This window comes from Ylistrum balloti, unplaced genomic scaffold (assembly GCF_031769215.1).
Source record: "Ylistrum balloti isolate Yb309-2 unplaced genomic scaffold, AGI_CSIRO_Ybal_v1 Utg369670, whole genome shotgun sequence".
In the NCBI taxonomy this organism is placed as follows: Eukaryota; Metazoa; Mollusca; class Bivalvia; order Pectinida; family Pectinidae; genus Ylistrum; species Ylistrum balloti.
In genome coordinates, this window is record NW_026781916.1 from 27,360 (window position 1) to 99,448 (window position 72,089).

At 36.4% G+C, this 72,089-nt stretch overlaps 6 protein-coding genes across 6 annotated transcripts in view; 2 read left to right on the forward strand and 4 right to left on the reverse strand.

Annotated features, from left to right (window-relative positions):
- Positions 1 to 1,218: 1,218 nt before the first annotated feature.
- Positions 1,219 to 1,626, reverse strand: LOC132562062 (uncharacterized). Its single transcript, XM_060226789.1, has one exon. The coding sequence runs from the start codon at positions 1,624 to 1,626 to the stop codon at positions 1,219 to 1,221; it is 408 nt and encodes a 135-aa protein (XP_060082772.1).
- Positions 1,627 to 2,404: 778 nt separating this feature from the next.
- LOC132562069 (myb-like protein X) lies at positions 2,405 to 2,863 on the reverse strand. Its single transcript, XM_060226802.1, has one exon. The coding sequence runs from the start codon at positions 2,861 to 2,863 to the stop codon at positions 2,405 to 2,407; it is 459 nt and encodes a 152-aa protein (XP_060082785.1).
- A 29,460-nt stretch (positions 2,864 to 32,323) lies between these two features.
- On the forward strand, positions 32,324 to 33,397 carry LOC132562000 (beta-1,3-galactosyltransferase brn-like). The gene has a single exon (XM_060226729.1). The coding sequence runs from the start codon at positions 32,324 to 32,326 to the stop codon at positions 33,395 to 33,397; it is 1,074 nt and encodes a 357-aa protein (XP_060082712.1).
- A 9,671-nt stretch (positions 33,398 to 43,068) lies between these two features.
- LOC132562080 (uncharacterized) lies at positions 43,069 to 44,721 on the reverse strand. The gene is made up of 2 exons (XM_060226813.1): positions 44,714 to 44,721; positions 43,069 to 43,978 (listed from the first exon to the last, which is right to left on the reverse strand). The coding sequence occupies exons 1-2, from the start codon at positions 44,719 to 44,721 to the stop codon at positions 43,069 to 43,071; spliced, it is 918 nt and encodes a 305-aa protein (XP_060082796.1).
- Positions 44,722 to 45,121: 400 nt separating this feature from the next.
- On the forward strand, positions 45,122 to 46,321 carry LOC132562091 (beta-1,3-galactosyltransferase brn-like). Its single transcript, XM_060226824.1, has one exon. The coding sequence runs from the start codon at positions 45,122 to 45,124 to the stop codon at positions 46,319 to 46,321; it is 1,200 nt and encodes a 399-aa protein (XP_060082807.1).
- Positions 46,322 to 53,587: 7,266 nt separating this feature from the next.
- LOC132562098 (protein piccolo-like) overlaps positions 53,588 to 72,089 on the reverse strand; it is a 23,845-nt gene continuing 5,343 nt past the window's right edge. Inside the window, exon 4 of the mRNA XM_060226830.1 lies at positions 53,588 to 56,961. Coding sequence (XP_060082813.1) covers positions 53,588 to 56,961 — 3,374 coding nt within the window. The remainder of the gene's footprint in view (positions 56,962 to 72,089) is intronic.

The following is a 72,089-nucleotide window of genomic DNA, read 5'->3' on the forward strand; positions in this document are numbered from 1 at the left end:
GTTGTCTAGTTTCTATCTCTCCATTCCGTACTCTCTCGGTTTGTCCTCTAGTTTTTGGCTCTCCATTCCGCACTCTCTAGGTTTGTCCTCTAGTTTCTGTCCCTCCATTCCGTACTCTCTAGGTATGTCCTCTAGTTTCTATGCCTCCATTCCGTCCTCTCTAGGTTTGTCCTCTAGTTTCTGTCCCTCCATTCCATCCTCTCTAGGTTTGTCCTCTAGTTTCTGTCCCTCCATTCCGTACTCTCTAGGTTTGTTCTCTAGTTTCTGTCCCTCCATTCCTTACTCTCTAGGTTTGTCCTCTAGTTTCTGTCCCTCCATTCCGTACTCTCTAGGTTTGTTCTCTAGTTTCTGTCCCTCCATTCCGTACTCTCTAGGTTTGTCCTCTAGTTTGTCCTCTAGTTTCTGTCCCTCCATTCCGTACTCTCTAGGTTTGTCCTCTAGTTTCTGTCCCTCCATTTCGTACTCTCTAGGTTTGTCCTCTAGTTTCTGTCCCTCCATTCCGTACTCTCTAGGTATGTCCTCTAGTTTCTATGCCTCCATTCCGTCCTCTCTAGGTTTGTCCTCTAGTTTCTGTCCCTCCATTCCGTACTCTCTAGGTTTGTCCTCTAGTTTCTGTCCCTCCATTCCGTACTCTCTAGGTTTGTCCTCTAGTTTCTGTCCCTCCATTCCGTACTCTCTAGGTTTGTTCTCTAGTTTCTGTCCCTCCATTCCTTACTCTCTAGGTTTGTCCTCTAGTATCTGTCCCTCCATTCCGTACTCTCTAGGTTTGTTGTCTAGTTTCTGTCCCTCCATTCCGTACTCTCTAGGTTTGTCCTCTAGTTTCTGTCCCTCCATTCCGTACTCTCTAGGTTTGTTCTCTAGTTTCTGTCCCTCCATTCCGTACTCTCTAGGTTTGTGTTGTCCTCTAGTTTCTGTCCCTCCATTCCGTACTCTCTAGGTTTGTCCTCTAGTTTCTGTCCCTCCATTCCGTACTCTCTAGGTTTGTCCTCTAGTTTCTGTCCCTCCATTCCGTACTCTCTAGGTTTGTCCTCTAGTTTCTGTCCCTCCATTCCGTACTCTCTAGGTTTGTCCTCTTGTTTCTCTCCCTCCATTCCGTACTCTCTAGGTTTGTCCTCTAGTTTCTGTCCCTCCATTCCGTACTCTCTAGGTTTGTCCTCTAGTTTCTGTCCCTCCATTCCGTACTCTCTAGGTTTGTCTAGTTTCTGTCCCTTGTACTCTCTAGGTTTGTTCTAGTTTCTGTCCCTCCATTCCGTTCTCTCTAGGTTTGTCCTCTAGTTTCTGTCCCTCCATTCCGTACTCTCTAGGTTTGTCCTCTAGTTTCTGTCCCTCCATTCCGTACTCTCTAGGTTTGTCCTCTAGTTTCTGTCCCTCCATTCCGTACTCTCTAGGTTTGTTGTCTAGTTTCTGTCCCTCCATTCCGTATTCTCTAGGTTTGTCGTCTAGATTCTGTCCCTCCATTCCGTACTCTCTAGGTTTGTCCTCTAGTTTCTGTCCCTCCATTCCGTACTCTCTAGGTTTGTCCTCTAGTTTCTGTCCCTCCATTCCGTACTCTCTAGGTTTGTCCTCTAGTTTCTGTCCCTCCATTCCGTACTCTCTAGGTTTGTTCTCTAGTTTCTGTCCCTCCATTCCTTACTCTCTAGGTTTGTCCTCTAGTTTCTGTCCCTCCATTCCGTACTCTCTAGGTTTGTCCTCTAGTTTCTGTCCCTCCATTCCGTACTCTCTAGGTTTGTCCTCTAGTTTCTGTCCCTCCATTCCGTACTCTCTAGGTTTGTTGTCTAGTTTCTTTCCCTCCATTCCGTACTCTAGGTATGTCCTCTAGTTTCTGTCCCTCCATTCCGTACTCTCTAGGTTTGTCCTCTAGTTTCTGTCCCTCCATTCCGTACTCTAGGTATGTCCTCTAGTTTCTGTCCCTCCATTCCTCTAGTTTCTGTCCCTCCATTCCGTACTCTCTAGGTTTGTCCTCTAGTTTCTGTCCCTCCATTCCGTACTCTCTAGGTTTGTTGTCTAGTTTCTGTCCCTCCATTCCGTATTCTCTAGGTTTGTCCTCTAGATTCTGTCCCTTCATTCCGTACTCTCTAGGTTTATCCTCTAGTTTCTGTCCCTCCATTCCGTACTCTCTAGGTTTGTCCTCTAGTTTCTGTCCCTCCATTCCGTACTCTCTAGGTTTGTCCTCTAGTTTCTGTCCCTCCATTTCGTGCTCTCTAGGTTTGTTGTCTAGTTTCTATCTCTCCATTCCGTACTCTCTAGGTTTGTCCTCTAGTTTCTGTCCCTCCATTCCGTACTCTCTAGGTTTGTCCTCTAGTTTCTGTCCCTCCATTCCGTACTCTCTAGGTTTGTCCTCTAGTTTCTGTCCCTCCATTCCGTACTCTCTAGGTTTGTCCTCTAGTTTCTGTCCCTCCATTCCTTACTCTCTAGGTTTGTCCTCTAGTTTCTGTCCCTCCATTCCGTACTCTCTAGGTTTGTTGTCTAGTTTCTGTCCCTCCATTCCGTACTCTCTAGGTTTGTCCTCTAGTTTCTGTCTCTCCATTCCGTACTCTCTAGGTTTGTCCTCTAGTTTCTGTCCCTCCATTCCGTACTCTCTAGGTTTGTTGTCTAGTTTCTGTCCCTCCATTCCGTACTCTCTAGGTTTGTCGTCTAGTTTCTGTCCCTCCATTCCGTACTCTCTAGGTTTGTCCTCTAGTTTCTGTCCCTCCATTCCTTCCTCTCTAGGTTTGTCCTCTAGTTTCTGTCTCTCCATTCCGTCCTCTTTAGGTTTGTCCTCTAGTTTCTGTCTCTTCATTCCGGACTCTCTAGGTTTGTCCTCTAGTTTCTGTCTCTCCATTCCGTCTTCTCTAGGTTTGTTGTCTAGTTTCTGTCTCTCCATTCCGTCCTCTCTAGATTTCATCTGTTTTCATCCATTCTAGTTTCGCCTACCAGCTCTCTAGGTTTGTAAAATTAGTTTCTGTCCCTCCATTCCTTACTCTCTAGGTACCAACCCCGCTCTAGGTTTGTTCCTAGTTAATGGATTCCATTCCGTACTCTCTGTTGTTCTAGTTTCTCCCTCCAAACCGTTGTTTCTAGTAATTCTACTCTCTAAATAAAATGTCCCTCCATTCCAACTCTCTAGGTAGTTGTCTAGTTTATTTCTCCAAAACTCTCTAGGTTTGTGTTAAGATCTCGAATTCTCAGCTAACTTTAATCTTTCTCTCTAGGTTTGTCCTCTAGTTTTGTCCCTCCATTTCCTCTAGTTTCTGTCCCTCATTCGTACTCTCTAGGTTTTCTAGTTTCTGTCCCTCCATTCCGTACTCTCTAGGTTTGTCCTCTAGTTTCTGTATTAATTTACTCTCAGGAATGTAGTCCTGTCGGTCGGAGACCGTTTTTGCTAATATCTGTTCAAATCTGTTGTTTATCATTTATTGTGTCCCTATGGATGCTGTCCGCTATAGTCAAATGATACTAGTGTCAATTTAGGTACTGAGAAATCATCTTCTCTCCCGGCCGAAAAATATTTCTCATACCTATGACAAATTATTGTACCTGTGATAAACCTAATAAATTCTTTGTCAGCACCCCCTGGTGGAGTGACGTCGCTTCTCAGTATTGCCAGATTTACAATGACAAGATATGAAGCGGTGTTTTGATCCACTTCAAACATAATTTATCAGTTTGATCGGAAGTATGTGTGTTATTGGGTGTAGTAAATCAAATACCAGTCCCGGGAACTTTTTAATACCACCTGGTATAATGATATAGTTTTGTTGTATTGCAATTTTGTGGTTTTATAAGAACGTACACTTGACACTAGACTCCATAAATAGATTTGAACTCGCTAAACTGACTGTGATAACCGTGGATAAAAAAAAATCACGAAATCAAGGAAGTTTACCTATTCCCACCTCCGCCCACCTCCGCCCACCATCCCAACAGCTCTGCCCACCTCCGCCCACCATCCCAACAGCTCCGCCCACCTCCGCCCACCTCCGCCCACCTCCGTCCACCATCCCAACAGCTCCGCCCACCATCCCAACAGCTCCACCCACCATCCCAACAGCTCCGCCCACCTCCGCCCACCATCCCAACAGAAAGGAAGGATTTTACAGTATTGTAACGCATTGGAACTTTACAACAAACAACAGCGTTATTTCTTATGAAGTTTTAGAAATATATGAAAACAACTAATCGATTTTTGAAAATTCTAATCTAGAAAATACAAAAATATCACCTTTAATCATACAACAGATTAAATTTGTTTTGTATGAGCTCATGCATTGTTTTCTGCCACGTGTAAAACACTTTATGACATCATAACTACATGATGTCGTGTGTTTTCTTTGAACCGAAAAGTTCAATGTCCGTTTCTAAATTCATCGTTCTTTCAGATATAGAAAAATGTAAAAAAAAAAAAATAATGATTGAAAAAAGATGTTTATCTTTTCAAGAAAGTATCAAATATGATCAAATAATTTTTGTATTCGTATCAATGTTTGACGTCATCAGTATTTTGACAAGACACTTTTATAAAGTAATAAGATACTGAGATTCATATCATATTCTTTCTGTAAAGACTTTAGTGTTATTTCTTGATTGAAAATTAAACTGTATCTACACACCATTTTCATCATCATCATCATCATCATCATCATCATCATCATCATCATCATCATCATCATCATCATCATCACCATCATCATCACCATTATCGTCGTCGTCGTCGTCGTCGGCGGCGGCGGCGGCCGTGGATGCGTCGCTGTTGCCGCCTCCTCTATCACTATCAATTCTCGCTCAAAAAGCGATTATGAAAGGCTGTTCGTGTTAAATAAAAAAAAATTAACATCGCTTGCGTGTTTTCGTCAATAATGATGTCTAAATTAAGCTCAAAGATTTAATGTCATTTACCATTTGTTTTGATTTTTTCCCGTGTGTGAGCTTAGAAGGCTATTGATGTTTATCAACTGGCAAAACAAATATATCTTATAACCACCTTTTCACAATAACAACATACCTTATAACGACCTTTTTACAATATCAACATACCTTATAACCACCTTTTCACAATAACAACATACCTTATAACCACCTTTTCACAATAACAACATACCTTATAACCACCTTTTCATAATAACAACATACCTTATAACGACCTTTTTACAATAAAAACATACCTTATAACCACCTTTTTACAATATCAACATACCTTATAACCACCTTTTTACATTATCAACATACCTTATAACCACCTTTTTCAACATACCTTATAACCATTATCAACATACCTTATAACCACCTTTTCACAATAACAACATACCTTATAACCACCTTTTTACAATAAAAACATACCTTATAACCACCTTTTTACAATATCAACATACCTTATAACCACCTTTTCACAATAACAATATATCTTATAACCACCTTTTACATTATCAACATACCTTATAACCACCTTTTTACAACATCAACATACCTTATAACCACCTTTTCACAATAACAACATACCTTATAACGACCTTTTTACAACATCAACATACCTTATAACCACCTTTTCACAATAACAACATACCTTATAACGACCTTTTTACAACATCAACATACCTTATAACCACCTTTTCACAATAACAACATACCTTATAACCACCTTTTTACATTATCAACATACCTTATAACCACCTTTTTACATTATCAACATACCTTATAACCACCTTTTTACATTATCAACATACCTTATAACCACCTTTTTACATTATCAACATACCTTATAACCACCTCTTACATTATTAACATACCTTATAACCACCTTTTACATTATCAACATACCTTATAACGACCTTTTACATTATCAACATACCTTATAACCACCTTTTTACATTATCAACATACCTTATAACCACCTTTTCACAATAACCACCTCTTACATTATCAACATACCTTATAACCACCTTTTCAACATACCTTATAAACCTTTTTACATTATCAACATACCTTATAACAATAACAACATACCTTATAACCACCTTTTACATTATCAACATACCTTATAACCACCTTTTTACAATCAACATACCTTACAACATACCTTATAACGACCCTTTTTACAATTATCAACATACCTTATAACCACCTTATAACCACCTTTTTACATAACAACATACCTTATAACCACCTTTTTACTTATAAACCTTTTTACAATATCAACATACCTTATAACCACCTTTTCACAATAACAACATACCTTATAACCACCTCTTACATTATTAACATACCTTATAACCACCTTTTCACAATAACAACATACCTTATAACGACCTTTTTACAACATCAACATACCTTATAACCACCTTTTACATTATCAACATACCTTATAACCATACCTTTTTACATTATCAACATACCTTATAACGACCTTTTACATTATCAACATACCTTATAACCACCTTTTTACATTATCAACATACCTTATAACCACCTTTTACATTATCAACATACCTTATAACCACCTTTTTACATTATCAACATACCTTATAACCACCTTTTTACATTATCAACATACCTTATAACCACCTCTTACATTATCAACATACCTTATAACCACCTTTTACATTATCAACATACCTTATAACCACCTTTTTACATTATCAACATACCTTATAACCACCTTTTTACATTATCAACATTATCAACATACCTTATAACCACCTTTTACATTATCAACATACCTTATAACCACCTTTTACATTATCAACATACCTTATAACCACCTTTTTACATTATCAACATACCTTATAACCACCTTTTACATTATCAACATACCTTATAACCACCTCTTACATTATCAACATACCTTATAACCACCTTTTTACATTATCAACATACCTTATAACCACCTTTTCACAATAACAACATACCTTATAACCACCTTTTTACATTATCAACATACCTTATAACCACCTTTTACAATATCAACATACCTTATAACCACCTTTTTACATTATCAACATACCTTATAACCACCTTTTTACATTATCAACATACCTTATAACCACCTTTTTACATTATCAACATACCTTATAACCACCTTTTTACATTATCAACATACCTTATAACCACCTTTTACAATATCAACATACCTTATAACCACCTTTTTACATTATCAACATACCTTATAACCACCTTTTTACAACATCAACATACCTTATAACCACCTTTTCACAATAACAACATACCTTATAACGACCTTTTTACAACATCAACATACCTTATAACCACCTTTTCACAATATCAACATACCTTATAACCACCTCTTACATTATCAACATACCTTATAACCACCTTTTTACATTATCAACATACCTTATAACCACCTTTTTACATTATCAACATACCTTATAACCACCTTTTACATTATCAACATACCTTATAACGACCTTTTTACATTATCAACATACTTTATAACGACCTTTTGACATTATCAACATACCTTATAACCACCTTTTTACATTATCAACATACCTTATAACCACCTTTTACAATATCAACATACCTTATAACCACCTTTTTACATTATCAACATACCTTATAACGACCTTTTTACATTATCAACATACCTTATAACCACCTTTTTACAATAACAACATATTTATAACCACCTTTTTACAATAACAACATACCTTATAACGACATTTCTACAACATCAACATACCTTATAACCACCTTTTCACAATATCAGCATACCTTATAACCACCTTTTTACAATAACAACATACCTTAGAACCACCTTTTTACAATATCAACATACCTTATAACCACCTTTTTGCAATATCAACATACCCTAAAACGACCTTTTTACAATATCAACATACCTTATAACCACCTTTTTTTACAATATCAACATATTTATAACCACCTTTTTACACTATCAACATACCTTATAACGACCTTTTCACAATTTTTTGCCCTTTTTTGACACTTGAAAATCAACAAAAACATTTGTAGTTTCTGTGTTAAAATCGTAATACGACTAAAATTTGATATTTTGGTTTTGATACGAAATGACGAGACTTTCCTGTGGATAATTATATCCTTTATACAATATTGCATTAAAATGATCAGTGATATGTTTCGGTTGTTATTTGAATTCCATTGTACCCTAGACACAGAATATGGGTTTGATGGATTCAATTACAAGATGGAAGAATTATGGTGTAAATAATGGCTTCATTTCTGAACACAATGTTCAACAGAGTTAATCTGCTTCTAGTTTTATTATATATCAAAGGAGACATCGGCATGGATTGATGTGAAAAGTCAATACAAGGATGGCAGATACCGATATCATGATTTTATTTGTAGATAATACTGAAAATCACTCAGATTTCGCGAATACTGTATTTTGCGTACTTACCTCTTAAGACATATTCGCGAATAGATGTTTTCGCGAGCGGTAATATAGAAATGAATTTAAATTCGCGAATGATGGCCTATTAGAGATATGTTCTCCGATATTGGTACCAAATCATCATGGATGTCGTCAGAAATTATTTCTATACAAAGTATTCGAGAAAGGTTTGAATACGCGATTTACTCTTCTCGTGTATTAACGCGAAAATAGATCTCTCGCGAAATATGAGTGATTTACAGTATCTCATGGATTCATTACAAGGAATCCAGTGCTTTCAGTACACATCGCTGAAGAATAAGCTACGTTCTGCAGTCGCAATCATGACTTCTCTTAGAAATATATTATTTCCATTTATAACGAAATTAATTTCAATTCAGAATGAAAAAAATCTATCGTCATTTTTTTTTGGTTCCACTTTAAATGAAAGAGAAACCGGATAATCTTATCCTCTAGTACCTGTATGCTAGTGGTGTTCATCTCGTAAAGTCGGATATGTATCTCGGTTACCATGACACATTCTGGCATGATTCCTGACACTAGATTTAATATGTGTTTATCAGTAGATGTGCATTCACACCGGGTGGTGTTTGTATAACGTTAATATAGATTTGTAACTGATAAATGACCTGATGAATGAGACAGCTCCTTCAAAATCTGTGTTTATTAAATGTCTTATATATACTGCATGATATATAGTAACTATATCCAGTCATATATTACGTCCGCGTCATATTTTTTTTTGTAAAGACTTTTTTCTGTGATTTTCTCCTGGTTATAATTGTCATAACTAATGAATGTTCCTATTTTTATGATTATATTTCACAATTAGTCAGGAATTATGATGAATAGTAACGTTAGCTGTAGAAAGTGAAATGACGTCAAATACCAACTGATTGTATTATGACGTCAAACACCAGCTGATTACATTATGACGTCACTCACAAATAGAGATCATGTGAACATCATAATATATGATTTGAATACAGCCTATTTAATACTCTTGGTAATCCATGTATTCTTATAGGACGGCATCGACCAGTTCTACATATAAGGATATTACAAATTTAACATGGATAAATGTTTTCTTCAGTTTTAGCTCAACTTCTTCCAGAATTGTACAAAAGACACACAAGTGAACAGTACCATTTGATAGCTTAGAGTTAGATACAGTAGAACCGAACAATGAATTAAAAACTGCATCACACAACTGTTTCGTCCTTCTAGGGCTCGTCGGTGATGTTACATCATACAGCTGTTTTGTCCTTCTAGGACTCGTCAGTGATGTTACATTATACAGCTGTTTCGTCCTTCTAGGACTTGTCAGTGATGTTACATCATACAGCTGTTTCGTCCTTCTAGGACTCGTCAGTGATGTTACATTATACAGCTGTTTCGTTCTTCTAGGACTCGTCAGTGATATTACATCATGCAACTGTTTCGTCCTTCTAGGGCTCGTCGGTGATGTTACATCATACAGCTGTTTCGTCCTTCTAGGACTCGTCGGTGATGTTACATCATACAGCTGTTTCATCCTTCTAGGACTCGTCAGTGATGTTACATCATACAGCTGTTTCGTCCTTCTAGGACTCGTCAGTGATGTTACATCATACAGCTGTTTCGTCCTTCTAGGACTCGTCAGTGATGTTACATCATACAGCTGTTTCGTCCTTCTAGGACTCGTCAGTGATGTTACATCATACAGCTGTTTCGTCCTTCTAGGACTCCTCAGTGACTCTACGAGCCTAAATTTTGAAGCCTAGGAGGCGACTGAGGAAAATCCATTGTGATCGAAAGAAAAGTAAAAATCTAAGACTGGGAAGTGCAGCAGTCCCATCATTATATAAATTTCGTAATTGTTCATATATCAGACAATTTTAAAACAACCTGAAGTACATTTGTATATTCTGAACCGTGTCACTATTCGAATGAATTAAAACCTGGCATGCATGTGACTGCAAAGAAATCGAGTCAAACATTTAACCATGTATAGAATAAAACCCATGCTATTTGATATGTATTATATTAGACTACGTGGTAACAATCGTCTCCTATATCATGAACAGAAATACTTTATTGATGTTAGATACCGATTCCCGAGCAGCGTACACATTCGAATGCAATGAACCCATTGGCTTAGTTTACCACAGTAGGTGAAACAATTTTCAATTTGTAACTACTGAAGTTGAACAAAGACCTCATTCATATCGACTGCATACACCGATCGTGATCGATTGAGTTAAATATAAATGCTTCTACACAGTAATGTCACGTGCACAAAGCAATATTTTACTGTATTCGTTTGTTCTTTTCAATCATCAAAGAGTCTTTCAATAAGGTTCATTTTATAGTTGTTCTTGTTTTTTTAATCAAACGAATTTGATTTCTGTTGCCTTTGGTCTTTAGAGTAGACGACTGTTCATAATTAAACGTCCATTATGTGCAACAAAGTTTTAAGTCTAGGGACACTTTAGGTCGGTTTATCGGTTCAACATTGTGTTTGGGGGCAGAGGAGATGAGCGTGGGGTGGGAATGGGCGTAGGGTTGGGGACAGGTTGGTAAGGTTTACATTGTGTTATGCCCTGTCAACAGCTACGGTCGTTTGAGGACGGTCTCCCGGTATGGAAGGCTGTGATGTTGATGTAAGCCTGCTTGTGATGTGGCGGAACTGATGTCGACTTTATAGTGATGTCACACTGAAACATATTGCCAAATGCCTCTTACAGAATACCCTATCCAATCGCATTGTACCGACATCGGGATGATCGGCCGTTACGGAGCGTTTCAGATAGTAATAATTTCCTTTAAAAAAAAATCTGGCATGTCTCATACAGGGGACAGAACCCACACGTCTTCACAAGCAGATGACAGGGAAGGGGAATTTCGGATAGTTAAGGGCAAATCATGAATTGCTTTGTTTTTGTACAAATTTATATCTGAAACCAGGTCATATCCTCCTCAATTTTAGATCAAGGGTTAATATATATTGTATCAATAACAAATGATAAAAATGCCCACAGAACCTTTTTTCCTATAAGCCGTCTGATTTCCATTAACTCCACACTCCTAATATCTTTGCACACTTGTATATGTCACTTTATTGGCTTCTTCAGTCCCAAAACTGGGGAGAGAACCTAAAGCCTTCCTCACAGAGGTGAACATGTTTGACCAAAAGTTGGGCGTTGTCAATGGAGACTTAGGGAAGAAGAAATATCTTTAGAAATAATATGACGCGAAACCTTCCTTTGAATAAAAAGCTCGATGCGGTGTTCAAGGACATTGAAACCCGATATATATGAGAATAACGTTTATCTTCAAAGGCATGACCAAGTGTTTTATATTATATCTTTCCAATCGCATTACGTACAGATTAGCAATGGTGATTTCGCAAGCGCACTGCGTGTTGATTCCTGTGTATATCATTGATCTTGCAAATTATCCTCTTCGAATGCAAAGGTAATTAGTTACCTGACTCGCAAACTGGCAATAACAACCCTTAACGATACTATTGACAATTAACAATGATTTAAAGATAGGCTTGGTTTTAAGTATATTGCGTAATCACGGAAATCATTGACAAACGTGATGCTTCCATTGGCAACGAGGAAATATTTAAAACAAAAACAGCATATGAGATACAATATACATACAATAATACCATTTACATTTACACAAAATGGCGGAGAACATTAGCCATAACCAATGAGATTAAGACAAAATTCATAAGTACGCATAGATATCAAGCAAGTTTTAAACAGAGCGGTGTTCTGAAGCACCACTACTCAGAGGTGTTACTTTTGACATATGAAAATGTATAGATTAATTAAGAAACACTCAATTGCTCAAAAATATATCGAATAGCATAAGTAAAAAATAATTCAAGTATATTTGATCATTCTTTTCTTTTTGCCGTAGCATGAATCAGATACCTGCCAAAATTCCTGAGAGTTTTTACATTATTACTAGATAATAACGGAATAATTTTGAATACAGATGGCCGGCGATAAAAGTAAGGCTTGATGTATAAGATACGTAATTCTGAATAAGATGGACATGGTGAAATAAAATGAATTTCATGTTCTATTTCATTACTGTCGCACAGAGGGCATATTCTGTGAGAAATATTAACACCATGGTATCTACCCGTTTCAACATTCAACTTATGTGAGCTCGGTCAATACTTAGACAGTATCATTTTTATTTTTATAGTTAGTGGCTTGTTGAGGTACGATTGTGTAACAAACCGATCAGCTATATGTTTATTCAATATACACATTGAGGACTTTTCAAATCTACTTCTTCAGTCTTGAATAAATATATCCTGTATACGTTGTTTCTATATCAATAAGAAATACTTTCCATTTGAAACACCTTGTGCCAACCCTTAATCACCAAAACCAAATCTAAATAAATCTTGTTTCAAATGAAGAATCCAATTTGCCTTACAATTAGCCTTCTTGGTATCAAGATCAACTAATTTATAATAACAAGCTCTTAATATACAATTATCTGTCTTCAAAAGTTGAAGCCAATACAATAGTAACCTTTCGCTGAACATAATAGGGAAAGCGACCGAGCTCAAAATACACCATAGAATTATAAACATAAGAGATTTTAAAAACGACAAATGTACCTTTTCAATCTGTGGTGCTCTATCAAAGCCCCATACCTCGCAACCATAACTCAAAATACATGAAACGTAAGTATCAAATAACGATAACTTAGTATTTACATGCAAAACAAACTTATTCATCCTACGATTGAGGAGAAAATACGCCTTTCTACCTTGTGCAGCTATGTTATTATGTGCTATTGTAAATTTACCGTTATAATTGTATACCAATCCTAAATAACAAAGTTGATCTACAATATCTATATATTTTCCATCAAAATATCACCGTTCATTTGGTAATAATCATTTACTTTTTCTAAAAATTACTATCTGGGTCTATATTCACGGTCAAATTTCAGTGATCCGAGTAACTCTTCAGAAAATCCAGAATATTTTGTAGCTCAACAATGTCTTCAGAAAATAGCACAGTTTCGTCTGCATACATGATTAAAAACCAATAAAGAAGCTGTATATGATGGTGTCTTCTCACTTAGCCAACATTTTGATTTTTGGGGTATACATGTAAGGTATTTGGTTGACCAGGTGAGACTAGGTGTGAAAGGTAGAACAATAGGAGATAATTACAGGTAAGACTATAGACTGCTTCACAAAACTTCCTACTTTCAAAAGAAAAATAACTTTATTTTTATTTTTATTTCACATTGAATGCATTTACAGTATTCACTTACTTATATACCCTATATATAAGAAACATAGCTACTATTTTGAATTATAGGAAAACATAGGAATATCATAAAGTACACATATAGCTACTATTTTTGAGCTGTTTCAATTATTTATGTACATACACATATATAGACCCATAAAGTAGCCAGATTTCAAACGTCCTTTTGAATAGGAGTATAATAATTTTCTGTGCATCCTCTATATCATGAATTATAATCACCTATTAGTAATTCAATGGTAAAAGCTTATAAAAGGTGTTCCCATACAAAAGGAAAAGAATTAATTCAATTCGGTACTATAATGTTTTTTTCACAGCAGAATTTTTCATAACTAATATTTCTTTTTTGATGCAACACATGCAGTTTATTTCACTCTTTTACTGTAAATGCAGTCGATGGGAAGCAGCATCAGCATAACCGAGCACATCAATTTGTCCATTTCTGTATTGGTTCTTTAGTTGACTAAGGCGAGAGTCTATGTGGCGGTATTTCCTCTTCTTTGGTCTTGGTTTACCTCCGGTCGAAAGTTGGATCATCTTTGCTTCATCGATAGTCCGAGTTTTCTTCAGAAGCTGAACAGCCGCAAAGATGTTCTGGTGAGTTTGCTGACAGAGCTTGTTGACCTTGCTGTGCCATTCATCAACATGATTTGTTGTCCATGGGCCATCGTTGTCATAGTGGTTCCAAGCTTTGATGTCTTCTGTCATCACATCCATGTTTTAATTAATATGAGTTACAACAACACTGGTATATTAAGTAAACATTTAGGTACACAATTACTATTATTTCACGAACCAGAACTATCAAATGATAAAACAACATTTAAGCAATTAATGTTAACAATATCTAATTATATTTAACAAATATATCAATTATGTACGTGATTAACAGAAGACACAACAACATCTAATAGGATATTTTGTATCTTAGAATTACTGGTAGCACGGAATAGATTTTTTTGCGTTTTCAGTTCTAAATCTGTCATTTTGAAAAAAAATATTGATTAAAACACTTGTAAATACATTGGTATAACAATTTAAACTCTTGAGATTAAGATTTTAGAATATATTACATTATGCATGTAGATTTGGAGACAATTTACCATGCAACTTTACTGAAATAAAATATATAAGAATATAGTCTCTCATAATTGATTCGGGGTCAAATACAAAAAGATCACCACCACCCAGATCAGTCCTCAGGTAGTAGGTGTATACAGACAGACGCTGGGCTTTTGTTGTGGAAAGTTGATGTTCAGTGTTATGTGTAATGAATCACCATTTTGTTTTGTCTATTTTATTATTGTTTAAAGTTCTGTCAACATTTACTGTCATTTTAGAACTTTTCATTACATTAACGTAAAAAGCCGAAACACCCGAATGAAATATTTACACACGAGTTTTAACATTTGCATGTCAAATAGTACATGTACCGCAAATATTGTAAAACTTGGAAAAAAATGCTTTTGGAGGTGGTGCCGTACATGAAGAATTATTAGATAGGAAGCTGGAATTCAGGACAAAAAAAAAAAAAAAAAAAACGGTTTCCTCGTTCTTGTTGGTACATCACAATATTTCGCGCCAGATCTGACTCCTTGTGTTAGGGACAGTCTGTTGACTGATATATTAGAACGTGAATCCTGCACGATGGAATTCTATATGTGTAGTGGAGTTCCACGCTCTGATCACTGAATTGACTGCTGGACAGCGTATATAATATACAGCAAGAACTAGCTGTAACACATCGTCAGTGCAAAATCACATGACTTTTACTATTATATATTTTTTTTCACTAAGACGTAGGTGCAAATTGCGGTCATATATTTAACAATTTTTTTTACCAAAAGTGATGTTTGGACAAATATTCATCTCTCTATCACCAAAAATCCTCACTGACCAGAATTTAATTGATGTCTGGAGCAGAGCAGTTCTCGTGATCGTTTTAAATCTGGTTCCTCCGGTTTAATTTTCGTCCGTTGGTGTTACATGGTTAGGTTGTCCTCGTTAGCCAGAACTTCGATTTTCGTTTAGTCTACTGACGCTTTAACAGGAGTTGCCAACAACCCTACAGCTTTATCTGATTCAATGCGTTTGAAATTCCATATGGACTTTGATTGAAGCAGAGAATCGATGGAATGGTCATATTAAAACACAATTTGCTCACCGATTCACAATCCATTTTGATAATTATAGGTACAGTTTAGTCAATAGTAAATCTTCACTCTTCCTCGCCTGTCAATTTACAATTTTGATTTGTGTATACTAGCCACATTGTTCAAATATTACAAACAGCATTTCTATAGAACCTTCGATCAATGTGTTTTCTGTTTGAACCAGTATCTTTGATTTGCTTTGTGCAGGTATGACAAGGTTTTATGCTGGCTTTAGCAGACGATTCTTTATTCAGCTATCGCCTTCTGCCAAGTTCTCTTCTTCCTTTTTCGTGTAACCAGGAATTTTGTTGAATGAGTTTGTCTTATTCAAGTAAAATTCATGTTACATTTTTTTTATTAAAGCAGGACCCATATTTCGGTCTACACAGGAAAAAAATAACTGGAAATTACATGTGGTAGTATTATCAAGTCTCGGGTGTATTATTACCGGGTATAAATAGATTGCCAGAGACGGAAATCTTTGATATCTATATATATATATATATCCCACAGAGTCTAGAATTACAGTGGTATTTGAAAGCCGAATAGAAATATGGCCAGAAGAATATAAACAAAGATAGCTAAAGCGACAGTGTTCAATAATACCTTGCACAAATGTTGATTGTTGTATCCCGGAGCGATGAATAAAAGATATGCTCTGTGGACTTCTGGTAGAATTTGAAAGGATTACGCAAGGTTTATGAAGTGCCACAATACATTTTTCCTGTAGTAACACTCCAGCTCATAGACAGTTGCCGTCACCAGAAAGCTGATGAAGGTAAGGATTATAAGTTCTATTTATGTGTATTTTCATGGATTTGGATAAGTTTGACTCTAACCTGAATCTAAACCCGTTACCTTCTCCTCAGTCAATATGTTTGATGTTTCAAAATTATTTCATGTACATGTTTAAAATTTTAGCAAGTAGATAACGAATCATTGAAGAAGAATAGAACAAAACAAATAATAACGGCGAGGATTTGAAAGACGTAACAGGATTTGGTTAAAACGGACACCGATGACACATTACATTCTTTAAGATAAAAAGACCAATGTAATGCAAATAGTGAGTTCATCATTCATTATATGCGTTGAAATAACAGAATTAAAATTAAGAAGAACAGACATTGAATAGAATACACAATTTTATAGGATTTTCTTAATATTTGGCAAATCATTTACTTCAGTGATATCAATTAGTGTTGAAAATTAAAAAAAAACTAACAAGTTGTTAAAGCACATTTTAATACAAATTTTGGAACTGGTTACACTATCGCCAAATAATCAACACAACTATTTTGATCTTTTAGGACAGATCAGTGACGCTAATTTAAAGCCTAGCGACTTAGAGAAGTGATCTAGACAGGGAAAGGAATCCAAGCTTTTAAATATTTCGTAATTATCATACATCTGATATTTCTAGATGAATCAAAAGACCTGCCAATTAAGTGAAAAGTAATGCTTTGCAAGCCTTTTTTTAATATAATAGTCCTTCTCCCTTATGACGAGATCCCAATACTTCAACCTTAATTGGGTGAATGATGATTTCACTGTCCTATCGTAGCCGCCGTCGGCAATTGATCTGCCGAGGACAAAAAGAAACCTGAGTATTTTTTTAAATAGTTTGTGCTTATGTATATAAAGTATACGATTTAATTCAAACCAAGGGATTTAAATGTCAATAATGCCCTTAAACGACTTGCTGTTCATCAAACGTTCCTGAAATATAATTTATTTAAGACTATCGTGACTGAAGACAAAGACGTGAGTCGAATCGCCGGTATTTGCGTAACCCCAGCTGAGTCTTTTTTTTTCTTTTTTGGTCCATGTCTACAAAGACATTCCAGTAGTACCTCTAAAGCTATCTGATTGGTTTTGTCAAAATTATCTCAATTTACACAGAAAAATAGTTTGGTAATGCTTTTGAAAGATTGGTGTAGATATTGTGGTAAACGATAGAAACCCATTAACGTCTGAACGTTAATCTAAATATTGACCTTTAACCTTTGTAGTAATGTTGGTACTGGACCTTTGTAATAAAAACTTGTGAACACGGAACAACATCATCGACCTCCGATTTCAGATAATTTTGTACATCAACACACCTGTTGATCCATGTCGTGGTCAGTTGTATAAAACATGTGTGAACACGTAACATCATCGACCTCCGATTTCAGATAATTTTGTACATCAACACTCCTGTTCATCCATGTCGTGGTCAGTTGTATAAAACATGTGTGAACACGGAACATCATCGACCTCCGATTTTAGATAATTTTGTACATCAACAGAGTAAAGTTGATGTAAATTGTTCTATAAACAATAAACATACTTTATATTTAACGTGATCTCGATAGTTTTTTTATGGCACTTGTATTACTCTGTATATATATTGTAAGATATTTCATCTACAGTGAAACCTGACTTAGACACCACCTGTCTATAACTACAATCAAACCTGACATAGTCATCACATGTCTATAACTACAGTGAAACCTGACTTAGACACCACCAGTCTATAACTACAGTCAAACCTGACATAGTCATCACATGTCTATAACTACAGTGAAACCTGACTTAGACACCACCTGTCTATAACTACAATCAAACCTGACATAGTCATCACATGTCTATAACTACAGTGAAACCTGACTTAGACACCACCTGTCTATAACTGCAGTGAAACCTGACTTAGACACCACCTGTCTATAACTACAATCAAACCTGACATAGTCATCACATGTCTATAACTACAGTGAAACCTGACTTAGACACCACCTGTCTATAACTACAATCAAACCTGACATAGTCATCACATGTCTATAACTACAGTGAAACCTGACTTAGACACCACCTGTCTATAACTGCAGTGAAACCTGACTTAGACACCACCAGTCTATAACTACAGTCAAACCTGACTTAGACACCACCAGTCTATAACTACAGTCTAACCTGACTTAGTCACCACCTGTCTATAACTACAATCAAACCTGACTTAGTCATCACATGTCTATAACTACAGTGAAACCTGACTTAGACACCACCTGTCTATAACTACAATCAAACCTGACTTAGTCATCACATGTCTATAACTACAGTGAAACCTGACTTAGACACCACCTGTCTATAACTGCAGTCAAACCTGACTTAGACACCACCAGTCTATAACTACAGTCTAACCTGACTTAGTCACCACCTGTCTATAACTACAGTGAAACCTGACTTAGACACCACTTGTCTATAACTGCAGTCAAACCTGACTTAGTCACCACCTGTCTATAACTACAGTCTAACCTGACTTAGTCACCACCTGTCTATAACTACAGTGAAACCTGACTTAGACACCACCTGTCTATAACTGCAGTCAAACCTGACTTAGTCACCACCTGTCTATAACAACAATGAAATCTGTCTGAGACACCACCTGTCTATAACTACAGTGAAACCTGACTTAGACACCACTTGTCTATAACTGCAGTCAAACCTGACTTAGTCACCACCTGTCTATAACTACAGTCTAACCTGACTTAGTCACCACCTGTCTATAACTACAGTGAAACCTGACTTAGACACCACCTGTCTATAACTGCAGTCAAACCTGACTTAGTCACCACCTGTCTATAACAACAATGAAATCTGTCTGAGACACCACCTGTCTAAAACACATATTTATTTTCAGACAGAAGCTAAAATCAAAGGGGGATTTGGTTATGGCTTAAGAGCAAAAGCCCATTTTGCAGTTACGGACAGTAGATCACCAGCAGAGCCACATCTCAATATGTTTACTATATATCTATGACTTAAACAAACATGTAGATCTGAAATTGATATAACTTCTTAAGAAGTCTCCTTTGTGAATGATGATGTGTACACAGACACCCGTTGTCATTAGACGGACGGGTTGAACCACTCACCAAGCTTTTAAATCTGTTTACAAAAGACAAACTATGTTGATTTAAAGCGGAAGAAATGGAGCTAAGGTGAAAGTGAGGGTACATTATAGGATGAGAGATGGAGGGAGGGGACGGGGGCGGGCGGTGTGTGTGTGTGTGTGTGTGTGTGTGTGTGTGTGCTGCAGTGAGTGAGAGGGTTGTGTGGGTGCGGGTATCTACCTTAAACATAAAAATAGCATAAAAACATTTTACCTCCCACACTAAGACATATGTATAACCTTCCCAAACCAGATACACTGCTCGAGCTAAGATCAATCGATATCCTAACCTCGGCTAATGCCTCGGTTGGGATTATGTTACAGGATCTAAGTCCTCGATCTGACAGAGGAAGGATTCATTTATCTATTTATTAGCAACATCGGTAAATAATAGATATATGTATATCGATGCTAATTATCACTGTCGATGTAATCCAAAATCAACACGTAGAGTTAAAACATGATAGGAACTAGCAATATTGAAGATTGTCGATCGGTAAAGAGTGTGGTCCGCTTGGAACATTGAACAAATATATCGATTATATGGAATGATGTTTTGAAATTATTACATATTTGTCTGTTAAGAAATGACAGGATTCATTTTGATTTTCTTTAAGAGGGTTATTTGAAGGAAGAAGCCTTTAGCATATGTGTGCTTGTGTATTGTCGGAAGTAAGCGTTGACATATTTAGGATGCGGAGCGTGCATTGAGACTTTTTACAGCGGATTTTTAACTGTCAAAAGTCTCAGTGGTGTTTACGGAGCATATCTATGAGTGGAATAGTTTCTTATTCGTCCTAATAAACAGGATACCATTGACATGGCTATCTTGGAGACACTGTTACTCTTTATCAATATATACAGACCAACACCCGCGCTCCGCTTACAAATTGCTTTAAGGTTTGTGTCATCAGTTGCGCGCAACGTCTCTGACAAATGCCATAAATGATATTTGAATGAATGATTCCTTATAGTTGAAAACACTGCTGCTCTCGAGTGTGATTAACAACACACGTGTGGACAGTCGGCGATCGAGAGTGATAAATAACACACGTGTGGACAGTCGGCGATCGAGTGAGATTAACAACACACGTGTGGTTCATGGATGTTGCAGTTGCAATGTCACGACCATGGTAGATCCACTGTATGGTTTTAGTCAGGCCTTGTCCTTTCCTTTTTTTCCCCTTGGTGTTTATAAAATCCATTGTTAACTTTCTGGATTGTCCTATCAGGGTACCCACATTTTTTAAAGTTCTTTATTCTTTATTTCTCCAAAAGTCTTACGACTTATAGGTACAAGCTATTTATATACAGGTATATATGTTATAGGAGAGTGTCTAAAGCATACGAGTGCAAACTATAAACACAGAACATATTACGAATACACACAATTATCAACTACTAACTAATCAATTACGCCTCTTAGTGGCTAGATATAAATATTTTCCTAAATTTGACAACTCTTTAACGTTATTCACAGATAATAGTGGGACAAGTTTGTGGACTCTTATAATAATTCTTCTTTGTATATTTTGACCTCAAATCATTATAAAAAGGACATTCAAAGATGAAATGAAACTCCTCCTCGACGTCTCCAAAGTTACATTTGCTACAGTTCCTATTTCTTCGAATTATGTTATTGTGTCTACCTATTTCCATATTTAATTTATGAGACGATACTCTAAACTTAGTTAGCATACATTTGTATTTAGAGTCAATAGATTTAAGGAGATAAAACGGAATACAGTGACTATCTGTAAGATATTGATAAATTCTACCTTTTGAAGAACTGCTATCTTTGCCATCATATTTTGCTTAGTAATATCGCTCAGCCTCTGTTCAATAATTCTAAAAGCGTTTAAAACTGGTAGATTCGGTTCAAAAATATAACCTAGGCCTAGGGCTATTAATTCATTCTTAATATTACATATCCACGGATCATTCTCGTTAACGCACTCATCATAACAAGTTTTTAATATCAAATTATCCGATTTCTTCAACTTCAACCAATATTTGAATATTCTTAGCTTTCTTGTAACAATTAATGGTAACCTACCCAATTCACAATAAACTAAATCATTGGACGTAGATTTACAGACTTTAAGGACTTTTTTGCAGAAATTTAGATGTACTCTCTCTACGTCGGGGGCTTTATGGAATCTCCATATTTCTGCACCATAACTTAAAACACTGTTTACATAGATATCGAAAACAGAGCACTGAGTTTCTACATTCAAACAATAATTCCTTAAAGACGATGACAATGAAAATAAGGCCTTTCTTCCTTGATCTGCTAAATGCTTTTGAGTTTTATAGAATTTTCCATTGTAATTAAGATACATTCCCAAATATTTGAAATAGTAAACAATTTCTATGTTCTCATATTTCCACACTTCATTATTTCTTATATTTCCGCCATTTCTAAACATGTTTTCATGACGCTAACGGCGGGCTTTTGTTCTCACTTACGTAAGTGTCCTACTTTTAGTCTAAAAGGTAAAATCTAAAATAAACCACCCGTCGTTCCCTGAACGCATACATGTCCAGGACATCAGGTAGAAACACCAAAGGGAGGCTAATTATAGTCTGTTTCATATAAGTACTGCATTTACCTGAGATATTTTACTTGTGGATCAACCTGTATTTTTTTAATTTTCGACTGCAAACTTACATGAAGGACACTAGTTACAAATTAAAAAAAAATAACATTAATAATAACTAATAGAAACTTATTTACAGCACTAAAAGTTCAATTTAACACCACACACTGCAGCATCTACATAATGTATACTAATATGCACTAAAGTCCATCATTTCATATAACTTCAAAGAAGAAACTTGTGGGTGGTTGTGTGGATGTCGTCCGACTCCTACTATGATGTTGTTGTGGGTATTTACAGTAGCAAGGCAGGTGCTGATAGTACATCTCCAGTAAATTCTGAAAGGAATAAAAACAGATTCAATTTTGATGACACAGACGGGTTTACATATTCACAGATGTATGGCTTTAAAATGATATTACAGATGTATCATTATAAATCAACAATTGATTATTAATGTTTTGTCTCTTAATACATGCAGGCAGTATATATGCAGTCCTTCTAAAATTTGCATAAAGTACATGTATAACCATTTACATATAATCATTTACATAATCATTACATATAACCATTTACATAATTTTACATAATCATTTACATAATCATTTACATAATCATTTGCATAATCATTTACATAATCATTTACATAATCATTTACATATAATCATTTACATAATCATTTACATAATCATTTACCTTTCTCCGCGAGAAGACCTAATCCTGTATAAATGACCGTTCTATGCTAAGTTGTTACCCCCTATTCTATTCTGGATGGACTTAAAATCGAAATGAACATTAGCTCATGATTGATTTCTAACAATATCAGTTAAGTATCAGAACCTATTAATGAATTATGGAATTGGGGATTCATTTTGAATCGTATATTGATAAATATATACCTTGTATGCTCACCTCAAGGTGTCATGTCATACGTAACTTGATCTCCGTTAGCACAGTATTAACACAGTCATCATGTTTTAAAAGACTGACCTAAGATAAGTGAACAGTTTTCATGTTAAAACATTTCACTGGAAAAATATCATCTGAACCCAAAATTATTACAATTAAAAATTATATAGTGGAAATGATACGTAGAATTTCTATTGTTAAGTACTGGGCGAATAACTGTATTTTGAGGGCCTGTTATGACGAACTTTTAGAGCTTCATAACAGGAAACCGAATTGTAAAGATAATTGGGTCTATCATCTTAAACATGAGCTGTGTACTTTGGGATTTAGAGATGTGTGGGTTTCACAATGTGTACTAAATGAGAGACATTTTTTATTATTATTTGAGCAACGTATTAAAGATACTTTTATTCAGGAAATGAGAAACACATTCGAGACATCTTCTAAATGTATGTTGTATAAACACATTGTTGACCGTTTTGATCTACAGTGGTATCTTACTAAACCCTTGTTTGGGAGAAGTAAACATATTCTTGCAAAATATAGATTGCAAGCGCACGATCTCATTATAGAGACAGGCAGGTACAATGCAGTTCCTCGTAATCATGCAGTTCCTCGTAATCATGCAGTTCCTCGTAATCAGAGATTATGTACTTTATGTGATAATAGAGATGTTGGAGATAAGTTTCATTCATTCTTGTTTGTCCGGTATTTTCAGAATTAAGATCGTCTTTAATTAAACCATACTATCATATTCTCGTCCATCTGTGTTAAAATTGGTAGAGTTTTTGTCTTGCAAAAAAATAAAACAGGTCAGAAATTTAAGTACTTGATCCAAGCAACAGTCCATAGAAATCGTTTAATATTACATATAAGCTGTATTTCATGCTATTGTTACTCAATAATGTGACTATGGTATACAGTGTTTTATTTTAGATTTAAGTATGTAATATAACTGTAATTGGTTTGTCTTCTGCTAGAGGTATTATAAGTGGAGCCTTGTTATTTCACAATAAGCTGACCAGTTAAGTCATGCCTCTGAGTTCTGTTCCTCAAGAAAAATCTTCTTTTATTTCCAAACATTGTATTTTCTCATGAATTGGTGAGTTCTGTGACTTAAGAAAAATCAATTTTCCCATATTGTATTTTTTTTCATGAATTGGAGAGAATCGAATCTAAATAATGTAATATGTTCTCCGCCATTGTACATGACATGTATTTGTTTTGATCATTATGAAAATTATTGTATGCCTATATGCAGTGTGCATTTGGTAATAAAAAGATTGAATTGAAAAATTGAATTGAATTGAAATCACAATAGTTTATATTATTTTGGAATACACAACAAAAATAATATAACATCATTAAAATTGCATAATAATTACATGTACATTATGTCACCGTACACGGCATAATAATTACATGTACATTATGTCACCATACACGGCATAATAATTACATGTACATTATGTCACCATACACGGCACAATAATTACATGTACATTATGTCACCATACACGACACAATAATTACATGTACATTATGTCACCATACACGACACAATAATTACATGTACATTATGTCACCATACACGGCACAATAATTACATGTACATTATGTCACCATACACGACACAATAATTACATGTACATTATGTCACCATACACGACACAATAATTACATGTACATTATGTCACCATACACGACATAATAATTACATGTACATTATGTCACCATACACGGCATAATAATTACATGTACATTATGTCACCATACACGGCATAATAATTACATGTACATTATGTCACCATACACGGCATAATAATTACATGTACATTATGTCACCATACACGGCATAATAATTACATGTACATTATGTCACCATACACGGCATAATAATTACATGTACATTGTGTCACCATACACGGCGTAATAATTACATGTACATTATGTCATCATACACGGCATAATAATTACATGTACTTTATGTCACCATACACGGCATAATACTTACATGTACATTATGTCACCATACACGGCATAATACTTACATGTACATTATGTCACCATACACGGCATAATAATTACATGTACATTATGTCACCATATATTTTTTTTTATTATGTTATGTCTTTAATTACTTTACTTTTTTTCCTTTTTTGGCTGAGTTTTTGTTATATATGTACAGGTGAGAACTACAGATAAAAACACAGATAAACCGGACTAACATTAATGATATAGACTATAATCACTGTAAAAACCGGACTAACATTAATGATATAGACTATAATCACTGTAAAAACCGAACTTACATTAATGATATAGACTATAATCACTGTAAAAACCGAACTAACATTAATGATATAGACTATAATCACTGTAAAAACCGGACTAACATTAATGATATAGACTATAATCACTGTAAAAACCGGACTAACATTAATGATATAGACTATAATCACTGTAAAAACCGAACTAACATTAATGATATAGACTATAATCACTGTAAAAACCGAACTAACATTAATGATATAGACTATAATCACTGTAAAAACAAAGTTCCAGGTACATGTTTATAACATGTATGCGTTCCAGGATAGAGCCTGACCAGTCTGGACACGTTGTTATCCTGATTTCGGCTATATCTTTTTAAGCCCTATACTGCTCTTAAGACTGGACAATAGCATTCATTAAGTGTTGACCGTAGACACGGATATGACCGGTGGCTAAGGTTTTTATTTGTACATACAAAAAGACAAAATGAAGGAACAGAGAATTACAAGTGGTCGTGTTGTTCTTAATTTACCCAACATATTTCCGTTGTGCCATTCGGGACTGCGAAACAAGATTAATGGACGAGCACTATGTATATAATATATCGTAGAAACGAGTGTTTATGTGACACTATAAAACAGTTAATTGATGAATGTATACCCATTAAGTATGTGACTATTAGGCCAAATGATAAGAAATGGATGACAAATGATATTAGACTACTTATAAGACAAAGAAATAGGAATCATAGGAAAACTAAGACTACTAACTCTGCTGTTCATTGACTATAGAAACAAAAGAAATGAAACTACTAGTAAAATACTTGATGCAAAGAAATCTTACATGGAACACCTTCAACAATCATCAGCCGACAGATCTATTCCTCCTGATAAATGGTGGAAAATTGCAAGAAATGTTCTTAATATAACCAATAAATCTTCTATCCCCCACTTAATCACAATCACTCATTTATCTAACATCCATTTGACAAAGCTGAATGCTTAAATAAATATTTTCCATCAATTTCTACTACTTCTGAAAATACTGAACTCTTACCTGAAACTGTCAATGATTATCTTCACTCTATAAATAATATTGTTATTACTCAACAAGATGTTAAGGATCAGTTATTTCTTTTGAATGGTAATGAACCTGCTGGACCAGATGGCATGGTTCCTAAAATAATCAAACGACTACATCCATCTATTCTCCTCCCTCTCACTCTCCTATTTAATAAATCTATAGAAACAGGTATTATTCCCATCAGTTGGAAGTTGGTTAATATTAATGCTATTTATAAAGGGAAATTATTAACTAAAGAGGCAACTAATTACAAACCTACATCAATTACTTCATGTTTAAGCAAAATGCTTGAAAACATTATTTTCGAATATCTCTATAATTATCTTACTACATATAAAATTATTACAAAGCATCAGTCCGGCTTTACACCCAAAGACTCTATTGTAAATCAGTTATTATCTATTTACCATACCATTGTTAATTGCCTAGATCAAAGAAATCAGATTTATATTCTGTGACATAAGTAAAGCTTTCGATAGGGTTTGACATAATGGACTGCTTTATAAATTGAAATATTTTGGTGTTACAGGTAATCTATTAAATTGGCTTGACAATTTTCTATCTAATAGGAAACAGTATTGACAGAAGGTTATGCATCAACCTTTGACCCTGTCCAAGCTGGGGTACCACAAGGCTCGGTTCTCGGGCCATTACTATTTTTATATATTAATGATATTGTTGAATGCGTCTCCAGTAAAATAAAATTATTTGCAGATGATGCATCTCTCTTTGGTACATGTGATAATTATCCCATTGAACTGGCACAGAATCTTTCAGATGACTTGACAAACATAATGCTGTGGGCCAATAAATGGGATATTATATTAAATCCTTCCAAAACTGAATCTGTAGTATTTTCAAGAAAAACTGACAAAAAACATCCAATTATTACATTTTATGATCAACCAATTACTGAAAACAAACTTCATACACATCTAGGTCTTACTCTTAGTGGTGATGCCAAGTGGAATCAACACATATCTAATATCTATGAAAAAGCGTTTAAAAGGGTAAATATCTTCAGGTTAATTAAAAAAAAATAAAATTGATAGAAAATCTCTTACTTCCTTGTATACTTCTTACATTAGGCCAATTAGTGAATACGCAAATGTTGTTTGGGATAACTGTATCCTGGCTCAAAAAAAATTATTGGAATCCATACAACTAGAGACTGCTAGATTAATTACAGGTTTACGTAGAGGGACATCACATGATAATTATATAAGGAACTAGGATGGGATACTTTGAGTAGCAGAAGATATAAACACAAACTTATCTTAATGTATAAAATAATAAATAATGAAACTCCATATTACTTAAGTGAAATAATTCAACCATATATACATGATGAAACCCTGTGTATGTTTAATGAGATTAATAGGCTTGCCCCAGATATTAGTAATATCCATTCCACATCTCAGTTGAAAAGGTTATTGTGCAAGAATCAATATGTAGACTCTGAAACAAATTATACTTTTAAATTTCTAGGTAATCGTGATACAAACATTATGCTGTGCCAGTTAATAAATAACGCTAGTAATCTTAACTATGATCTTTTCAAAGATCATCTAATAGAATCTCCAATGTGTGAGTGCACTCAATCTTCTGAAACTACCATACACTTCTTCTTTGAGTGCAATAGATATACCGATCTACGACAGACCCTACGACAGACCCACGACAGACCCTACGACAGACCCACGACAGACCCTACAGACCCTACGACAGACCAGACCCTACGACAGACCCTACGACAGACCCTACAGACCCTACGACAGACCAGACCCTACGACAGACCCACGACAGACCCTACGACAGACCCACGACAGACCCTACGACAGACCCTACGACAGACCCACGACAGACCCTACGACAGACCCTACGACAGACCCACGACAGACCCTACGACAGACCCACGACAGACCCTACGACAGACCCTACGACAGACCCACGACAGACCCTACGACAGACCCACGACAGACCCTACGACAGACCCACGACAGACCCTACGACAGACCCTACGACAGAAATCATAATCATTTATGTGTAAAAGTCTTATACCATGGTTGTGTTCTTTGTAATTATATACAAAATAGTGTCATCCTATCTCATGTTTCAGACTTTATTTCACGTTCTAAAATATTCCCATTTTTCAATGCCTAATTTACAATCATTCTAATGATGCATGACTTTATTTCCAATACAAAGAATTATCTCATTGAACGTAGTATTGTAAACATCCTATGTGTACTTTCAGAAATTCGTATTTATCAATTAAACCCCCAGGTTGACTACTACTATAGCAGTACTACACATACCAGATGTATTTTTATGAATTATCATCTCACATTTTCCCTCCTGTACTAGAATTAAATACAATGTAAGTCTGGTCTTGGCAGCTAAGATGGCTACTTTCACTTATGTAACTATATGTAACTATATGTAACTATATGAAGCAACTCCTTCTTATCTAAATAAGCAATCTTCCTATTATAAATAGCACTTGTTGTAACCTTACTTACAAACTATGTACATATTTTTGTTGAAATTGGGCTTTAAACCCAAACAGTGTTGGCCAGTGTGTTGTGTATATGGACTTTGTGTGACCTTATCTGCTAGAAGAAAAAAATCAACAAATATTTGAACTCATCAAGCCAAAATTAAGAATATAAGATATAAATTACATAGGCATATCACGTTGTCAAATAAACTATGTGATGAAAAATATATTCAAATATCTCAAACAGCTTTACATAAAATATGTGTTTTGATGTCTTTTTTTAAATTTCACGTCTTAAACCTTGAATCGCCATTAACTCTGCATATGAAGCTATTATCTGAATGTGATTATAGTCGATATAAATGCAATATTATTTTGAAAAATCTTGATCAGAAGAGTTTCATCTTAACTCGGTATAATTTAAACTTAACCCGGAAAGCTAAACATTAACCCGGTTAAGTTTAAACCTAACCCGGTTGAGTTTAATCCTAACTCGGTTGAGTTTGATGGAAAATTTGTCAGGAACGCATATATCAATTATTTCGACTATAATTACATTAAAAACTACTTTATTTTACTTATATTTCTATTTCCATAGTTTGGGTTATATTAATCAGATTTCCAGAATTAGCAAATATTTTTTCTGTACACAAGGTCCTCTACGAGATTTTGACAAAAAATATATCATAATGTATCTTGTAGGAGAAATAATTTATAGCGCTGTCAATCAAGATTTCAGGTTTTAATACTCTAAACTTAACGAATAAATAGTATTGTTCATATAAACATGTGTAGGGTTTGTATGTTCGGTTTGATATATGTGCAAGCGTACATGACAGGACGAACAGAAAGTGTTAAGGCCAATTCAATTCAAATTTTGTCCCGAGGTCCTTACGGCCATAGGTATACACTCAGCATTCCATTAGATATAGTTATATCTATTCGTACTAATTCAAGAAGGTTTAAACATTTCTATTTCTTCACTGTGGTACCACCTGAAGCGTCAATACCAGATCATTGTGCGCAGGTTTCAGTAGCTCAATAGATTTAATAAGCCTTCTACATTGCTAATCCATGTCTAAATATACAAGGATATAACGCGCCCTGACAGGTACACAAATGTGTACTACAATCGACATGGTGACGTTCTACTGTCTGAACTCAACCACACATTTAGATATATGCGATGGATATTACAAAATAAGTGTATCTTACAGCCGCATGCTACGACAGTTCACAATTTAGGGGAAAAGGGGGGAAACACAAAAAATATGTCTTCAAATTTCTTCACAAAACGGATTTAATTGGATACACTGTATATATGTATGGAAACTTCTTATAATGGATCATGGATTAGAGGTACGTTATGATTTTTTTTCAAAGTACGAGACTAACCTTGTAATAATAATATAGAAAGTGTGTTACCAACACGGAAATATTGAAATATATTTTGATTTTAACGTTAGAGATATTTTGGAATAAGAACAATCGACCGTTGTTATGGTAACGGTTGTATACACGCTGTTAAGACGTGTGTTTTATCAGGGAGATTCGATCTTGCACTTTTCATTCTTATGAAATTTGAAGTTATGCAATTAGGTGAAATAGGTAGAACGTTCTCGGTACGGGGGCTAATGTTATTATTTCGAAATAGTTACCGGTGACCCCGTGTTTTTGTAATCCGGATAAAATAAACGAGTCTGTACTTTGTTATGTTTGCGTGAGTTAGGGCTTAATCTATTGATTAAGAGGGTCATGGAATTTTTTGTTTAGTCGTGTGATATGAGAACCAAATAGATTTGTTAATATTACAGATATTCACACAGGGAAAATCTTGAAAAAAATAAGATATTTGAACACTGTTTTCGATAAACGATTTTTTTATCTTTTGAACAGATATGTGAATTGCCTTTAATATTGTTGTTTTTGACAGTTGGTTTAACAGAACAAATAAAAGACATGTCGGAACAGTGTTAGAAGTTAAAAGTTCGACAGACAAAATACCATGAGTTCGGCAAGTAAACACCTTTAACATAGGGCAATGTAACAGGGTATCACCGAAACGGATTCCACGAAATTCATGCTGTCGATAACTGCTTTGTTAGATGTTTTTTCCCCGTGAAATCGATGAAGAAACCCGGATTTTTTTGTTATGGACTATAAAACAGAAATTCAAATCAATCAAAAACCAATAAAATAGATGATATTCTTAATAAAGAAGTCAATTCGGCCCACTTTTAGTTGTATTTATATTCAGGTGTGAATAAAGTACGTAATGGCATTACTAATGAAGAAGTCAATTCGGTCACCGTTTACTTGAATTTTGGCGTGAATAGAGAACGAAATGACTTTCGGTCGCGGTTTAGCTGTGTTCATATGTGGAAAGAGAACAGAGAGAGAATTGATTTTACGTATCGATTAGTCTATATTTTGTTTATTGTCTGTGGTTGCTACAAGAGAAGACGTAGAAGAATCGATTTGTAATATGATGGTCATTTTGCGCAATGTCAACAGGCCAAATTGATCACATGGTTTCAGTCTGCCAGGACAGTAATTTATATCTATGTCCTACATGTATAGTGTGCACTGTGATGCATGTTCACGACACTTGATGGTACTGATTGATCGTTTCATTATTAGATTGATATGTCGATTGAGGATTTAACTGATTGATTGATTTATCGATTAATTGATTATTTTATTGTTTGATTGATTGGGAGGGGAGAGAGAGTTCTTCCATACAATTACGACGAAGCAAATTGACTTTGTGGTATTGAACTTATTCTTATCATTTCAGGTGTATTCTACTGAAAGAGCCGTCGACAGCAACAAATGTCCGGAAATATTGAATAAATTGAAACGCTGAAGTCAGTATAATGTCTATAACGACAGAAGTTAGTTTGTATCTAAGGACATCTGTACCAAAACAACGTCATTTTATACAATAATTAGTGTCTGAAATGTTCTGCTGAACCTCATTCGTCTCAGGATTTTGTCACTGTTTGAAAAATTTAAGATTCCTGGAAAATCGGTCGAAAATTATTGAAGTGACCGATTTGTGATCTCGTTAATGTGAATGATGATTCTGCGATATTTCTTGTAACGGTGAAAAAATTATTTCTGATAAAGTGCCAAGATAAAGGAAGAAAATAGAGGTGCTCCGGGAGAGAATTACAGAAATTTGTGCAATACATTATTAATTACTATGAGGCCATGGTTTTACATTCGGAAGCTTCGGCCTTTGTTATACGTAATGGCTGGACTTTGGTTGCTCTCTTCGGTCCAGCAAGTGTCGGACATAGAAAGCAAAGGGTTTCTGAGTGGCGGATTATTGAGACCCAGAGTGATGCGTGCTCTGAAAGAAGTCCCACCGGAAGTGATGTCATATCGACGTGAGTTTATGAGAAGTTATCCGTTACAGGTAGATTTACTACCATACGTAATGGATAAAATAACAAACGGTACTGAAATTCCTTTTAAAAAGCATTATCCTCATAACTACACCTATATACACAAACCAGAAAAATGTAAGTTTTATAGTCAGAAAGGAGCAAGGCTCGCCATCTTGGTGAAATCTGCTGCTCAGAACTGGTATCGACGTCACACGGTACGGACCACATGGGCTAAAGTTCACCCAGGCGTTATAAAAGTAGTTTTTTTAGTTGCGTATAACAAATCTGTACAGGGTATGATCGACTACGAGGCAGATTTCTACAAAGATATCATTCAGGAAAATTTCCAGGACGCTTATTTCAACAATACACTAAAAACTGTCATGGCGTTCAATTGGGCGATGGAGTCTTGTGCGGATGCAAACTATTATCTCTTCGTGGATGACGATCACTTTGTAAATGTTCCAGGACTGGTGCAATTTATAAAAAGTCTATCACGTGATACACAGGAAAATTTATTTTTAGGATTTTTGATATCATGTGGAGAGCCAGAAAGGAGTAAAACATCAAAATGGCAGATATCTCTTGAACTTTACCCTTTTGACCTTTGGCCCCCATATTTAGCCGGCGGTGCTTTCGTGACTTCATTCTCTGTTGCACAGAAGATGCAATTAGCCTTTCCGTATGTAAAACCAATAGGTATAGACGATGCTTATCTAGGAATGGTGGCTAAAAAACTGTCCATCAGGCCGATGGACAGTGTAAATTTCCACACGACCGGACCATATGCATCGTACGAGTATTTTATTCACGGGAAATTAAAATCCAACAAAACCGGACAAAAATCACACGGCGTTTTTTCACTTCCGAAAACAGAATGTATATGATGAATTAAATAAATGGAATGCGGTTTTTTTCACACATGGCTTCTTATGTGTGTATATATATATATATATATATATATATATTTCAGAGTTACCTCCCCTACTATTTACTATTATCTAGCTCAATATATGATAAAGACTCTGACGTATTTGTTTTAATATCTATTATTTGAAAGTTTTATATATAATTTAATCGGATTGAAAACATCTTTCGTAAGTACCGTTTTATGATGTGTAACTCTTTTATTTAGAGGTTTTTCCAGAAAACATGTATCCCAAAACCTTGTTTGTTTTGTATCTTTTTATTTGTCTTTGTGCTTTATTCATTTATAAGCGATCAAAACAATGTTTATTTCATCAAACGATCCAGATTTCTGTTTCACATTTTGTTCCGCTCAGTTGATTGTGATGTTTTTCATTTTATAATTGATATTTTGAATACATTTTTCTTTTTACTTTTATTTGATATTTTTTATATACAGTATTGGCTTGTACTAAACCAACCTCCCTTATTTACGGTTAGGTAACGAAATAACTTCATGTTAGTTATTCATTTGATAGAGAAATCATTATTCGGAGGGCGTTAAATTTGATTTCAAACTAGAAAACGTCTTTACAAATCACTGCACTATAGAAAACGAAAATTGAAATATTGTCATTAGAATTGAAGGCGGCGATCCTTAACGAGGGGAAAAGACAGACAGACAGACGGACGGCGAGGCGGACGGCGAGACGGACGGCGAGACGGACGGACTGATGGACGGACGGACAAAAAGACAGACAGACAGATAAAAAAGGGACAAGAAGACAGACATTTTTTTATTTATTTGTTATACGGGATAATACATATTCTATTTTTAGTACCCATTATTTCTGCGATTTTCTATTTAAAAATTCCGTTGATGTACTTGAATTATTTAACATATAACATTTATACGTGATATTATGCAAATCTCGAACGGTATCGCTCTACAAAGATTGTGATAACATTTGATTGTAAAGGAATAGTGCCTATAAGAAATGTCCGTGTGTTTCCGGAACGGAAACTAACGGAAGTGTCTGAGACATTTCTTTACACAAGTCCATGCCAAACATACCTATGACGTCACAACTGACCGAGGTGTGTAATTTTAAATTAAATATTAAATATTTTATTAAACATTTATACTATTCTTATGCACTTTGGTATGTAAATGTTTGTATATTGCATATTACAACGTTTGAAAAAACGACAGGAACAAAAATAAAAAACAAAACAGAAAACAACGACAAAACAAATCAAAAACACATAACGATCATGGATACATGTATACTGGCATGCTCGTATGTTACAAAGAATTTCTATTTTTTAATATTTGCTTCGGTAAGAAAATGCACTCGTTCGACTCGGTTAATTCCGTCAACATGATATGATTGGTGGCCGATTATTGACGGAAAGATTCGAACAGATTCCGATTGGCGAAAGTAATGGAAATATTCGTCATGATGGATTATATTTTTAAAATAAAAATCAGATTTTCGAATAGGGGTATCATCTACGCCTTATTTAATTGAAATGTGATTTTTACATTTTACAGTTTACATACTACAACGAGATCATACATTTGAGTACCAGAAATAGCAATAAATGGAAACTATTTATTTACCTGTTAAATGTGCAATACTCTATGTATAAAACCATCATATCTTTTTTGTGGTCATTAAGTCACTCACGTATAAATCATTCCAACATTTCACATTCATGATAAGTCGTAAGCATTAGAAATTCTCTGGTCTGGTTCGAAAAGCGTTATCCTACTTGATCTTCATGGTTACACAATGTATTGTTTTTTAAAGATAAAAATGACTTTGATTTTCAATCCACATCCGGGTACGGAATATACGTCTGTATATTCGAAAACTTCAGGTATTAGATAGAGTAAGTAATTTATGTGTGTTCGGTAACATCTAACTTACATTTATTGAAATATATAAAAACAACAACAAAAATCAAATATCATTAGACATGATTTAGAGAATGCGATGTTGATAGACGTGGTGTGCTTTTATTGACAGAAATATTTCCAGGAGTCGCATGGCCTAGTTTTTGTTTTTGTTTATCTTTTTTTTTTAATATTATATGCTGCTTGTATTACTACTTGTATCAGAATGCCGTCCGTATGGTTTTTTTAACATATGATTGATATCATTGATATGTAGACGAGCATGGGTGAAATAAAAGTCAACTTCCTATATGTGTGAAAAAACTTGTAAATGGATTTTGTGGAATGATATAGAGGGAAACAGAGAGAGAGAGAGAGAGAGAGAGAGAGAGAGAGAGAGAGAGAGAGAGAGAGAGAGAGAGAGAGAGAGAGAGAGAGAGAGAGAGAGAGAGAGAGAGAGAGAAAGAGAGAGAGAGTGATAGAGGGAGAGAAAGAAAGAGAGAGAGAGAGTTACATAGAGAGAGACAAAGACAGAGAGAGAGACAGAGACATAGACAGAGAGAGAGAGACAGACAGAGAGAGAAAGAGAAAGAGAGAAAGAGAGAGACAGAAAGGGAGAGATAGAGTCGTACAAAAATGAGAACTACACATATCTGGTTTTATTAATATATCGCTATCAACGTGATACTTTAATATGTTTAATAAAGAATATAATATATAGGTGATGAATAAAGAGTTATCGACATGTGAAATGTTCTTGTTCTTTTTACATCGGAACCAGTCTATTGAGAACACTAAAGAAAACATGAGCATCATTCCTATTTGATGTAGAGTGATACACAAATAGCTTTAACTACCTCACGGCTGAGGCTTGACTGCTGCATAGAAAGGCGGGATGGGATAGAGGCGGGGTTGAGCGTTGGGTTTGGGGTGGGGTTTTGGGTTAAGATGGAGGGGTGCCTTCTTTAGTCTAGAAATTGACGGAGCTGCTTTGTTTCTGTAGATAAACTTAACCTTACAGAACCTGGTTTCCAAAGTAAATTCTTTTGATTTTTCGGTACGAAATCATGTTTAACTAGGATGAGACGAAGGACGCTTACGCTAAAAGTGAACATATAAGAACTCAACACTCCCTCTATCCCCTTCCCCCGTTTTCCAACGAACTCACAAGTAACCTGAAAATCAAATCACAGCAAAATTAGATTTAATAGGCAAATAATTCCATTTCTATAGATTTTAAAACGATCACCTCATATTTACCATTCATGTCAGAGAAAATTTCCCTTATTCTATTGCGGGAGTTTCGCCCTATGAACTGCCAGTGTCGTTATGAGGCGAGATCGCCTTGTAATGGCTAGTAGCTACATCATTGAACAACAAGCCGAGAGTCGCGTGTTGTCCAGCAATTTGGATAAACTTTACAAAGACTTAACAAAGAATCACATAAGTCTTTTCCTCAGCTTCCTAAGATATATACCTCCACGGGATGTAATGCCGAAATTCTGCATTATACGGCCTTCTGATATTATCAGTTTTAAGATCAACAGAGTCCCCTCCCTTGAATCTTTCAGTGACCCACGCTACTTTAGGGGAGATAACTCTGACGATCTTGAAATGAATGTATTTTGTTCTACAGTAGATCAAAGATAACACCGTTTATCTGACAGTTTTATCACAGAGCGTGGTTACATTACATATCTGTTGAATATCGGCCCCAATAAATCCCCGCAGAAAAATAATTACATCACAAAAATACCAAGGTAGAATAAGGATAAGATTTTAGAGGATTCATTGTTTCTGATAGAAATTTATCCTGGAAGTAATATAGACGGTATGGTCTATTATTTGTACTAGATCCTAACAAACAAATGTTCGTTGGACATTTTTAGAAAAATTTAATCTAACAATTCCTCATTTAGAATGTGGCCGAGATGTACCGGTAGACTTACTTTCCTCGGAGTATGACGTGCAATTGTTTTCGTTGCGATTACATATACCTCAGTGCTTACATTGCAAAACATACCGAGATTGATATAAAACATTTTTGATATTTTAATCATCATCCTACATACAACAACATTTTTGTCCGTTTTAAAGGGCCTTCGGCGTCCATCGGCCGAAGGGATTATCGAGACACCTAAATTTACACCACCGCTCTCGATTTAACTTTATAACTTTGTATTTTGTTTTATGTTCTATGTATGTGATGTAATTTATATAATATTTGATAAAGGGCCAGGCTGCCTCGTAAATTTGACAATTCACTTGTCCGTGTATGTACTTAAATCCATGTTGACAAGTGCCCTAAGCGTCATCGCGTCTGACATATTTGTATTGCTCTAAGCCTGTAGCTATTATAGTTTAACGAAATCTTGATACGAACGCAGCGTTCATTCGGCTAACTTCGCCTGCTTCCGGTATTGAGGTGCATTTTGTAGCGGATGGTGTTGTGTCAAAAAAAACCCCAAAAGCGCTGGGTTCGTTCAATGTTTAATCGATGTAAAATAGACATTCTGGAATATACAATAAAACATAATCAAATACTCTCACAACTTCACAAATCTCTCGTTACATATTCAACAATTCATACTCTTCTTTCGTTAACACATTATATTTCACCGAGTGAAACAATTTTAATGCTTCTACATTTGAATAAAATATAAAATCCAATAAAACATGACCATTCCAATAGTAATAAAGTAAAATCACACTGACAACACGTATCGTGCGCTAACGTACAAGTCATGTATGAGTTTGCAACACTCCACAATATCACTTCATCCGTCATTTATAGTAGAACTACAAATAAGAGATAACCTCTTATTCAATCTACAGAATACTTCAAGCAAGAAATGCATAACGCTTATACATTGGTAAAGTATAGGATTTACGAATATCATAATACATGGTTGATTCAAAATATATCAGTTACCGTTAAAACATATCATTGAATATTATATTGTTCATACAAACTCTCATCACTCACAGGGAAAATACTTTAGAAGAAATACTTTAACTAGAAAGAAATAAAGTTAGAGAAAACTTACCATAAAGACAAAACCCGAGGAACCTGACATTTGAACGCCCGTCTAACCCGCAAGCCAGGATTCAAAGGTACCCCGATATAGTAAAAGACAAAAGACGAATACCCAGGAGAAACTTTCAACCAATCAAACACATTGGTCAAAGTCCGTCAAATGGCTTGTGTCCTGTCGGTAAGTGAACACTACTCACGTACACCACCAGTACATACATATACGCTGCACACTGGGACGCGCTCGCCAATACGTCTAAACGTTACGAGCGCGGGTAAAACGTGACACTAACGATGTGTTCGCGATGACAAAATAATACACACATGTACATGACAGGTACATATATATATATATACTACAATACAAAATATAGATACTACAGGAATCACCACCAATATACAAAATATAGATACTACAGGAATCACCACCAATATACAAAATATAGATACTACAGGAATCACCACCAATATACAAAATATAGATACTACAGGAATCACCACCAATATACAAAATATAGATACTACAGGAATCACCACCAATATACAAAATATAGATACTACAGGAATCACCACCAATATACAAAATATAGATACTACAGGAATCACCACAGGAATCACCACCAATATACAAAATATAGATACTACAGGAATCACCACCAATATACAAAATATAGATACTACAGGAATCACCACAGGAATCACCACCAATATACAAAATATAGATACTACAGGAATCACCACCAATATACAAAATATAGATACTACAGGAATCACCACCAATATACAAAATATAGATACTACAGGAATCACCACCAATATACAAAATATAGATAAACAGGAATCACCACCAATATACAAAATATAGATACTACAGGAATCACCACCAATATACAAAATATAGATACTACAGGAATCACCACCAATATACAAAATATAGATACTACAGGAATCACCACAGGAATCACCACCAATATACAAAATATAGATACTACAGGAATCACCACCAATATACAAAATATAGATACTACAGGAATCACCACTAATATACAAAATATAGATACTACAGGAATCACCACCAATATACAAAATATAGATACTACAGGAATCACCACCAATATACAAAATATAGATACTACAGGAATCACCACAGGAATCACCACCAATATACAAAATATAGATACTACAGGAATCACCACCAATATACAAAATATGACCCTGTTTCAATTTGTATTTACGAAATGTGCCGAGCGTTTTAGAGTGTGATTTACGAAATCAGACGAGATGTGACGAGAATGTTTGGAATTTGGGTACAGTACACGCTAAAATAACATCGCAAACTAAATTTCAAACCGAGTTCTGTGATGCGGATTGAATTGGTTTCCATAATTATCATTCTTTTTAGAATACATTTTTTTTTGTTTATGGTAAAACTTCATTACCTAAAAATATCACGAATTTTCTATATCTTTAGATATACACTGTACATATATCTATTTGTAGCCTAATGGAATGTATTAGTTAGTATTGTAGTTACAAAGTTATCTGACCAAAACAGAGTTTTGATAACTAAATTACGCACATCTAATATTAAATTCCAAATAGAAACTGGACGTTGGAGCAATATACCAAGGGACGAAAGGCTGTGTAGTTTATGTAAACAATATATCTGTGATGAAAGGCTGTGTTGTTTATGTTAACAATATATCTGGGATGAAAGGCTGTGTTGTTTATGTAAACAATATATCTGGGATGAAAGGCTGTGTAGTTTATGTTAACAATATATCTGGGATGAAAGGCTGTGTTGTTTATGTTAACAATATATCTGGGATGAAAGGCTGTGCAGTTTATGTTAACAATATATCTGGGATGAAAGGCTGTGCAGTTTATGTTAACAATATATCTGGGATGAAAGGCTGTGTAGTTTATGTTAACAATATATCTGGGATGAAAGGCTGTGTAGTTTATGTTAACAATATATCTGGGATGAAAGGTTAACAATATATCGGGGATGAAAGGCTGTGTAGTTTATGTTAACAATATATCTGGGATGAAAGGCTGTGTAGTTTATGTTAACAATATATCTGGGATGAAAGGCTGTGTAGTTTATGTTAACAATATATCGGGGATGAAAGGCTGTGTAGTTTATGTTAACAATATATCGGGGATGAAAGGCTGTGTAGTTTATGTTAACAATATATCTGGGATGAAAGGCTGTGCAGTTTATGTTAACAATATATCTGGGATGAAAGGCTGTGTTGTTTATGTTAACAATATATCGGGGATGAAAGGCTGTGTAGTTTATGTTAACAATATATCGGGGATGAAAGGCTGTGCAGTTTATGTTAACAATATATCTGGGATGAAAGGCTGTGTTGTTTATGTTAACAATATATCGGGGATGAAAGGCTGTGTAGTTTATGTTAACAATATATCTGGGATGAAAGGCTGTGTAGTTTATGTTAACAATATATCTGGGATGAAAGGCTGTGGATGAAAGGCTTTGTTGTTTATGTTAACAATATATCTGGGATGAAAGGCTGTGTAGTTTATGTTAACAATATATCGGGGATGAAAGGCTGTGTAGTTTATGTTAACAATATATCTGGGATGAAAGGCTGTGTAGTTTATGTTAACAATATATCTGGGATGAAAGGCTGTGTAGTTTATGTTAACAATATATCTGGGATGAAAGGCTGTGTTGTTTATGTTAACAATATATCTGGGATGAAAGGCTTTGTTGTTTATGTTAACAATATATCTGGGATGAAAGGCTGTGTAGTTTATGTTAACAATATATCTGGGATGAAAGGCTGTGCAGTTTATGTTAACAATATATCTGGGATGAAAGGCTGTGTAGTTTATGTTAACAATATATCTGGGATGAAAGGCTGTGTTGTTTATGTAAACAATATATCTGGGATGAAAGGCTGTGTTGTTTATGTTAACAATCTATCTGGGATAAATTTCATTATAGATTTATGTGCAGAAACGAAGATATAAGTGATATCACATTAAAATACTTGGCCAATTACTTGATCCAAAATCCGAGTGTGTATAGATATAAGCGACGTCTGATTACAGGAAATGTTGAAATATTGAAAAAGTTAGCATTACTTTTGAAGAAAATGTTACCTATAATTTGATTGTATTTCCTACACTTGTTCTATATAAACTATCTGGTACGTAGAGTTGTATGTATACATGTACCTTACTATCCATCTTGTCATCTATTTGATTCTTAATATATGTATGCCCTCATGTTACATATTTTCATGTGTCAGAGTGTATAAATAAAATCTGAAATGGATTTGAGCTGACGAGAATTAAAATTCCACCGTCAATTACTGCGCCATGAGTCTACAGACCGGTTTATCATATTAACTCCTTTGTTTAATTGTCAGTTGATCTTGTATACACCTGTCAGTATATAAGCCTACGCGTACAGTACAATGTCTAATTTCTATCTGATCTGATCTGATCCGAGTTCTCTTTGTAGAGGCACTAGTAAGCTTCTTTTCTTCCTGTCTGCTATTGTTTTCAAACATCTGATCTGTTTATATGATAATTAGATTTCAAAATGTTTATTTTGATTTTACAATTGTTTGTTTTGCTGTAATGTACGGTACAGAATTAGGAAATTTGACAGAAATGACAGAAAAACTTTTCATTGAAACTTGTTCATTCTAACAGTGCTTTTTACCATCAGTTTACGGAGATCGATTAATATAATTACTCCCGCCCCCACCTTAAAATTAACAACATCAGTTTTTAAAACATATTTTAATAAGACTCTATAATCAAAATCGAAATATCTTTGTTTGATTATACAAACGTCAAAACCGTATTGGTTTACGTTAATGTCAAACCATGTCAGCTTTATGGAAGTTAAATCTAAAGATAAAATTGGAAAATTGAGATTGTTATTAATGATTAAAGTTACAACTTACAACATCAGTCTTGACAGAATAGCCTGTTTAAAAGTCTATGTAAAGCTACGGATATTTCAGACAGTAAAAACTGCCATCTGTTAAATTTGTTTTACGTACCGTTAAACTAACAATACATGAAGTCGGTTTCTTTCTAAAATAAAATTTGTGACGTCATCCAAGGGTATATATCGCTCATTCTTCCGTGGCGAAACAAGTGACCCTTATTCTGACCTCGAGACTAGATAGTTTTTTTAATGTTGATTGAATTAACCGTTAATTTATCGTATAGTTTTAAGTTCGTGGTTTAAATCAGAACACTCCCCTCCGTGGAATGTATAACTAACTGACCAGGAGGGACTATTACGTCTGGAATAGTGTGTCCTAAAACTAGGACAGTCTAAAAATACGATTTGGATTAGCAATCTTGCTAATACAGGCGATCAGAACAATTTGAAAGTCATCTGTAAAAATACGAAACTATCGATTTGTGATGACACAAGTGATATGGAGCTCTTTTCTTAAAGACACTGCTACTTCAGCATGGTTTGGCGGAGAAAATTTCCTTTATGACGTCAGATCGGTGTTTTCTCATTTAATCTATCGCAACTTGAAATTGCGGATGTTGCATACACAAAGATGTTGCTATCAGAGGTTTGATCGGATTGTCCCGCGTCAGGTGAGTTCAGATAAATATAATAAAAATGTTTAACAGAAATCAGGTGGAGTAACAAATGGCCTTAGGGGTGTATGCCAGCAAGAGAGGGTCCGGGGGCGAAGGCCCGGTGAAGGTTAGGGGGCGCAGGCCCGGTATGGGTTTGTGGCGAAGGCCCGGTTGCGGTTTGGGGGCGAAGGCCCGGTGAGAGTTTGGGGGCGAAGGCCCGGTGTGGGTTTGGGGGCGAAGACCCGGTTGGGGTTTGGGGGTAAAGGCCCGGTTGGGATTTTGGGGCGAAGGCCTGATTGGGGTTTTGGGGGCGATGGATAGGTTTGGGTTTGGGCGCGAATGTCCGGTTGGGGTTTGGGGGCGAAGGCCCGGTTGGGGTTTTGGGGGCGAAGGATATGTTTGGGTTTGGTGGCGAAGGCCCGGTTGGGTTTGGGGGCAAAGGCCCGGTTGGGCTTTGGGGGCGAAGACCCGGTGGGGGTTTGGGGGAAAAGGCCCGGTTGGTCTTTTGGTCGAAGGCCCGGTGGGGGTTTCGGGGCGAAGGCCCGGTTGGGGTTTGGGGACGAAGGCCCGGATCGGTTTTGGGGTTGAAGGCCCGGTGGCGATTTGGGGGCGAAGGCCCGTTTCGGGTTTGGGGTTGAAGGCCCGATGGGGGTTTGGGGGCGAAGGCCCGGTAGGGGTTTGGGTGCGAAGGTCCGGTGGGTTTTTTTGTTTGGGCGAAGGCCTGGTGGGAGTTTGGGGGCGAAGGCCCGGTTGGAGTTTGGGGGGCAAAGGCCCGGTTGGTTTTTTTGGGCGAAGGCCTGGTGGGGGTTTAGGGGCGAAGGCCCAGTTGGGTTTGGGGGCGAAGGCTCGGTTGGGGTTCGGGGGCGAAGGCCCCGTTCGTGTTTGGGGTTAAAGGCCTGCTGGGGGTTTGTGGGCGAAGGCCCGATAGGGGTGTAGAGGTGTAGTGGCGAAGGCCCGGTAGGGGTTTTGGGGCGAAGTAAAGTAAAAACAAATGTAGGGAAAAATATCTCAATGGAATTTGATTGTATGTTTAAGCCACTGGAAATGATTTGGTTATCGTTTGATTAACAGGGAAGATATGGTCATTTCACGGTAAAGAATGAATTTTGTGTATTGGTCAAGAACTGTTCCTAAGTTAGTAAATACATTTACATGTACTCGTTAGTGAGTGAGTGAGAAAGTGATTGTGATTAAGTGAGTGAGTGAGTGAGTAAGTGAGTGATTAAGTGGGTGAGCAGATGGGCGGGTAGTTAGGTGATTGTGTGAGTGAGTGAGTAAGTGAGTGAGCAGATGGGCGGAGAGTTAGGTGATTGTGTATGTGAGTGAGTGAGTGAGTGAGTGAGTGAGTGAGTGAGTGAGTGAGTGAGAGAGAGAGTGAGTGAGTGAGTGAGTGAGTGAGTGAGTGAGTGAGTGAGTGAGTGAGTGAGTGAGTGAGTGAGTGAGTGAGTGAGTGAGTGAGTGAGTGAGTGAGTGAGTGAGTGAGTGAGTGAGTGAGTGAGTGAGTGAGTGAGTGAGTCAGTCAGTCAGTCAGTCAGTCAGTCAGTCAGTCAGTCAGTAAGTCAGTGAGTGCAATAGAAGATTAGAGTGTGATGTTTCTATTTATAATCTTCTACTGGTGACTGTTTAATCACAGAAACGTGACACTCTAATCTTCTACTGGTTGTGTTATAAGAACTTCTATTCTATTGACATTACCAACCCGAAGAAAATGTTCCAAAAGAAACAAGATTTTATTCTTGTTTTTAACACTACATGTATTTAACATAAATATACATGTACATGGTATAGAAAAATACTATTAATTAATTTATTTATTTATTTGTTTATTTTACAGCTCCAGGAATATCGGAGGAATGAACAGAGTTCACATGAAAAAGGGACAAACTTTTAAATTTGGAAGTAGTTCACGTGAAGAAAGAACACAATTCAAAACATCGGACGAATGTCATTTGAAGAATGCAGAATCGAAGAGTCGGAACTTCTTGAAAGGAGGGAGAGACAAGATTCAGAAGCAGAAATTGGTTCATGCGAAGAAGAAAGAACTTTCAAAAATCTGAATTACATGAAGTTCGTGCGAGGAAAGGACAAAATTAAAAAATCGGAATTAATTCACGCTGAGAAAGAACAGATTTAAAGTCAGAATTATTTCTCGACAAAAGAGGAAGAAGCTCTGAAGTCAAAATGCATATTAAGAGGAAGACTATGGCACAATATGGTTGTCCTTTTAATATGAGGATGGTGTTTGGAAAATACTTTCGATGTGTTTACCGGCGATTAGGATTTCTAGGTCTGTACTTTGCAGCAGTGTATTTCTTCATTATTTACATCTTGTTGATCTCGGTCGATATCACGCTTCACGTTAAAATAAAAACCTCAAGTACTATTCCAATACTTACAACCGGACCAGTGACCACGAATTCGAATCCCGTTTCGACAATATTCCCGCCAAAAACGTATTATATGGAAATAAGTGAATATCCCATGACTTTCGACATAAAGTCATTTGTTGAAGATACTATACAAGACAAAGATTTAACCAACTTTTCTAATGTCCCTTCCATTAATCCAAGACTTTTTGATTATGTTTATAAAGCGAGAAAATGTAAGTTTGACCCAAACGTAAAACACAAATTACTCATTCTTGTGAAATCCGCCGCAGGAAATCGAGATTGGAGAAGACAAATTCGTAAAACTTGGGCTGCAGATTACAGAGACGGCAAAACCATAAAAGTTGTGTTTCTCATCGCAGCAACAGAGGAAGAAATTCAAGTATACATAGATTATGAGGCGCGGAAATTCCGGGATATCATCCAAGAGAACTTTCTTGATTCCTATCGGAATAATACTTATAAGACTATTATGGGATATAACTGGGCGATCGAGTTTTGTCCTACTGCCGATTATCTTCTATTTCTTGATGATGATATTCGTGTTAATATCGAAAATCTAACGACACATATCGACGATATATCGAAACAGTCCAGGCACATTATCGATAATCTTTACATCGGGTTGTTGATCCCATGCGGAGAACCGTATCGTGACAATTCTTCAAAGTGGTACATCTCTTATGAAGAGTACCCGTATGACTTCTGGCCGCCATATTTGGCAGGGGGCGCATTTCTTATGTCTCGCATTTCCGCTCTGAAATTTCAACTGGCCATTCCTTACGTTGCACCGGTCAGTATTGATGATTCGTATTTAGGAATTGTGGCTAAAAAATTGGGAATAAGACCAATTGATAGTCTCATGTATCACTCCAGTGGGAGGTATTATACTGACCAGTCTCTGTTTCAGCATAAAGGCAAATCTAGCGATAAACAGGTCGAACAAGACAGATCCGACTCATTCACTTCAAACACCGAAATGTGTTTTGGTTAGATGAAACTACAAGCTCTACACATTGTCTGACACATGTACGTTCTTTACAAATTGTTCGATATCTGGGTTTGTTATTTGTTTTAAGGCCTCCGCTAGGATTCAAACCAGGGTCCTCTAGCGTACTAGTCTGACAACCTATGGAGCTATAAGAGAAGTTCTTTCTTGGCGAGCGGCTAGTATTTACCAGGATTACAGTTCGTATAGATATGTACAATATGTTTTTGTCTGTCTTTTGTACCATCGGTCATGGAAGATAAAAAAAAGTCGTTCATCCACATGCAGTTAGTTTTTATGTGCATTTGGACTGAACATGACGATGACGTGTTATTTTCATGTTGATGTGTGTATTCTTATACAGATAGACTCATACTTATATTAAGAAGAACTCAAACATGGATATTGAAGATCATTGGCGGATATTGACGGAGTACAACGGAACTTTACGAATATTGGCGCTTTTAAGCGAAAATTCACGGGTTCAGACAAATTTTGGCAGATATTGATGGAGATTGATTGTTGTTGGCCCACGTTGATGGACATTGACGGACAATTAGCGAACGTTGGCGGACATTGACGGTTATTGGCATCCGTGGTCCCTTCTCTCAATTGTATTCGTGGTATCATATAGATGGGTAGCGAAATTGACGACGAATCAGTCACAAAAATGCGACCGTCATTCTATACAAAAAGACGTGAATTTTCTTAACAAACGGCAATACATTCTACTAGATACTTTACGAAACATAAAACATATTCACACTTTCATATAAACAAATAAAAGAATTATCAATAGATAAAACTGCGATTCCTATCATTACACACATGGGTTGTGTGAATTACTCACTGATTGATGCGCGTGATGGTTCTTACTGCATAGGGAAACTCCGAAACGTTCACATCTGTGTGTGGAATCGAACCCCGGCCGTGTTGGTGAAGTGGGTTATCGCTACACTACCACACCATTTAATCATTGTATCTGTTATCCTTCAACATATAAATGTCCTACGAATTAGTGTAAAATAAACAATATATGCATTTTGAAAAAAAAATTGTCGGAAGGATCATAAATGAGCATCTACTGATAAAGTATAGCAATCTCCATCCACGAAGTATCTACAACATTTAAATAAAAGTTGATTGAAATTAAGTTTTGATGCCAATAGAGCTTCCTGGTTTTGATAAAAATAACGCGGAAATAAAAAATGAAATGAGTTGGCAGTCATACTGGTTTTTATCGCGGATTCAAAATAAATTCAGGCAAGAAATATCTGCTGTAAAATATTTTAACTTCAAAATATATCAATATTCTTCACATTTAAATTAAGTCCATACATGTATTAATGCGAGCGAAATTCCACCTCAGTATTAAGCCCGCTGATGGTTTATCAGACGGCACCTCTTTAGCTCAGTCAGTGGAGGGTTAGCCCACGTGACCTCGTGGTGATGATTGGAGATATATGGTTAGACGTTCCCTACCCATGGCAGATTGTGTTTCTGAGGAATCTGGGAAACAGGTCGGTCTTTACTGAAATGGTTGTGGCCTTGACTTGACTTTTATTCCTGTGGTTGTAATGCAAAGGACCTCTCATCTTGTGTTGTGTGATACGGCAACCAGTTATCACAGGGATACACCCGTCACAACCTTGACATTGGCTGTTCTTGGCGTAGTAAGCCCATCAAACAAGTACGATGTACTGGACTGATTGGTGTGTGACAGACATCATATCCTCATCATCCTCAACAGGTATGGAAAATCTACCTCAATTCTTTATTTTCCATTTTTCAACTTTCTCTAAATCAAAACTGAAATGAATTAGTGAAGTTAGATGTGATAGAAACTATTGTTCCATGGATCAGGTATCGCACTGATTATCAATGGACATCATTCTGGATTATAAGGTTATTGTTATAATTCGAAAATAATAACACATAAATAAAACGTTGCTAAGCAATGCAGAATCTTGTTGACATGTTTGTATAGTTGTTGTTTTTTATCTAAATAAATCCTTGATCTAAAACAAATAATGAAATAAAATAATAATAACAAAGTCTGTGGGTCAGGCAATCCATTTAAACCCTTCAAGAATCCATTTTACTCACACAAATAAGCATTACATGGTAACAGATATACCTTTGAAGAAAATAAGCTCTGTAAAATATTATAAAATAACTTTACGAGAAAAACGACGGAGTAGCATTCCATGTATATTATATATGTCGTGAAATAAGCTTTACGCAAACTATAGAAATAAGATATAAATTTTGCAATTAAATGTTTAATGATATCTGTAAATAAAATGTGAACGAAACATAAATTTTATGTTTTACAAGTGTGTAGCGGTTTTTTCACAAAAATAAGTTCTGAAAATGGCCTCTTAAAACTTTTCACGGAAAGAAACTGTGAGTCTGTAGACTGAAATCATTCACAAAAATAAATTGTGACTCTGGAGATTCAAAACTTTCATGAAAATAAGTTATCATAATTATCAAAAAAAGCGTTGTGCTCTATAGGAAAACAAAGTGTCGGTAAAAATATTTTTTTGTAATATAGACAATAAATCTTAACATAAATTATTTTGTTGTACAGTATATATAAAGATATGTAAAAATCAGCTGTGTACCATCGGCTGTCAAACTTGGAACTAAGGGCAGTAACTCTGATATATCAGAATGCCAAATTGTTGATTTATAAGCAATATCCGACTGTCAATAATGCAGTATTTCATTCCTAACACAAATTGTACCAGACAGATACCTAGCGCTGTACAACACCTATATATCATTGTTTTACTGTAAACGATGTAACTTTTGGCGGATTATATCTTCGAGGATGCGTGAAATGTAGGTACCTTAAAATACAAAGATAACAGTGGTCTATTCAATATTTCAGGAAAAAACAAAATAAGATATTACAACCAACGAACTTAAAAAAAAAAAAAAAAACACACACACATTTACAGTAACTTTTCACCCAACTCCTCCTTCGAGGGTGAAAAAGCCGAAAGGGTGAAAATCTCTGCCCGTAGGAAAACGATTAACGTCGTAAGAAGAATGAGGAAACAACGTCAGCAATTTCTTTGTCTGATATGTAAGGAATGGTTGGGATTTTTTCCACTTTTCGTCTTGAGGATAAAACTGTTGGTTCTTTCATGAATGCTGCGGCTGAGTGAGGTAGTTGTAACATTTCATCTTTTCTACTTGGACCTTGATGTCCTGACAGCAAACTTCTCGGAGTTTCAGGAAGTCCCATATTGCGTAGTGTGTTACGTTGTTGGTTTGGTGTCTCGGAGATCGTTCTTGTTTCGGAAATAGCAGTCCCAGCTCCCCAAGGGGATAGGACTTTCTGATTTATGGGCCGACTTTTCACCTTTATTATCCCTGCTGTTTGTTCCATGTCAGGATTCTTAGTCAGAACATCATGACGGGATGTGATATCAAAAATAGGAAAAGAATCCGGTAAAAAGAAATTAGTTCTCTCGTCAGGGATTCGTCTGAATGCCTGGCCACCATTCACGCCCCAACTTGATTCTTTCACCGTATTCTTCGTCTTAGAAACAGGAGTTTCTCTACTCAAACTTTTCCCATATCGAGTGACATCAGTATTAGCTCTATTAGATTTCTTCATCAGTTGTGAAAGCCGGTTATACTGATCTAGAATGCTGAAAAAGTCCTTCGAAGATTCTTGAGATTTCACACCAGGAAATGGCGAAGGTTCTCCTATCACGTCTTGGTCGCCGGTGTTCATCGTGACGTCAGATCTGGGTTGTACAGAAGATTTCATCGCAGGAACTCCTTCGATGGTTGACGTCCTAACAGTTGGTTGGACTTTGTCTAGCGCGTTTTTCTCAGGAACACTGCATGAAACGGAAAAATACTTACATTTGATATATTTCTTAAATTTTAATTTGAATGTTTAAATTTTAAGATATGGCATATAATGACGTCATGACAAACGATGACGTCATGACATACGGTGATGTAATCATACAGACAGTAGATTTCAAACACCAAATAACTTCAAATACAGTCGAACCTCGTTATCTGGAAGTCAACAGAATCATTGGAAAACTTCAAATTATCCGATTATTTGTTCTAACTTCACCTGAAAGTTCAGTGTGAAACTTGACTGATGGCAGACCGGGTTCTGATTCGATTTACAACAAGGCGAGACAAGCTTCTCGACGATTCGTCAGTTTTCGTGAGATTTCGGGTTAACTGGTTTTATTGATTGTAAGAATTAGTATTCGGCAGTTTTCGTGATAGTTCAGATAAACTTGCTTGATTGATTGTGAGAATTAGTATTCGGCAGTTTTCGTGATAGTTCAGATAAACTTGCTTGATTGATTGTGAGAATTAGTATTCGGCAGTTTCCGTGATAGTTCAGATAAACTTGCTTGATTGATTGTGAGAATTAGTATTCGGCAGTTTCGTGATAGTTCAGATAAACTTGCTTGATTGATTGTGAGAATTAGTATTCGGCAGTTTTCGTGATAGTTCAGATAAACTTGCTTGATTGATTGTGAGAATTAGTATTCGGCAGTTTTCGTGATAGTTCAGATAAACTTGCTTGATTGATTGTGAGAATTAGTATTCGGCAGTTTTCGTGATAGTTCAGATAAACTTGCTTGATTGATTGTGAGAATTAGTATTCGGCAGTTTCCGTGATAGTTCAGATAAACTTGCTTGATTGATTGTGAGAATTAGTATTCGGCAGTTTTCGTGATAGTTCAGATAAACTTGCTTGATTGATTGTGAGAATTAGTATTCGGCAGTTTCCGTGATAGTTCAGATAAACTTGCTTGATTGATTGTGAGAATTAGTATTCGGCAGTTTCCGTGATAGTTCAGATAAACTTGCTTGATTGATTGTGAGAATTAGTATTCGGCAGTTTCCGTGATAGTTCAGATAAACTTGCTTGATTGATTGTGAGAATTAGTATTCGGCAGTTTCCGTGATAGTTCAGATAAACTTGCTTGATTGATTGTGAGAATTAGTATTCGGCAGTTTCCGTGATAGTTCAGATAAACTTGCTTGATTGATTGTGAGAATTAGTATTCGGCAGTTTCCGTGATAGTTCAGATAAACTTGCTTGATTGATTGTGAGAATTAGTATTCGGCAGTTTCCGTGATAGTTCAGATAAACTTGCTTGATTGATTGTGAGAATTAGTATTCGGCAGTTTTCGTGATAGTTCAGATAAACTTGCTTGATTGATTGTGAGAATTAGTATTCGGCAGTTTCCGTACTTGACTGACGCATATAAATAAGCATCAAACGTATAACTCCGACCATGATCTAAACAAGCGTCTCCCACTAAAAGTGGCTTTCTGATTGTATACAACTTCGGAATCCAAGGGTTCAGATATAAAACATTTTCTCTGGATACATACTGACTGAATTCTCAAATTTTTGATAGTTAAGTCATAAATGTTTTTGGCTTTTAACAATTCACGAAGAATTAAATCGATTTTACACTGAAATAATGTCGGCAGATCAGCGACTTTTTTGGTGAGAAAATAACTTAGAAATAGCTAGTGAAGGAGTGAAATCAACCAACCGACCAATGAACTACATGAGTTAGGAAAGATGAAGTACGACTCTGAATGATGAACAAAGCTCGTTATATCAAGGTTTAAATGTTTGATGGTTAACAAAGGTCGTGATATCGAGGTTTGAATGTTTTATGGTTAACAAAGTTCGTTATGTCGAGGTTTGAATGTTTTATGGTAAACAAAGCTCGTTATATCAGGGTTTGAATATTTGTCGGTTAACAAAGGTCGTTATGTCGAGGTTTGAATGTTTTATGGTTAACAAAGTTCGTTATGTCGAGGTTTGAATGTTTTATGGTAAACAAAGCTCGTTATATCAAGGTTTAAATGTTTGATGGTTAACAAAGGTCGTGATATCGAGGTTTGAATGTTTTATGGTTAACAAAGTTCGTTATGTCGAGGTTTGAATGTTTTATGGTTAACAAAGTTCGTTATGTCGAGGTTTGAATGTTTTATGGTTAACAAAGTTCGTTATGTCGAGGTTTGAATGTTTTATGGTTAACAAAGCTCGTTATATCAGGGTTTGAATGTTTGTCGGTTAACAAAGGTCGTTATGTCGAGGCTTGAATAGTTTATGGTTAATAAAGCTCGTTATGTCGAGGTTATAATATTAATAAAAAAATGTTATATCGGGTTTGGAAGAGTTAATGGTTAGCAACGATCGATATATATTGAGGTTTGACAGTATATTGATTTACAAAGGTTACGATATCGGGGTTTTAAAAATTTGATGGTTGACAAAGATCGTTATATCGAGGTTCGACTGTACAGTGATCGACAAAGATCTTTATATCGAGGTTCGACTGTACAGTGATCGACAAAGATCTTTATATCGAGGTTCGACTGTACAGTGATCGACAAAGATCTTTATATCGAGGTTCGACTGTACAGTGATCGACAAAGATCTTTATATCGAGGTTCGACTGTACAGTGATCGACAAAGATCGTCATATCGGGGTTCGTCTGTATCATGATCGACAAAGATCGTTATATCGGGGTTCGTCTGTATCATGATCGACAAAAATCTTTATATCGGGTTTCGTCTGTATCATGATCGACAAAGATCGTTATATCGGGGTTCGCCTGTGTCATGATCGACAAAGATCGTTATATCGGGGTTTGCCTGTATCATGATCGACAAAGATCGTTATATTGAGAATGAATGTTTAATGGTTAACAGAGCTCGTAATATCGTGGTTTGATTTTTTCATAGTTAGCAAAGATTGTTATATCGGGCTGGAACATTTAAGTGGTAGAAAAGATCGAGATTTGAAAGTTTGATGATTTACAAATATCGTTATATCGAGGTATGAATATTTCATGGTCAGCAATGAATAACATTTCGAGATACTTTTTTATGAATATGGGATGTGACTACATGTACAATGAAATATTACTAAACGAAAAACATTTCAGAGAAATTTTGGTTATCTTACGTTGACGTGTTTTAGATTGGATGAAGAGGTACAGATATTTGAAATGAAAAGATAATAATTGGAGATGAAAGCTTCGACTTCACCATATCATTAAGTTTCTCTAGTGGGTCTTTTTCTCTGTGTAATGATTATTGCATCTTAGTTTGGAACTTTAATTTGAATTTGAAATGTATTTTATTTTATTTTTGTTTATTTTATGAAACAAAGTTTGATCGTTTAAATGTTACGGTAATGTCATTTCACTTTAATAAAATCTCTTATAAAACACAACATTTCACTTTACTAGAAAAAGGACGACACGACAGCCCTAATGTCCCTCTCGCTGATGATCCTTCCGGAAGATGTCGCTTTCGGTTGCACGTGATCACCAGATGACACTATTGAAGATGTCCTTAAAAATGGCGATGACTCTTCTGGTTGGCCAGCATGTTGATTGTTACCCGTCTCAGCATCTAAGGCCAACTGTTGGTCTATAGGTGTGGGGAAAGACATTTGTTTTTCCTCGGTTCTGCCTTCTGGTGAATTTGTTTTTTTATCTGTTGTTAATATTTCTTGCTCGGTAGCTTTATCAGCAACGCCCTCTGTTGTCTCTTTATTCGGCAAATCTGTTAAAGTTGGCGTATGAGGCTTGGCATGTGTTTGCACAGGAGAAATAGAATCTTCATTTGTTTGTGACCACTGGGCCACGTTCCCTCCAACCTTTACGCTACCATCGGCATCAACAGAATTTTTCTTATCTTTTTCGGTAGATTGTTTTGCGGTGACCTCAGCAGGTTTCACTTCCGGGTCCTTTTCAACGGTTGATTGCACAGCAGCTTGTTCACCTAATAAATCTGATAACGTAGGCTTGTGCGGTTTGGCATGTGTTTGCATTGGGAACTTCGAATCTTCATTCGCCTGTGACCATGGTGCAACATTATCTCCTACTTTAACGTTTTTAGGGGGCTTAGCTGGAGTAGGCTTGACTTTATCAGTGGGAGATTTTGCAGGGACGTTTGACGTCGTTTTAACCGCCGGGCTTGTGGAGATTTTTTCTTCTTGGTCAGTTTTAACGGCAGGTTTTACAACAGGCTCGTTTTCTGATAACGTAGGCTTGTGCGGTTTGGCATGTGTTTGCATTGGGAACTTCGAATCTTCATTCGCCTGTGACCATGGTGCAACATTATCTCCTGTTTTAACGTTTTTAGGGGGCTTAGCTGGAGTAGGCTTGACTTTATCAGTGGGAGATTTTGCAGGGACGTTTGACGTCGTTTTAACCGCCGGGCTTGTGGAGATTTTTTCTTCTTGGTCATTTTTAACAGCAGGTTTTACAACAGGCTCGTTTTCTGTTAACGTAGGCTTGTGCGGTTTGGCATGTGTTTGCATTGGGAACTTTGAATCTTCATTCGCCTGTGACCATGGTGCAACATTATCTCCTACTTTAACGTTTTTAGGGGGCTTAGCTGGAGTAGGCTTGACTTTATCAGTGGGAGATTTTGCAGGGACGTTTGACGTCGTTTTAACCGCCGGGCTTGTGGAGATTTTTTCTTCTTGGTCATTTTTAACAGCAGGTTTTACAACAGGCTCGTTTTCTGTTAACGTAGGCTTGTGCGGTTTGGCATGTGTTTGCATTGGGAACTTTGAATCTTCATTCGCCTGTGACCATGGTGCAACATTATCTCCTACTTTAACGTTTTTAGGGGGCTTAGCTGGAGTAGGCTTGACTTTATCAGTGGGAGATTTTGCAGGGACGTTTGACGTCGTTTTAACCGCCGGGCTTGTGGAGATTTTTTCTTCTTGGTCATTTTTAACGGCAGGTTTTACAACAGGCTCGTTTTCTGTTAACGTAGGCTTGTGCGGTTTGGCATGTGTTTGCATTGGGAACTTCGAATCTTCATTCGCCTGTGACCATGGTGCAACATTATCTCCTACTTTAACACTTCCTGTTGTGCTCTTAGATGTTTCGATAATTTTATCAGTTTTTTTACTCTTTGTATCAGATCTTGAAGGAAGATGTAATTTCAAGTACACATTCAATGCCTTTTCACGTATTCGTTCAGAGAACCGTTTCTTGTCAAATAAAAGTTTTTCAATGGAATCCACATTTAATTTTTGAAGTTTGTCCATTTGATACCGCTGCAACCTAGTTCGGCCATTAATATGTTCCCTCACTGTCCCGGCTTCTTTTGCCTTTTTCACGTACGTAGTAAGGATGAGTGTACCTAGGTTTTCATTCGTCATTGTTTTTGACAGGATCAGCTTCTTTAATCGTTCCATACTTTGTTTTGATAGTCTGGCCAATATCTTGTTGGTTTTATCTTTCTTGTTCTTACGCCCAGCTTTTGTTGGTGGTTTCTTCTTCGTTTCTGTTTTGGTTGAAGTAACCTTTACATGAGGTCCAGATTGGGGTGTTGCGTTTGGGTTATCTCCCATTTCATTTGTTGTTGACTTTGGTCTGATACTCTGTGTAGACTGGGACTTTTCATTCGCTGTTTGAATTTCAACATTTTCGGTGTCTGATGGTGCGTTTTTTTGTGGATTATCAGCTGCTGTGTTTTCTGACGGCCCTTCAGATGGCGTGTTGACTGGTGGACTGGCAGCTGCTTTGTTTTCTGACGGCCCTTCAGATGGCGTGTTGACTGGTGGACTGGCAGCTGCTGTGTTTTCTGACGGCCCTTCAGATGGCGTGTTGACTGGTGGACTGGCAGCTGCTGTGTTTTCTGACGGCCCTTCAGATGGCGTGTTGACTGGTGGACTGGCAGCTGCTGTGTTTTCTGACGGCCCTTCAGATGGCGTGTTGACTGGTGGACTGGCAGCTGCTTTGTTTTCTGACGGCCCTTCAGATGGCGTGTTGACTGGTGGACTTGCAGCTGCTTTGTTTTCTGACGGCCCTTCAGATGGCGTGTTGACTGGTGGACTTGCAGCTGCTGTGTTTTCTGACGGCCCTTCAGATGGCGTGTTGACTGGTGGACTGGCTGCTGCTGTGTTTTCTGACGGCCCTTCAGATGGCGTGTTGACTGGTGGACTGGCAGCTGCTTTGTTTTCTGACGGCCCTTCAGATGGGGTGTTGACTGGTGGACTGGCAGCTGCTGTGTTTTCTGAAGGCCCTTCAGATGGCGTGTTGACTGGTGGACTGGCAGCTGCTTTGTTTTCTGACGGCCCTTCAGATGGCGTGTTGACTGGTGGACTGGCAGCTGCTGTGTTTTCTGAAGGCCCTTCAGATGGCGTGTTGACTGGTGGACTGGCAGCTGCTGTGTTTTCTGACGGCCCGTCAGATGGCGTGTTGACTGGTGGACTTGCAGCTGCTTTGTTATCTGACGGCCCTTCAGATGGCGTGTTGACTGGTGGACTGGCAGCTGCTGTGTTTTCTGAAGGCCCTTCAGATGGCGTGTTGACTGGTGGACTGGCAGCTGCTGTGTTTTCTGACGGCCCTTCAGATGGCGTGTTGACTGCTGGACTTGCAGCTGCTTTGTTATCTGACGGCCCTTCAGATGGCGTGTTGACTGGTGGACTGGCAGCTGCTGTGTTTTCTGACGGCCCTTCAGATGGCGTGTTGACTGGTGGACTGGCAGCTGCTGTGTTTTCTGACGGCGCTTCAGATGGCGTGTTGACTGCTGGACTTGCAATGTCGGGATTTTCGGTTGGTTTGTCTGATGGAATCACGGCACCTTGGCTTCCTACAACATGAAACAATTTTACATAAAGCATTGTTCGAAAGATCCCATCAATGAGAAAATCACTCAAATCTTATAAGTAACGATAGTCTTGCAAATCGGAGTACTAAGGGAAAAAACCTAGTAAATCTACTCTTCATTGAAGTGCATCTGTCACATATTACTAGATATCTCAATTTTGTTTTGTAAAAACCAATATTTCACGCAATGAAAGTTTTAAGCCATTTACTGAAATTTTAGACACTTACTGAAATTTAAGACATTTACTGAAATTTAAAAGCCATTTACTGAAATCTTAAAGTCATTTACTGAGATTTTAAAGCCATATAATGGAATTTTGAAGGCATTTACTGGAATTTAAACCTTTCGAATATTTATTTTGTAAAGGTTAAATAAATTCTGAACAGTTTGATAATAACGACCATATATCACTTTTTGTTGGATGTAAATGTTATTCAAATATTCGAACAACATTTCAAGCACTTAAATGACTTAGATATGCAAATAGCACTCAAATCATAGTACATAACGATATATCTAGAGAGCACATTAAAATTCCTGCCCTTGGCATCAGCGACCTTAAACGAGCTGTGTCATTCAATATAACTCATTTCGTGGTTAGCATTTAACACATCAAACACAAAACCAAAATTCATAAGTAGAAATGATTTTTTTAAAATCACACACACACACACACAAACACACTCACACCCACCCACCCACACACACACACACACACGCACACATATATACAAGATATCACAGTATTTTGAAAATTAAATTCTGAAAAAAAGGTTCAACAAATCCATCATATAAATGCAGTTTATATCAAGGATAATAAAAAATAAAAAATAATAAAATAAAATAAATATTATAAATAGATAAATAAATGATAAAGTATAAACAGGTGTTGTCAAGGCTACGTTAATTGTTTTATGAAAATATTGAAGTCAACGCTTACAAACTTCAATCGGAATGTATTTTTTCCCAACATTTATAATCGACTCTATGATCATTTCATAAACCGCGCAACTCCTCGTGACTTTACAGAATCACGCTGATTTTTGTTTAATTTTTTGGGGGCGATAACATAGAAATAGCGAATGAAAATGTTTCTTTCATTGAAGAAGAAATCATACATAATTTAATGACGTCTACAACCACTAAAGAATCTGAAATCAAATCCACATTATCATTTTTTTGCTAATTTGTGTTTTTATGCTGCTCTCATAATTTTATGGAAAATTGGAAAGTCTTCATCCCCCCTCCCCTTAAAAAAGGTCAAACATCGACCTTGAATAACAATGTACGTTTCCAATTTATTTCGTCATCTGTATACACTTTTTTTGTGTTCACAAACTTCCTAGATTTAAACTTTAGGCCCTTAGGTCCCAGAAAGACGAAACAGCTGTATGATGCAGTTTAATTCATTATTTGGCTATTCTGTACCTAAATATAGATTTTCTTTTCTTGATCACTGTGTACAATGTAAATCTCAGTTTACATTTAACTATCCAGCTCCAGTTGTCGTCATGGAAACATTGTTGCTATTTTCAAATTAACATAACTTTTCCTGAATTCGTTCTGTTCTATTTTTAGAAAGACCATTTACCTATTCGGTAACACGTAAGGGGCTGAAATGTGTTTTTTTTATGCAATCAGCCTTACAGTCGCTGACCCAGGATGTTTTAGGAAACAGTAATCTATATGAATATTCACGGATGTTTATATTGCACGCAATAACCTCAGATTTAATCAGTTTTGTACCAAATGAAGAAATGATAATTCATCATGCAGTATACGTTGCTTTGTGCTAAAGATAATGATATTCAGTTTCTACAAATTGATTTACAATATTGAAAAGTTATACCGACATACCTACAGAATCTAAATTCAAATCCATATGGATGAAACTAGGGGAGATTTTAGAAAAAGACATTTTGTTTCGGAAGGGTAAGCGTGTTCTGCTTCATCGATGACAGCCATCTTGAAATATTGTTAACTTATATATGTAATATCACGTTACCAAACGACAATGGAACCAATATTTATACGAACGAACAACAAACACGATCTCATTAGAATAACAGAAATTTACTCAAAAACACCATTATAATGACCGTAAATCGTTTTCAAATTAGTTGAATACCATGAGATCGTGGGGCCCAGTTGTGGTTGATTTTCGAGAGAAATCATTGTCGCAGACATATGCTATCGATATGGATACTGTGAAGTCAGTTTTGAAAATCTAGGGAAACAGGAACTGTAATTGATAATTTTTATCACTTACAGTGGTTACAGTAGTGAGTACGACTGCACACACTGTTGTTACCTGGTTACAGTAGTGAGTACGACTGCACACACTGTTGTTACCTGGTTACAGTAGTGAGTACGACTACACACACTGTTGTTACCTGGTTACAGTAGTGGGTACGACTACACACACTGTTGTTACCTGGTTACAGTAGTGAGTACGACTGTTCACACTGTTGTTACCTGGTTACAGTAGTGAGTACGACTACACACACTGTTGTTACCTGGTTACAGTAGTGAGTACGACTACACACACTGTTGTTACCTGGTTACAGTAGTGAGTACGACTAAACACACTGTTGTTACCTGGTTACAGTAGTGGGTACGACTGCACACACTGTTGTTACCTGGTTACAGTAGTGAGTACGACTACACACACTGTTGTTACCTGGTTACAGTAGTGAGTACGACTAAACACACTGTTGTTACCTGGTTACAGTAGTGAGTACGACTACACACACTGTTGTTACCTGGTTACAGTAGTGAGTACGACTAAACACACTGTTGTTACCTGGTTACAGTAGTGAGTACGACTAAACACACTGTTGTTACCTGGTTACAGTAGTGAGTACGACTAAACACACTGTTGTTACCTGGTTACAGTAGTGAGTACGACTGTTCACACGGTTGTTACCTGGTTACAGTAGTGCGTACGACTGTTCACACGGTTGTTACCTGGTTACAGTAGTGAGTACGACTACACACACTGTTGTTACCTGGTTACAGTAGTGGGTACGACTGTTCACACGGTTGTTACCTGGTTACAGTAGTGGGTACGACTACACACACTGTTGTTACCTGGTTACAGTAGTGATTGTCCGGCCTGGCCTCCATTTAAAGTGACTTCCAGAATAATTCTATTCAGAAACAGTCCAATTAATTACTATTCACGGTTGTTTGTATCAGTTAGAACATTCATATATCATAAATATTTTTGTATTATGAAAACAAATCGATAAATTAATTCTCTGACTAATGTGTATATTTGTATAAGTAAGAAGAGGGCTTTTATAGTCGTTGGAGATAGTGGGACTAATTCTTGTCGTAATCATGATATAATTCACACTCAACAATTAGGATACTTTGTGTGAAGTAAAACGTATGTTGTCATTAAATCGATCCCAATATCTGTCTGTATGTTTATGACGTTTGATACCAAGTTCCATAAGTCTTATCAAATCGTTACATTGAAGTATTACGAAACGAAATACATTTTGACATTTAAAATTAACGAAACTGATATATTAATGATAAGGCTTGAATGATAGAACACTATATTTTTATATACTTATGTAAACATGGGTCAAATGCAAATTGATATTCATAAAACATATGTCAGGTAAATTTAGAAAAAACACATAACGGATTCCGGATTCCATTTTACAATGAAGTGTCACGAATCCGTGACATAAATGACATATAATGACATATAATGACATAAATGACATATAATGACATATAATGACATATAATGACATAAATGACATATAATGACATATAATGACATAAATGACATATAATGACATATAATGACATAAATGACATAAATGACATAAATGACATATAATGACATAAATGACATATAATGACATATAATGACATATAATGACATATAATGACATAAATGACATATAATGACATACAATGACATAAATGACATATAATGACATATAATGACATATAATGACATATAATGACATAAATGACATATAATGACATAAATGACATATAATGACATATAATGACATATAATGACATATAATGACATAAATGACATATAATGACATATAATGACATATAATGACATAAATGACATAAATGACATAAATGACATATAATGACATATAATGACATATAATGCTGCAAAACCTGAATATCAGTAACCAATGAAAAAAATATATCGACATGTCAACATATTTTAAACTGAAATTCAATAAAACTGATCAAACTATAAAAAAAAATTATAATCGGAAACCTGAAAAGGTCAAGGAGTATAAGAACAGGTGATCCGGAAGAGTAAGTGTCGCATGCTACATAGACGATATACGCATGTAAAAGCGATGAATCAAAATGCCTTCATTCCAACTTAAAATCTATAGATAGACTATCACCCTATATCTGTCGGCGCTTGGTGATGTACGTGTCTTTATTAGCGATCGACCTTTATCTTAAACAGCGACTTCACAATAAAAAAAACCTGGGAAAATATTACAGTGTTATAAAGAAATGGAAAATTCATAACAGGAAAATAAAATCAAAATCTTTATGCTTAGAGAACAATTAAGTGATAATTAAGCTTTCCACTGTGAAAAATCTTACTTAGCTCTGTCTGTATGTATGATGGATTTATAGAATATCTAACGTTTAAAATAAAACACGTAATTTTCGTTTAAGATTGTATTCCAGTACATTAACATCCGTATCTACAAATGTATATTACAGAAAGTCACTCTGGCCCATTTTGATTTAATATCCTCTTATTACTTGTGGCAAAATATGCGTATTTCTTGACGATTTAACAAATCAGAAAATATTTGATCTGCACTAGTAATTTGAAAATCCTATTATTACTTGTAACAAAATATGCGCATTTCTCGATGATTTTACAAATCAGAAAATATTTTTTATCTATTTTATTGTGGTGTTTGTGCATCTCGCCAGGTGTATTTTAATAACTGTTTCGTCTACCTAATGTCCTTGTATGTAAAGATCAATTAATTTGATGTAAATGAGATGGATACAGAGTCTCCAGGTCGTGCATCATTGTCGACATCTCTTCCAATTTTCCTCACACGTTTCGTTCGTTTTACCACTAAGATCAAAATATAAGTATTTTGGCTACCATTATTAGGTATTGGTTAAATAATCAAATCTAGATCAGAAAGTACAAACCTCAACTTCAATGTCCAAATCTATATTAGAAAGTGGACAAACCCCAACTTCAATGTCCAAATCTAGATCAGAAAGAGCACAAACCCCAACTTCAATGTCCAAATCTAGATCAGAAAGACCACAAACCCCAACTTCAATGTCCAAATCTAGATCAGAAAGAGCACAAACCCCAACTTCAATGTCCAAATCTACATCAGAATGTCCAAATCTAGATCAGAAAGAGCACCAACCCCAACTTCAATGTCCAAATCTAGATCAGAAAGGCCACAAACCCCAACTTCAATGTCCAAATCTAGATCAGAGAGAACACAAACCCCAACTTCCATGTCCAAATCTAGACCAGAAAGTGCACAAACCGCAACTTCAATGTCCAAATCTAGATCAGAAAGACCACAAACCCCAACTTCAATGTCCAAATCTAGATCAGAAAGACCACAAACCCCAACTTCAATGTCCAAATCTAGATCAGAAAGAGCACAAACCCCAACTTCAATGTCCAAATCTAGATCAGAAAGAGCACAAACCCCAACTTCAATGTCCAAATCTAGATCAGAAAGACCACAAACCCGAACTTCAATGTCCAAACCTAGATCAGAAAGAGCACAAACCACAACTTCAATGTCCAAATCTAGATCAGAAAGACCACAAACCCCAACTTCAATGTCCAAATCTAGATCAGAAAGAGCACAAACCCCAACTTCAATGTCCAAATCTAGATCAGAAAGTGCACAAACCCCAACTTCAATGTCCAAATCTAGATCAGAAAGAGCACAAACCCCAACTTCAATGTCCAAATCTAGATCAGAAAGAGCACAAACCCCAACTTCAATGTCCAAATCTAGATCAGAAAGAGCACAAACCCCAACTTCAATGTCCAAATCTAGATCAGAAAGACCACAAACCCCAACTTCAATGTCCAAATCTAGATCAGAAAGAGCACAAACCCCAACTTCAATGTCCAAATCTGGATTAGAGCACAAACCCCAACTTCAATGTCCAAATCTAGATCAGAAAGACCACAAACCCCAACTTCAATGTCCAAATCTAGATCAGAAAGAGCACAAACCCCAACTTCAATGTCCAAATCTAGATCAGAAAGACCACAAACCCCAACTTCAATGTCCAAATCTAGATCAGAAAGAGCACAAACCCCAACTTCAATGTCCAAATCTAGATCAGAAAGACCACAAACCCCAACTTCAATGTCCAAATCTAGATCAGAAAGACCACAAACCCCAACTTCAATGTCCAAATCTAGATCAGAAAGACCACAAACCCCAACTTCAATGTCCAAATCTAGATCAGAAAGTGCACAAACCCCAACTTCAATGTCCAAATCTAGATCAGAAAGAGCACAAACCCCAACTTCAATGTCCAAATCTAGATCAGAAAGAGCACAAACCCCAACTTCAATGTCCAAATCTAGATCAGAAAGTGCACAAACCCCAACTTCAATGTCCAAATCTAGATCAGAAAGACCACAAACCCCAACTTCAATGTCCAAATCTAGATCAGAAAGACCACAAACCCCAACTTCAATGTCCAAATCTAGATCAGAAAGACCACAAACCCCAACTTCAATGTCCAAATCTAGATCAGAAAGACCACAAACCCCAACTTCAATGTCCAAATCTAGATAAGAAAGTGCACAAACCCCAACTTCAATGTCCAAATCTAGATCAGAAAGTGCACAAACCACAACTTCAATGTCCAAATCTAGATCAGAAAGACCACAAACCCCAACTTCAATGTCCAAATCTAGATCAGAAAGACCACAAACCCCAACTTCAATGTCCAAATCTAGATCAGAAAGACCACAAACCCCAACTTCAATGTCCAAATCTAGATCAGAAAGACCACAAACCCCAACTTCAATGTCCAAATCTAGATCAGAAAGACCACAAACCCCAACTTCAATGTCCAAATCTAGATCAGAAAGACCACAAACCCCAACTTCAATGTCCAAATCTAGATCAGAAAGACCACAAACCCCAACTTCAATGTCCAAATCTAGATCAGAAAGCACAAACCCCAACTTCAATGTCCAAATCTAGATCAGAAAGACCACAAACCCCAACTTCAATGTCCAAATCTAGATCAGAAAGACCACAAACCCCAACTTCAATGTCCAAATCTAGATCAGAAAGACCACAAACCCCAACTTCAATGTCCAAATCTAGATCAGAAAGACAACAAACCCCAACTTCAATGTCCAAATCTAGATCAGAAAGTGCACAAACCCCAACTTCAATGTCCAAATCTAGATCAGAAAGTGCACAAACCCCAACTTCAATGTCCACAAACCCCAACTTCAATGTCCAAATCTAGATCAGAAAGACCACAAACCCCAACTTCAATGTCCAAATCTAGATCAGAAAGACCACAAACCCCAACTTCAATGTCCAAATCTAGATCAGAAAGTGCACAAACCCCAACTTCAATGTCCAAATCTAGATCAGAAAGAGCACAAACAACTTCAATGTCCAACTTCAATGTACAAACCCCAACTTCAATGTCCAAATCTAGATCAGAAAGAGCACAAACCCCAACTTCAATGTCCAAATCTATATAAGAAAGTGCACAAACCCCAACTTCAATGTCCAAATCTAGATGAGAGCACAAACCCCAACTTCAATGTCCAAATCTAGATCAGAAAGAGCACCAACCCCAACTTCAATGTCCAAATCTATATAAGAAAGTGCACAAACCCCAACTTCAATGTCCAAATCTAGATCAGAAAGACCACAAACCCCAACTTCAATGTCCAAATCTAGATCAGAAAGAGCACAAACCCCAACTTCAATGTCCAAATCTAGATCAGAAAGAGCACCAACCCCAACTTCAATGTCCAAATCTATATAAGAAAGTCCACAAACCCCAACTTCAATGTCCAAATCTAGATCAGAAAGAGCACAAACCCCAACTTCAATGTCCAAATCTAGATCAGAAAGACCACAAACCCCAACTTCAATGTCCAAATCTAGATCAGAAAGACCACAAACCCCAACTTCAATGTCCAAATCTAGATCAGAAAGACCACAAACCCCAACTTCAATGTCCAAATCTAGACCACAAACCCCAATCCAGAAAGACCACAAACCCCAACTTCAATGTCCAAATCTAGATCAGAAAGTGCACAAACCCCAACTTCAATGTCCAAATCTAGATCAGAAAGACACAAACCCCAACTTCAATGTCCAAATCTAGATCAGAAAGACCACAAACCCCAACTTCAATGTCCAAATCTAGATCAGAAAGACCACAAACCCCAACTTCAATGTCCAAATCTAGATCAGAAAGACCACAAACCCCAACTTCAATGTCCAAATCTAGATCAGAAAGACCACAAACCCCAACTTCAATGTCCAAATCTAGATCAGAAAGACCACAAACCCCAACTTCAATGTCCAAATCTAGATCAGAAAGACCACAAACCCCAACTTCAATGTCCAAATCTGGATTAGAGCACAAACCACAACTTCAATGTCCAAATCTAGATCAGAAAGACCACAAACCCCAACTTCAATGTCCAAATCTAGATCAGAAAGACCACAAACCCCAACTTCAATGTCCAAATCTAGATCAGAAAGACCACAAACCCCAACTTCAATGTCCAAATCTAGATCAGAAAGACCACAAACCCCAACTTCAATGTCCAAATCTAGATCAGAAAGTGCACAAACCCCAACTTCAATGTCCAAATCTAGATCAGAAAGACACAAACCCCAACTTCAATGTCCAAATCTAGATTAGAAAGTGGACAAACCCCAACTTCAATGTCCAAATCTAGATCAGAAAGAGCACAAACCCCAACTTCAATGTCCAAATCTAGATCAGAAAGTGCACAAACCCCAACTTCAATGTCCAAATCTAGATCAGAAAGTGCACAAACCCCAACTTCAATGTCCAAATCTAGATCAGAAAGACCACAAACCCCAACTTCAATGTCCAAATCTAGATCAGAAAGTGCACAAACCCCAACTTCAATGTCCAAATCTATATAAGAAAGTGCACAAACCCCAACTTCAATGTCCAAATCTAGATCAGAAAGTGCACAAACCCCAACTTCAATGTCCAAATCTAGATCAGAAAGACCACAAACCCCAACTTCAATGTCCAAATCTAGATCAGAAAGACCACAAACCCCAACTTCAATGTCCAAATCTATATAAGAAAGTGCACAAACCCCAACTTCAATGTCCAAATCTAGATCAGAAAGACCACAAACCCCAACTTCAATGTCCAAATCTAGATCAGAAAGACCACAAACCCCAACTTCAATGTCCAAATCTATATCAGAAAGTGGACAAACCCCAACTTCAATGTCCAAATCTATATAAGAAAGTGCACAAACCCCAACTTCAATGTCTATATCTGGATTAGAGCACAAACCACAACTTCAATGTCCAAATCTACATCAGAAAGACCACAAACCCCAACTTCAATGTCCAAATCTAGATCAGAAAGACCACAAACCCCAACTTCAATGTCCAAATCTAGATCAGAAAGACCACAAACCCCAACTTCAATGTCCAAATCTAGATCAGAAAGACCACAAACCCCAACTTCAATGTCCAAATCTAGATCAGAAAGACCACAAACCCCAACTTCAATGTCCAAATCTAGATCAGAAAGACCACAAACCCCAACTTCAATGTCCAAATCTAGATCAGAAAGTGCACAAACCCCAACTTCAATGTCCAAATCTGGATTAGAGCACAAACCACAACTTCTTCAATGTCCAAATCTAGATCAGAAAGACCACAAACCCCAACTTCAATGTCCAAATCTAGATCAGAAAGACCACAAACCCCAACTTCAATGTCCAAATCTAGATCAGAAAGTGCACAAACCCCAACTTCAATGTCCAAATCTATATCAGAAAGTGCACAAACCCCAACTTCAATGTCCAAATCTAGATCAGAAAGACCACAAACCCCAACTTCAATGTCCAAATCTAGACCAGAAAGACCACAAACCACAACTTCAATGTCCAAATCTAGATCAGGAAGATAACAAACCCGAACTTCAATGTCCAAATCTAGATGAGAAAGACCACAAACCCCAACTTCAATGTCCAAATCTAGATCAGAAAGAGCACAAACCCCAACTTCAATGTCCAAATCTAGATCAGAAAGACCACAAACCCCAACTTCAATGTCCAAATCTAGATTAGAAAGAGCACCAACCCCAACTTCAATGTCCAAATCTAGATCAGAAAGGCCACAAACCCCAACTTCAATGTCCAAATCTAGATCAGAAAGACCACAAACCCCAACTTCAATGTCCAAATCTAGATCAGAAAGACCACAAACCCCAACTTCAATGTCCAAATCTAGATCAGAAAGAGCACAAACCCCAACTTCAATGTCCAAATCTAGATCAGAAAGTGCACAAACCCCAACTTCAATGTCCAAATCTGGATTAGAGCACAAACCACAACTTCAATGTCCAAATCTATATCAGAAAGGGCACCAACCCCAACTTCAATGTCCAAATCTAGATCAGAAAGACCACAAACCCCAACTTCAATGTCCAAATCTAGATCAGAAAGACCACAAACCCCAACCTCAATGTCCAAATCTGGATTAGAGCACAAACCACAACTTCAATGTCCAAATCTAGATCAGAAAGACCACAAACCCCAACCTCAATGTCCAAATCTAGATCAGAAAGACCACAAACCCCAACTTCAATGTCCAAAAGTGCACAAACCCCAACTTCAATGTCCAAATCTAGAAGAAAGCACAAACCCCAACTTCAATGTCCAAATCTAGATCAGAAAGTGCACAAACCCCAACTTCAATGTCAATGTCCAACCCCATTTCAATGTCCAAATCTAGAAGAAAGACCACAAACCCCAACTTCAATGTCCAAATCTAGATCAGAAAGACCACAAACCCCAACTTCAATGTCCAAATCTATATTAGAAAGTGGACAAACCCCAACTTCAATGTCCAAATCTAGATCAGAATGTCCAAATCTATATCAGAAAGAGCACCAACCCCAACTTCAATGTCCAAATCTAGATCAGAAAGACCACAAACCCCAACTTCAATGTCCATATCTAGATCAGAATGACCACAAAACCCAACTTCAATGTCCAAATCTAGATCAGAAAGACCACAAACCCCAACTTCAATGTCCAAATCTAGATCAGAAAGACCACAAACCCCAACTTCAATGTCCAAATCTAGATCAGAAAGTGCACAAACCCCAACTTCAATGTCCAAATCTAGATCAGAAAGACCACAAACCCCAACTTCAATGTCCAAATCTAGATCAGAAAGACCACAAACCCCAACTTCAATGTCCAAATCTAGATCAGAAGGACCACAAACCCCAACTTCAATGTCCAAATCTAGATCAGAAAGAGCACAAACCCCAACTTCAATGTCCAAATCTAGATCAGAAAGAGCACAAACCCCAACTTCAATGTCCAAATCTAGATCAGAAAGAGCACAAACCCCAACTTCAATGTCCAAATCTAGATCAGAAAGAGCACAAACCCCAACTTCAATGTCCAAATCTAGATCAGAAACACCACAAACCCGAACTTCAATGTCCAAATCTAGATCAGAAAGACCACAAACCCCAACTTCAATGTCCAAATCTAGATGAGAAAGACCACAAACCCCAACTTCAATGTCCAAATCTTGATCAGAAAGAGCAGAAACCCCAACTTCAATGTCCAAATCTAGATCAGAAAGACCACAAACCCCAACTTCAATGTCCAAATCTAGATCAGAAAGACCACAAACCCCAACTTCAATGTCCAAATCTAGATCAGAAAGACCACAAACCCCAACTTCAATGTCCAAATCTAGATCAGAAAGTGCACAAACCCCAACTTCAATGTCCAAATCTAGATCAGAAAGAGCACAAACCCCAACTTCAATGTCCAAATCTAGATCAGAAAGACCACAAACCCCAACTTCAATGTCCAAATCTAGACCAGAAAGAGCACCAACCCCAACTTCAATGTCCAAATCTAGATCAGAAAGAGCACAAACCCCAACTTCAATGTCCAAATCTAGATCAGAAAGACCACAAACCCCAACTTCAATGTCCAAATCTATATAAGAAAGTGCACAAACCCCAACTTCAATGTCCAAATCTGGATTAGAGCACAAACCACAACTTCAATGTCCAAATCTAGATCAGAAAGACCACAAACCCCAACTTCAATGTCCAAATCTAGATCAGAAAGACCACAAACCCCAACTTCAATGTCCAAATCTGGATTAGAGCACAAACCCCAACTTCAATGTCCAAATCTATATCAGAAAGTGGACAAACCCCAACTTCAATGTCCAAATCTATATAAGAAAGTGCACAAACCCCAACTTCAATGTCCAAATCTAGATCAGAAAGACCACAAACCCCAACTTCAATGTCCAAATCTAGATCAGAAAGACCACAAACCCCAACTTCAATGTCCAAATCTAGATAAGAAAGACCACAAACCCCAACTTCAATGTCCAAATCTATATAGGAAAGTGCACAAACCCCAACTTCAATGTCTATATATCAAATGTCCAAATCTATATCAGAAAGACCACAAACACCAACTTCAATGTCCAAATCTAGATCAGAAAGACCACAAACCCCAACTTCAATGTCCAAATCTATATAAGAAAGTGGACAAACCCCAACTTCTATGTCAAATCTAGATCAGAAAGTGGACAAACCCCAACTTCAATGTCCAAATCTACAAGGTGAAAATCTTGGTTCAACCAAACAAAGTGAAAATTAAACAAGGTGAAAGTTTATAACCAAACAAGGTGAATTAAGTCTTTCAACCAAACAAGTTGAAAGTCTTATCAACCAAACAAGGTGAAAGTCTTATCAACCAAACAAGGTGAAAGCCTTATCAACCAAACAAGGTGAAAATCTTATCAACCAAACAAGGTGAAAGTCTTATCAACCAAACAAGGTGAAAGTCTTATCAACCAAACAAGTTGAAAGTCTTATCAACCAAACAAGGTGAAAGTCTTATCAACCAAACAAGGTGAAAATCTTATCAACCAAACAAGGTGAAAGTCTTATCAACCAAACAAGGTGAAAGCCTTATCAACCAAACAAGGTGAAAGTCTTATCAACCAAGGAAGGTTAAAATAAAACAAGGTGAAAATCTTATCAACCAAACAAGGTGAAAATCAAACAAGGTGAAAGTCTTATCAACCAATCAATGTGAAAGTCTTATCAACCAAACAAGGTGAAAGTCTTATCAACCAAACAAGGTGAAAATCTTATCAACCAAACAAGGTGAAAGTCTTATCAACCAAGGAAGGTTAAAATAAAACAAGGTGAAAATCTTATCAACCAAACGAAGTGAAAATCTTATCAACCAAACAAGGTGAAAGTCTTATCAACCAAACAAGGTGAAAGCCTTATCAACCAAACAAGGTGAAAGTCTTATCAACCAAGGAAGGTTAAAATAAAACAAGGTGAAAATCTTATCAACCAAACAAGGTGAAAATCAAACAAGGTGAAAGTCTTATCAACCAATCAATGTGAAAGTCTTATCAACCAAACAAGGTGAAAGTCTTATCAACCAAACAAGGTGAAAATCTTATCAACCAAACAAGGTGAAAGTCTTATCAACCAAGCAAGGTGAAAGTCTTATCAACCAAGCAAGGTGAAAATCTTATCAACCAAACGAAGTGAAAATCTTATCAACCAAACAAGGTGAAAGTCTTATCAACCAAACAAGGTGAAAATCAAACAAAGTGAAAATCTTAACAACAAAACAAGGTGATATATGATTATGTTTCTACCATCAACTTCACTACACCCTCATCAGTTATATCATTGCGTAATTTTCGTAAAAACTAAGACAGACAAATGTAACATGTTCTTGAATATCAAATAAACATAATCTTTCTTATATTTTTTTCATTGTTATATAGAAAGTGGCACAGTTAATAGCACTTTTCAATACAAATTTAGAATTTGGTCACAGTAGAGTTTAACTGTATCATGTAGCTTTACTGCCCTTCTAGGACTGTAGATACTAAGGGGCTATATTTTGATAACTAGGAGGCGACTACAGACTTTCAAAATTAATTGAAAGATAGGTCGATAATTTGAGGAGATTCAATACCTCAACAATTCAATAAATATCGTGATTTACGTACGCTAGATTTTCTCAGAAGAACAAAAACAATTGTGGTTTGTGACTTGATTCAATAAATTTATCGTAAACGCACGTGCTGTTAGTATTGTAGTAACACTAAAAATAGCTCATTTTTCTTCAAATCATAATTTGGAAATCAATTATGATTAATTAAATATGTTTATGAACACAACATTATCAGATGAAATTATGTACTTACCTAACACGAAGAGTACAATCATTAAGAGGTTTAATACATCCATACTGAAGCTATGAATATGTGAACTGATGGTATGCCTTGTATACATCCTCCCCATATCACTCATAAGATGACGTGTTGATGTGGTTTGTAAAGCTGGGAGAACTTGTCAGCTTAAAGAAAAATAACAGAAAAAATTATACTGATATTATGTTAAACAAATTAAACAAAAATAACTCGCCTTTTCAATGAGTTTTTAAATTTCATGCTACTGTCGGGAAAATGGCTTTTATTATGTCAGGTTTTTAAAATGAATAGAATTAAGGAAAGGAAGCTGACCATGCTTGATTGTTTGAGCAGCTAGTTCCGTGTACATGCATTAGACGGAGTTAACTGACATTCAAAGTATGTTCAACTCTACGCATGCAAACAGCTTATTAATAGACGTTTGATGATTTTAATGCAACTATTCAGTCCTGTATACAGGTTGAGTCAGGTCTACGTATTCAATCTACTACCAGTAAAACAATTACGTTTAGGAAGAATCAAATATCATTATCATTAGGTATTTCTTATCAGGGAAAAGAAAAAAAAGAAAGAATGAAGAAG

What these genes read in the sequence shown, in the direction of transcription:
- LOC132562091 (XM_060226824.1), top strand. Translation starts at nt 45,122, where the DNA reads ATGCATATTAAGAGGAAGACTATGGCACAATATGGTTGTCCTTTTAAT.
- LOC132562000 (XM_060226729.1), top strand. Translation starts at nt 32,324, where the DNA reads ATGAGGCCATGGTTTTACATTCGGAAGCTTCGGCCTTTGTTATACGTA.
- LOC132562069 (XM_060226802.1), bottom strand. Translation starts at nt 2,863, where the DNA reads ATGGAGAGACAGAAACTAGACAACAAACCTAGAGAAGACGGAATGGAG.
- LOC132562062 (XM_060226789.1), bottom strand. Translation starts at nt 1,626, where the DNA reads ATGGAGGGACAGAAACTAGAGAACAAACCTAGAGAGTACGGAATGGAG.